Raw genomic sequence first — 72,089 nt, 5'->3', positions numbered from 1 at the left:
TTTCAGACACCCCTTGCCGTCTTGGGAGGGTCCAGGCTTTACCGCTGGAGAACAACCCCAACGCGCACACACACACACACACACACACACACACACACACGCGCGCGCGCGCACAGACACACACATATACTGTAAAATCAAACTTCTGCATTAGACTGAACACACTAGCACTGATTTAGAAGAACAAAACACTGGCTATGTCCATCATACTAACATGCATATAGCATGCAAACTTTCTTTATGCATGAAAAAACACTTGTCAAAGGTGCAGTATACAACCAGAGAGCACTGCACAACTGTATCCCACAATGCATTGCCCCCATGAAACCCTTTATTTCCAGGATGACAAATGAAACAGAAGTGATTCTTTTAACATTTTTTTTACTATATCTAAGAATTCTTGACTCTTTTTCTATTTAATCAAATGAAATTTAAAGGAACAGTTCACCCAAAAATGCAAAATTCTGTTATCATTTTTCACCCTCATGTCATCCCAAACCCATCAGATTTTAGTTAAGCTTCAAAAAAAAGAAGATGATATTTTTAATGAGACCAGACAGTTAAAATGCCAAGTAACTGAAACATAGAAGATCCAAAAAAGGACATAAAGCATTTTTATGAATTCATATGAATGAAGCACTTAGTAAGTCAAGCCTTGCAAAGAAATATGAATGCTTTATATGGTAAACAGATTTAATGCAGGGATTTATTTGAATTTTTCATTTGAGTTATTATGATAGAGTGCATCAAATATGATCTGTTCATATAAAGCAAACATATCTCATCACAATCCAGTCGATTCATATGGATTCATTTTAGGATGCATTTGTGACCTTTCAGGATCTTCAAGGTTTTGGTTGCACCAAAGAAGGGAAAGGTTTAATTAAAAATATTGTAATCTGTGTTTCAAAGATGAATCAATGTCTTATTGGTTTGCTAGGATTGCACTTTACCTTTAAGATAATTTGACATAAGATTGAGTTAGAAATCCAAAAATCTGGGATGATCTCATTTGTTGAATTAAAAAATGCTCATTTAGAGGTCATGTGACAACAATACAGCATATGGCTTCTTGATGCATAATGGGCACGGATTCATATACTGTAGGTCTACTATTCACTGTACAGTTACTTTTATGCCAATAATCCATTTGGAACGCAGCCACACATTTACTTCAACAGTTCTGGGTCAGGATAGCGGGTCGGGGTTGTCATTCGGTACCAGCGCCCCCTGTGGCTCTCCCCAGAGACACCAGCAGACACACGGAGCACTAAAGCTTCCAACACGACTGCAAACATGTTCCAGTGAAGTGTGTGTGTGTGTGTGTGTACAGGGAGCGCGTTGTCCGTAGCCGGTGGGCTGGAAAGTCGCGGTGGCTGAAATCAATGCACTGGCACTTTGAGGAGCGTTCGACAGATTTAAGATGTCCCTGTAGGGTCCAAGAAAAACATCATCCCTCCATCCCTCCAGAGCCCAAGGGAAAGAGGGATGCTATCTCTCCATCACCCCGGGGAACAAATGCAACACACTTGATAACCTCCATCCTGGATAACCCACTCGACACACACACACACACACACACACACACACACACGCGTTTGTTCATTGGCTTTCATTGTTTTAACACTGCAATAATGATATATTGCTCCAAACCAATCAGCATTTTAGAGCTATTTATCAGATAAATGAATATAAACTAAATATCGTAGTGTGTAGTATTTCATTATGTTAGAAGAAAGACTAGCACAGCTATGCAGGGAATCTTTTGCACGGGACAACAATAACATTGACCAATCAGAATCAAGTATTCCAAAGCACCAAAAATAATACAAATAAATCTGAAAGTCTGGCTTTCTGACTAATTATTGCACTTTTCGTAATGGTTTTAGTCGCTGGTTATATCTTTATATGAAATAATACACATACACTTTTGAAAGGTTTGGGGTCGGTGTGATTTTTTAAAAATGTTTCAAAAACAAGTCTCTTCATTTATCTGATCAAAAGTAACAAAACAATTAAAATTAAGTACTATTCATATTTCAAATAACTATTTTTTGTATGAATATAAATGTAAAATGTAATTTATTTCTGTGATCAAAGCTGAATTTTCCGCATCATTACTTGTGCTGCACAATATTTTTGTGGAAACCATGATACATTTTATTTTTCAAGATTCACAGATGAATAGAAATTTCAAAAGAACAGCATTTATTTGAAATAGTCATCTTAAAATGTAAAATATCTTTATTGTCACTTCTGATACATATAATGCATATTTGATGAATGAAAGCAATATTGTCTTTAAATAGACTTTTAAATGCTAATGTAACTGAGAGGCATTTTTAATATGCTAAAATATAGTTAAAGCATCATGCCAGCAGTGTGATCAAATGCCTTTTGGAGCAGATGGTGGCTCCTCTAGAGCTGAACTGTTGACCCTGTTGGCCCCAGTTATGACAGACCTACAGGAGAACCAGAGGATGCATTGGTTCAGAATGATCTGTGGGAGTTCATCTGTCTTAGTTTAGTTAGCAGGAGAGTATAATCTCCTGAGTGCTGGAGGCAGGACACTTAACCACAGCTTACTCTAGAGATGGACTAAACCTGAGGTATAGGTCAACTGTAAGACACTTCAGATAAAAGCATTCGTTTTTACATTCAAATAATTATAACTATTCCATTTGAAATATATTTCTTAAAATGTTTCTCGCTCATAATGTATGTTTGTAAAATACACTATACACTATCTTGATGAAGGTTAATAATTTTATTTAGCAAGGACAAGGTGTATATCTCCAGACCAGAGCCAGTGTTTGTGACTTGATATGCCATAGAGCAGCACATTAATTTATGATGGGGTTAGTCTCCATGGAGTAACCTGAGGTTAAGTGTCTTGATAACAGACACGATGGTGATAATTCATAGGTCAGTCCTTATGGGAATCGAACCAGCAACCTTCCAGATACCAGCTCTGAGTTCTGACCACAACACCAAACCACAAACCCTCTGGAAATCACTTCAGATTGATAAAAACAGCTCCTTCAGCACCAAGACAGCTCAAAACTACTAAACACTCCCAGAGAAATTCTGTTTAAAGGGTTAAATCTCCACTTTCTCATCCTCATGTTGTTCCAAAACCATCCTCCAAGATTTACTACTTTCCTTACAGAAACACAAAAGGAGCTGTTGTTCTCTATTCAATGAATAAACTAAATATAAAGGGTCTATGAAGCTCCTTAGAAAAGACAAAGAAAAAGCACTATGAATATCGTATTTTGATGGGGCACTTTTGACAGCATCCAATGTTCTGTTGCAGAAGAAATCAATAAAAATGATGGTCAAGTATTCCTTAAAGACTCAATCGTTTTTACCGCAGGCTGATGGTGTTTGTACCTAACGGTTGGACACGTGAATGTCTAAAGCCTCTGGCACTGAAGTATTTTAGACTCCATTGCATTGCATTGTGATGTCTGGCAACTCGCATCCAGACAAAATTCTGACAGCAGCTCTGTATGACACATACATAATAGCCAAAAACAATGTTTTTCAGAGCAACGCAACAATAGCAGAGCTTGTTGACAATAAAATGTGTTATTCTACAAGCTTGGCACTGAAAGAAATGCAGGCATTTAGGAGAATACTGAAGTTCATGCATTTAGGAGAATATCCAAATTCGTGCATTAAGGGAAATATTGACGTGCATGCATTTAGAAAAATACTGAAAGCTACTTGTAATATGTGTATTTTATTTATAATGGTGGTAGCAGCCCAAAACACAATTTTTTGGGTGCCAGATGGGTTTAATCCAGTATATGTATTCCTGGGAATTAAACCGGCATTTGCAAACTATTATAAGAATGATAGGAATCAAAGCAAAAGATTACAAAGTGGATCTGATAACTTTTGGGATTTTTTTCCCCTTTCATGTTCCAATAGAAGCATCACATCTGTGCATCAAAGGTGTGCTCAGGTAAAGCAACCCATACACACACACCTCTGGTACTCAGAGTGTGTTAAAGGATCTGAACAGAACTACAATCGAGGTGTAATTAGCTGGTGAGAGTGTCTGTGCTATCCGTGTTCTGTGGTGTGATTTGCCTTTTGGGAAAATAACTATTTCAAGACTGAACCCCCTGCACGGTGAGAAAGCCACATCTGACATCTTACAGTGCACACCGCCGCTATACAGAGAGATGTGCTGTCATATTTAGACAGACTTATGTCTATCTGTATATGAGCAAGTTTCTGTCTGGTACAGCTGTTAGAAACACACTGAGAAAACTTTACCAAATCTGAATATATCAGAAGAGCCTTCAAACAACGTGACAAGCAGCCATCAGATCATTAGAGAGGGACTGAGAGTAAAGCAATCTGTTAATGAATGGATGAGCATCCTAAAGTCTTAAAAATGAACATGTGTTTATGCTTTAAGCAGATGTTTCATACCAAATTGAGAATAAAAAGCAAAATCACGTTATGTGGAAATTACCGTGACAGAGTAGAGAAATACACAGCATGTGCTCAGATAGGCCCCAAAGGACAAGAGGAATTTAAAAAAAATGCAAAAAAATAACATGTAATATTTTCAAAAGCATTGAATTATAAATCAAGCTACTGCTAAACTAATATTACATCACACTGAAAATGCACAAACACACAGCTGTTCATATTGTGAAGTTATGCATCACTTTGATGATGAAATTGCAATGCAATAAACCGAATTTAAGAAACCATTCCTAAATATATCTAAAGTATTATGCATTTATTTCTTATTCAAAATACAATGCCTGGTACAATGAATGTAAAACCTGGTTAGGTGTTTTTGACAGCATTTTCCTATGGTGTAAAATATCCCTCCACTTACAACTGCACTGCATGTAATAATGGTTCATACTTTTTAGTAAATATGCTGATTTTGAGGACTCAGATGAGGAGTATAACCAAAATAACCACATCTAGTTTGATCTAACCCAGTCGGTTGTCTGATTCTGTGATCATTTAGTGAAGAATCATAACTGAATCATCGTCAGAGCATATATTTACACCTAAAGTTCCTAACCAGCACAGAGTATTTATAGCGCAAGAGCAGAGCTGATGAAGGTCCCAGAGCTGGCCCATCACGAGCAGGTGTCCTAACACTCATGCTAAAAACGGCTGTTGATTGATATGTACATTAGAAACTGGGTTTTGATGGATGGATTCCTGGGATCATGTGACAGACTCGAGGACAAGGCCTATGCTTGCTCCGAATAACAGAGCTGTCTTAATCTATCCTCTTTATTGAAGCATTAAGTTTTTTCCTCAGTTTTCAGTCTTTTGCTGCTATCTAGTGGTGTTTATGGGTAATTGATTTGGATCAACACATTTCTCACAAACTAGATCAGATAGGAAAAGAAAGTGTCCCCGCTTAAATCTAAGTCCCCATAAAATCATAGCACAGCATAAAAACTTGAGTTTTTATCGCCCTTACCAATACAGCCTTCTGAAGCACTATGGTACAGTGATGGCAGTATACCATGGTAAGTTACTCCAACAGGCCAATTTAGCATGGTATTACTGTACTGATATATTATTTATGGTATAACATGCTGTTTCAACGAATGTCATGGTATGTTCAATACATGCATGCAATATTACGATACATTTATAAGTAGGCTAAAATAAAACATACTTACATAATGACATAAGGTTGCTGTCCGCTTCATAATCTTGGGGAGAAGATGCTTTAACGGACGATACGCAAATAAAGCCGTTATATTTTTTTCCCGCTCATCAAAAATTTAAAATGATTCGGCGGGGAAAACTTTATAGACGTTAAATATCAAAAAGTAAGAATTCAATTACCAACATTAAAATAGGTTAATTATCATATGTATATTACGATAAAGTTTGAAGCTCAATGTGGATGTCCTCACATGATCACATGTCTGCAGTGATTGGATGATCCAAACCCTATACTTAAAGTGAACTTATATGTAGACTGATAGTTTACTAATTAAATATTTTGTACATTTTAAAGTATAGTCTCAGTAAACTACAAGTTTAGTAGTTTTATACTGCAAGTATACTCATACGTTTTCTTTGAGTGAACTTTACATCATACTTTAAATATTTAGGTTTTGATGTGTATGTATTTTGTTACATTAATATCTGAACATACAAGACATCCAATGAACAGGGTATCTGCTTGTTAACAAAAACATTTTATATAGCTTCATACATTTTTAAAAACACTTTAATGTGGGTAAGTTTGATAAAATAAATAAGGAAATAACATTTTGAACAAATACTTGAAAAAAGACTATGAATTTGATTCAGAATGATAATCAAGACGTAGATGGAGTCGATCAACACCCCAAAGCTTGAATGTAATTATTACCTCTTCATCTGTCGATAATTTATTCCATGACGTTACAGTTTTGATGCTGTTTCATGTCAGATGATCGTGTTACATGTGTTTTCCTCTTTTTCTTCTTCACTTGTGTTTTTTTTTGGAAATTCTGTGCAGAAGATGTGTACTAGCGCCCTCTACCGTATAATAAGGAAAACACGAATTCTAGAAATAGCTCAAATATATTTAGACTTTTTGTAAGTATAAGTCAGGTATACTTAAATGTCCTTTTAAGTATATTTCTGAGAAGTACATAAAGCCCATTTCTGAGAAGTACATAAAAAGTAAACTAAAAGCATACTTTCCTATTTTTAGTTGAAAAGAATCATACTAATAAGCACATTTGAATAAACTTCTTTTTCATAAGGGTTAGCAAGCTAACACATTCACAATTGTATACAGTGAACATTGATTAGGCCTATCATTGTTTACATACTAAGTGTGCCTCTGAACAATGTTATTTTATTGTAAGACACATCTGAAAGAGGATTTCATTACTCTTAAAATTATAGATATAGGAATCGTCAACCATAGATGAGATTTTAAGTTGTACAGCTGTTGAAATAAGTCGATGCTAGGACATACACTTACATATTAAGTGTGACCTATACATTAGAGAAGTATTACAGTATTTACAAATACTCAAAAATATCACATGAAAGCTTATTTTGGTTTAAAGTACCAATGGTGTGAACAGAAACAATCTCTAATTAAATATGACAAAGGCATTAGACTGGATTACATTGATTTATTAGTGTAACTGTCCACAGAGACTGTGCAGATGGAAAGCTCATTAATATTTCAGATGATCTGATGTGAAGAAACACTCATTGTTTCTATGAATAACCAGCAGGTGGCGCTGCAATAGAGTCAGTGTGTACTAGGATGGATAAAATACAGTCACTCAAACACACATCAACTACACACACTGTATTTGTATGCAATGTTTTATTAACATGTTGAAGGTGCTTCTTTATTTTGTTGTGAAGTTAAAATAGACAAAATGGTATTCAAGTACAAACCATATACAAAAGACGTTGTTTTTTATTTGATCACATTGCAAAAAACCCAAGTGTGTCCCGCTGCAATACACACAATGCTCTCTTGCTCACTCATACTCTATATGCAATGTCAAAATCCTATTTTACAATCACATGATGAAAACCTATCCTATCACTCCACTGTTCCATAAAAATATTACATCTAAGCTTTATTAATAATAATCATACATCACAAAAGAGAGTGAACTCTAAACATGTGACACTCAGATAAAGGGTTTAATTTTCATTCATGAATAAAAATAAATCCCCTTAAATGTTATAAATGATATCATTGAAGTCTTTTCCAGTTATTTCTTAACATAAGCATTTTAAAATAAAGCATTCAGAACATAAAGATTTTTTTAAAAATCAGAACTTGTGCAAACCATCTTATCAGACCTGAGGACATGTTTCTGTGAATCAGAGCAGCACAGAGTAACATTAAAATGATTATTATTTATTTTATTTTTTTATAATCTCTGAACATGAAACAGAAATGCTTTTAAAATAATTTCATTAAAATAATTTCTAAAAATATTAGCGCTTGGACAAGTAAAACTAAAAAAAAAACACATTTAAAACCATATTTTAGAAAAACTTCATTACTTACACCTGCACATTTAAACATTTAAAGGATTTCAAATTTAAAGGATGCCATGGTTTGTCATTTGGGAAGTCGTTTACAGGATTCATCTGCGGGAAAAGACAGAGAAAAATGTTTTAAATCACAATAAAAATAATTTTCATCAATTTTATGAATTATTTTTATTTTTTATTTTTACTAGGCCTAATGTTTTTTAACTGGAGCAGGACTGTGCCAGATTCAGTTTTTTTATTTTTAAGGAAGTTCACCCAAAATTAGCTGAAAATTGCACTCGGGCAAGTGTTATTATGGATCATGAACTCATATTTTTATCAGCTGTTTGGACTCTCATTCACTCCAGAGCATCCACTGATGAGACACTGATGCAATGATTCAATAATACATTTCTCCAAATCTGATGAAGAAACAATCTCATCTACATCTTGGATGACCTGAGTGTGAGTAGACTTTCAACTAATGTTCATTTTTGGGTGAACTATCACTTTAAGAGAAGTGCAAGCAAAAACAGAATGATAAAGTCAAAATGTGAGCTTTATGTTTATTTATTAAAGCACAGCTGCATAGACAAACATGTGTTCTCCAAGCTCTCTAATACTACAGATTACAAACACACACACACACACACACACACACAACAGCAGAATTTAAGATGCATTTCAAAAACACATGATTGTTATTTCTTCATCGAGGAGAATAAACCTCATTTAACTAGTGCACTTCCAGTGTCAGTGTAGCTTATGCTTCACTTCCTGTTTGACTTCATCAGAAATGAAAGTTATTAGCAGAATTCTAAATCTGTCACTTCATTAATTAGTCACGGTATTGCCAAAGAGTTTCTTTTAATAAACGAATAGAAGGTTTGTTAATGTCATTGTTGGTTTTACTTATATGTTGATGATGTAGTTTAAAGCCACTGACCCACTTTTAGGAGCCGAGCCCTTCCTGCGCTCTCATTCACACCGCTGCGAGAGACAAGCGCTGCGCTCTCCTCGTCCTCATCTTCCTCCGGTCCCTCGGCCTCCTGCTCGTCGTGAGGAGAGGAAGGGAGTGATGCTAGCGCACAGTCTTCTGAAGGATACTCACACACTCTCTCCAGCTCAGCCTCGTCGAAACACACCTTCACCTAAACCAGAGCGGTCAGGAAAGACACATTACTGCACAGTCTGGGAAATCCAAGTGCTCATGCTAAAAAAAGAGTTAGAAAAGACTAAAACGTTTATTTTGCCGAACATCAGCTTTCGTTTTCCACAGAAGAAAGTCTTTTAGGTTTGGAACAGCATGAAGGTTTGGCTGAACTAATGTGTAAATGCATACACTGATAAAAAATTTTTTTTTTTACAAAGTTGCAAATTTTAAACAAAAATGATTGTAGTATGTTTGAAAAGAAAACACAATTTCAGCTTTTCTACGGAAAACAATTTCACTTTTAATTCAAAGTAAACCATGCACCATTTTTTTCAGCATATAATAAGCAGTGTTGGGTAAATTATAAAAAAAAAAAAAAATTATTACAAGCTACTTAATTCATGTTCAAAAGTGTAGTTAGATACTAATTACTCTCTCTCTCTCTCTCTCTCTCTCTCTCTATGAAACTTCAACCAGTTGAACAATACAAGTAAAGACATGAAACTGCTCTTTTAATAATAGAAAATTGTCTAAATTATTCTTGAACTGATTTAAGTATTTAAAGGGAGAAGGTTACATTCAAACATTTATTTTAACATTAGATGTTACCCACTATTGTTGTTCTAGTATACACAGCTTTGCAATTACAATGCATTTACATCAGAAGTAGCTGTAATTAAATTACAGGGAAATTAAAAGTAATCCCTTACTTTTTCAAGGGCAAAGTAATTAAATTACAGTAATAATTATAAAGCAATGCATTCCACCCAAAACTGGCAATAAGACATCATTTCAAAGATGTTTTTGTCTGGCATAGAGTTTCTTCAAATGTGTAAATGTTAGAGCAGGACAGACATCGTGTTAAAAGGTTAAACCACAGTTGAAACCTTTTCCCTAAACGTATCTTAAATCAAAGCAGAAAATCTTAAATTCAAAAGGTCATGACATTAAATGTTGCATGTATTGCAGAAAAAAAATATGTATTATCTTGTTTTTCAGTACAACTATTGAAACTTCCTCAAGACAAGGTACATTTACTTTACAAATGCACAATGAAGATTTGATATCTTCTGAGAAACTAGTCAAAATTAAGAGAGATTATGCTTAAAACAAGAACAAATATCTGCCAACGAGGTCAGGAAAATACACCTGTTTTCTCCTTGAAAAGGTCATTTTTCCGACCTCATTGGTAGATATGTGTTGTTGTTTTAATTAAACTCACTTAATTTTGACTAGTTTCTTTGTGCCCCTTCCATTTTCTTTAATTGGTCTTTAGAAGTCAGGGATTTACAGTACATAAATGTTGTTAGGGATTTATCAGTTTATAGCTGTTTAACAACTGTTTATATCCAAAGCAATTTATACTGCAAAGGTGACATTTAACACTTTTTACAGCTGGTCAGAAGCGCTTAAATGCATTTGCACAAAAATTATAAATATATTTATTTTATTAACTCTTAACTTGGTTGTATATCCAATAATCAATACACAATATACTTGAAATCACCTGCCATTAACTTTTTGAAGGTTTTGTATATTATTCAAACAAGGCATCCAAATGATCAACAAGATCAAAAAAAAGATTTGCTGTTAAACCTGTTGCACACAATCTACTACATGTCTTTCACGGTAGAATAAAACAATTAAACACTTGCATTTGAAAACATTCGATTTTTTGACTTATTTCATATGTCAGGCTTTTTTAGGGTTAATGCTGATAGCTCATAGCAGTGAACCCTCAAGCATGCAGTATAATAAAACAGAAATAATACAGAGAGAAAAGCAGCACTATAATGGCTTAAGGTTCAAAAGAGCAAAGTGTAGCGTCACCCCCTCCAACAGATTAAGAGCTGGTGAAGAGACTGACGTCAATCGCTCTGCAGGGGGCACGCGGTAATACTGCCACACTACATACTATTTCTGTTGTACGAAGTGTGGAAACAGTACAAGACACAGGTGATCTTTTAGATGCAACAGAACGTTTAGCACACAGCCAGAGAAGTGTGTAAAATACTGATCCTCAAAGTCCATCTAAACAACAGGCCAAGTCATAAAACTGTCTCCAAAGACAGTCAACAAGCGTGAACTGTAAGGCGAATGAATGTTAGATGTGGTCAGAGTGTAAACCGGTGGTAATGACTCTTGGAGCCAACACACTTTCACACAGTCGCTGTTAAATGTAACGCATGTACACGTGATACTGTCCATCATAAAGCATATAACTGCATATAACCCTAGGGTGCTCTTGTTTTTATGCATTATCTTCTGTATGTGCTACAGGAAGTGACACAGCTCTGAGGAGGAAGTAGCCAGAGTTGTCAAAAGACTACTTTATAGATCCCCAAATGTTGCAGCTATATTAAACACATATAGCTTTAAAAAAATAAAGAATACATATATTAGGCTCATCACCTTCATCCATGTCTACAGTTTAGCTTTTCATGCTATGCTCTGCTTTTAATATCTTCTTTTTGTCACTTTAATTGGAAATATATATATATATATATAATATTTACACTACTATCAAAACATTTGGAATAATTAGTTTTTTAAGGTTTCCTAAAGAAACTTTATTTTTTACTCTTTAATCTAAAATATTTACTTGCAGTATACCTGATATTTTACATAAATATTTAATTATTTACCAAATTATTCACAGTTCTGTGATACTGGTTAGTCAGTTGTGAGGTAACACATATTTAGTACGTGATTTAAAATTCTATATATATATAGAATTTTATATAGTGATTTATATAGTGATATATATATAGTGATTTAAAATTCTATATATATATATATGATTTAATAATTTAAATTCCATGATTTTTTTTTACTTTTTTTTTTAATAAAACTATTAACATTTCAGCAACTTTATGTATTTCCCCTACAAATCCCAGTTTAAGGAAGAAACACTTTGCCAGATAATATACTGTAGTTCATTGTCATAAATAGCCTACATTTATGCTAATGTTGTGAGTTAACGTATTCTATTTTCTTACATGCAGTTATAGCTGCAGGTTTATCTGTATTCTGCAAATTCACTTAACACAACTATTTCATTTATAAAACTGAATGCTTTCTCCACTATCATAGAAGCTTGTGATCTTCTGTCTCAAGAGTCCGATTTCATTGTCATCTTCCCTTCATGTACATTTGACTCCAGTTCCTGGTAGAAGTTAGTGTATGTGGTTACACTGATCGGCACAATGCAAACATACTGCTCTATTAACTCCCTGTGAAAACCCAGCTAAATTAAAAGGTCATCCTTCTGTTCCTAGTAGAATGCTGCCAAATTCTCTCGTTCCCTCTTTCTGCTCTGCTGAGTTCTTTTGTGCCTGCTGTGTCCCACTTACTACAATGAGCTGTGTTTGATGAGAACAAGCAGTGCCATTAAACCTCATATCGGAAGACAGGAGCAGGACCGTATATCTCTCTGAGTAGTGGCTGATGGGTGAGATGCAGAGGTTTCCAGAAGTGAAAGTTTCCAGCTTTATGTGTTAGTATTTATTTTCAGCTGTAGGGAGGAACTTCAAAGATATTGAGAGGAAGCCAAGCATTCAGTAGTATATCATGTGTATCAGCCTCACTGACATATCCTGCAGTCAGATGCCATTATAAATGACTTGTGGTCACAGCAGTCTTCTCTATGTACTGTAATTCCCCCTATAGTGTAACCTAAGAATAAAAATAAGACATGACTGGAAGTAATGATGATGTGCAGTTCAGTAAGTCAGATGCCCATTAAGCAAACCCTGTGGTTAACTCAGTGCAGGATTTGTGAAACTGATAGTTCAAGAGTTTGTCTTTTGTAACAATCAGACTACATTGGTCAAGGTTAGGTTTGTTTTGCATGAAAACAGCATAAACAGTGCAACACAACAGCATGTTTCTTCATGCTTGTAGAGATGTTGAGTATAGTGTTCTGTAAACATCCTAACATTGTTATTCTTATTCTTCTTTAGACTTAAAGCTACATAATGCTTTGCCTTGGGTCATTCTTGACTAACGAACATCGAGGTCAGGCAGGACAGTGTCAGGGTGAAAGGTAATGAAGAAGACATGACTGCAATAGATTAACCCCAATCTATTCATAGACTTGCATTCTACTTTGAAGTCAGGCATTTAGTGTAATGGTCTTTTTTGGTTAATTGATTTTTAAAGGTAGGAGTAATCATATTTTTATGACTTGGTTTGGTTGTTAATTACTCCTGAACAATGCACAATGTATATGGTGTTTCCTAAAGTAAATTTCCAATATTTCATGCAGTGTTTAGATGTTAACTCACACAGGCACTATCTTCACCTGTGGACTGTTATGGCGTGAGAGATAAGCCTAATCCAGGCTTAACGCTGAGCAATTGCTTTGGCCACAATCAAAGACGACAGAGATATTCTGGCCTGACTATTGAGAGATCACGCTTTGATTCGCTCTTAGGAATATACTCAAGTGCAATTGTCTCTTCTCTGAAATAATAATAAAAAAAATCACTAAACCATAACCACACATCTAAAACATTGCAAAATTATATTATAGCATATAATACCCATGATATATTATTGCATACCCATTATAGCATGCTCCGTTTGTATTGGCCTAATACTATGTGCACAGCAAAAATACAAAAACCCACTCACAGCTTTCGGTGTCCCTTTGCTTTTCACCAAGCATGACCGTTCAAGGTTCTGGTAGCCTCCAATCACCTCAATCTCTTCTGCTTTAGGATACCGTTTCTTGCCTGGCTCTTTGATGCTGTTGGGAGGAGGGGTGGTTATATGGCCCTGGGGGGCTGCTTTGGGCACTGCAGGGGTCACTGTTGAGACGCCACCAGACGAGGCAGCCCCTGCAGGTCTTCTAGGGGTGATTGTGATGGTCGTTCCTCTCTTACCTGGTCCACCTGAGGCACTCCTAATGGAGAAGAGAGGTGGAGATGGAGATGAAGAGGGGGATGCGGTGCAGGGAGAGGATGACGATGGAGAGTTTTGTTCTGGAGGTTTCTGAGAGTTTTCTGCTGATTCGGTGTTCCGGGCATTGATTGTGAATGACCTGACCTGCTGGGGTTTAAGGGGTTGACTTTGGACTTTCTGTTGGGCTTGTGGAAATCTAGGATTTGTAGGTGTTTGGGATTTCTGCGTCTCTCTTAGTATGCCTGGTTTCTTCTGGCCTTCAGCTACCCTAATTTCTGGTTCTACAAGCGGACAGTTCTCCATGGTTGGCTGTGCCTTTTTGTCATTGTGGAAACCACATCCTGCTTCCTGTTGTCTCAGCTGTAATCGTTCCACCTGCCGCTGTACCATCTGAGCACCTGTCGACTCCATCATCTCGTTTTTGTGACTATCCCTTCCATGATTCCACAGCTTAGCAGTTTCTGGCAAGATGTCTGCTGACGGTGATTGTCTGATGGGGTTGTATATACCCTGAGCTCCGCTGTGTGAGGGCATATCAGCTTTCCTTTCACTGATAAAGACAGTCCTGGACCCCACAGTCTTGAGGTTATAGATCCGGCTCATGGCGTCCAATGAGTCTGAAAGAGTTGGGGAGGGAGAAAGAGAGGGAGGAAGGTACTCTTCCTCTAACGACTCTTCCTCTCTTTCCTCTTCTCTTTTGTTAAACTCCTGTGTTTTCCAAGCGATGCACGTCCCTCGCACCTCTACATTCCTCTCTGCTTCCCTCGGGCAGATATTGCTCTCTGATACATCTCTTGAGAGCTCCCCAACTTCTCTTTCTGTCGAAGCTGACTGCAAGAGTGACAGAGAAACAGGAACAGGAAGCTGAGGGCTTGCCTTTGTCATGTTAACGTCCTGTGTGACGTCAAACAGTCTGAGAGTCTGTAATGTGGTTTCTTCCTGTTCTCTCGCAGCTCCCACTGCTTCTCTGCTGCTCTCTTCTTTGCCATCATCTCGGTTTTCCTTCTCTTGCTGGCGAATTCTCTCTCTCAGAGACTCCACTCGGGTCAGAGGTCGCCCAGCCTTCCAGCTCCCTCTCCTCTCCAATTGTCCTCCATCTTGTTTATCCCCAGTAGGGTGACTTGCCCTCCTTCTTTCTGCTGATATATCGACTCCATAAAATACAGTCCTGGGAATGGTAACTCTCTCTTGTGTGCAGAGTTTTCTTTGGTCCAGTGTAACAGTTTGTTGTCCGAGTTCTGAGGTAAAATGTGTTCCCTCAGTTACTGCCCTCTTGAGTTCTCTGTCTAATTGGACTTTTACTATTTCACAGACTAGATCTTCTGTGTGTTGGGTAAGGACCGTTTGTTCAGCATAGGCTGTAGTTGGGCAACTAGAGTCCGCAGAGGGAGTGTCGACACATTGGTGCTGAATTTCTGCAGGGAAATCTATAATCCTGTCATCCAAGATTGGGATATATATGCCATGGGGTTGTTTTGAAACGGCAACGGTTATTTCATCCATATTACATCTCTCTTCAGATTCTGTTGTGGCTTTGGTTTGGAATTCTATGGGTCTCTGTCTTACTGTTGTCTCTCTCTCCACTTGGCTCTTATCTCTGTGTATCGCTTTATCTATAATTATCGCTCTGTCATTCTCCTCTCTCACTTTCTTAATCTTAAGTTCTGAGGTGCTTTCTCTCCCATCATGTTTGATAGGAACTTGTCGTGCGAAGACAATTTCCTCAGGGATTTTGATGGAGGCCAAAGTGAAGCCTTCTCCATCTACACTAGACGTCCATTCCTCTGTCTCTCCATGAACAGAGTCATTCCTCTTATTTTCAACCCTTCTTTCTTTTTGTCTCTTTTCATGAATAGCTTCATCAGGTTTGGGTCGTCCCCATCGCCTGGTGACCTTTGGTTCACATCCTGATTGATCGGTGACCCTGGTTTTGACCCTGCGTTCAGAGTACGACCTCTCCACCTTCTTAAAATCTGTCTTTTCCTCACAATCTCGAGTCTCCTGTTTGCAAACCACACGGTCAGAAAAGCTAAAGGAGCGTTTGGGAAGACCCCTGAATGTTGGACTTGTGTCCATTTCTTCAGTACTCTTGTCCTCCTGCACAAACGGGTCTCCTGTGCTGTATCTGGCCTGGTTTTTGCCTGGCTGGTTGAAGCACTCAATGCTCTTGGAGCGCGTTGGAGGTTTTGGGTGTTCACCGAACTTACTAAGCAGCTGACTGACCCGACCACTACACTCTAGAGTCCTGTGGTTCAGGACTCTCTCTGCTTTTTGCATGACTGTCCTCGACGTCATTCGCATAGAGGACCATATCCCCTCTTTCTCTAAATGCTCGCTCCCTCTCTCTGGGATCCCTACCATGTCTGTTTCCCTTCTCCCGTCCGTCATGGGAGGTTTGATGATTAATACTTCAGAGGCCCTGATTTCCGTCACGCTTCCTCCGCCAGCTAGAAACTCCCTCAAATCCATCCTCATCCTTTTCTGTTCCTCCTCGGCCTCGTTTTCCCTCTTATCCAGTTTTTGCTTACCATTTTTGTCTTTCTCAATAATGATAATATTGTTTGCCTGGATCGTGCGAAGACCTACGACTGAAGAAAACAAGGATGCACTACTGTCTGCCTCCCTGTTTTTTCCCTCAGTGCTTCTGTCTCGCTCTCTTCCCTCACTTTTATGTCCCATCTTCTCGACCCACATTTCTACGTCACGTCCTCTCCAAATCTCATTCTCCGTTTCCTCATTTCTTTCTCTCCTTCTATTATTGGAAGACTTTTTATATTCATTTTCTCCATCTTTAATCACCACCTTCCCTCTGTTATCTCTCCTAAAGCTGTTCTCAGAACGAATGAAGGGGTTCTGTTGGATGGGGCTGATGGTTTCTTTGGATATCTGTTTTTGCAATTTAAACCCGGTTTGATCATTCTGGAGGTGAAGTGTGAATTTACGCTCCACCTGCTCTGTGACGATGTCCTCAGTAAAACCCAATATATCTGGAGTGTGCTGTCCTCCATCTCTCTCTTTCTCCCTCTCTCTTTCCTCATCCTGCTTTGCCCTCCTTCTCTGGATGATCCCTCGCTTCCAAACTGGCATGCTGGCCAGCCGCTCCTCTTCTTCCCTCTCTTGTCTCTCTCTTTCCTCCTCCTCTCTTCGCTTTCGCTCCAGTAACAGCTGCTTCCATTCCGGTAAAGCAGAGAGAGACATAACCACAGAGTACTCAATGAAATGGTGCTATTTTACTAATCTGAAATTTTGCAGAAATGCAGTTTTATCCAATGACATCCAGGAATCCTATCAAAACAAAATGATGTATACATTAGCTGTTGTATTTTTTTATGTGGTAAATCTGCAGTTAACAGTGCAACACTGCTGTCAGAATAAACACTGATGCTCTTACAGGTATATTTAAAATGGATATGTACACTTTGTCAGATAAGCTGTCCTATATCAGCAATATCCAGCGAAATGCAAGTCTCCCTGAAGTAAAGATGGGTAAACATGTTTTAATTCAAGCATCAAGATATTAGGTTTAAAATATATCTTAATGGAAAAGAGAATGTATATTTACGGTACACTGACTGATCACTTTTTTGTGTGTGTGCAACATTTAGCTTTTTATTTCAGGCCACTGGGTTTTCAAATGAATTTTAAAAGCACACATTTACATGCAATTTCTTGTATTGCATTACATGCAATGCTTGAGCCTGGCCTCATGCAAATTCGTACCAATGGCACTTTTTTACATTACATTTATATGCAGAAATTGACTTTGGCGTGCATAGGATAGGTACGTGTTATAATTGCGTATATTTGCGCATGTTTTGCGTGCATATGAATTCTTGAATGGTGATTTGTTGAATAAAAAGATAAAAAAAAAGATGTTCAAAATAGCCTATTCTATATTTTGACATTGATCTGCTTGAAACACAAGAACCAATCTATAAAATAAGTGTTTTTACTAACCTTATCGCTTCAGATTGTGTAGGATGACTGAATTCCTGATTCAATGGAATAAAGTTTTCCTCGTTTCCACGCGCTCGACGTTCATCTTTCCATTAGTTTAACTACAAAAAGATGCATCACCAGTCCAGATAATCCCTTCAATCCTCGCAAAAGCGAAGCAGTAATCTTCTTTCTAACACGTACCGAGTAAGAAACCTCCAGTTAATTCATATTTCTGTGATTCCTTGAATTTAAGACTATATCGGTCTCGTGAACCGGAGCTGCAGTGTAGTAAATATTACCGGCTTTAGAGGCGCAGGACTGTAATCCCATGATTACATTAAACTCCAGCAGGAGAATCACAGGCACACACACACACACACACACACACACAAAGGCCTAAGAAAAGACGTTTAACTAAAAGCGCCGTCTGCTACCCTCCATCTCCCCCTCGTCGGAGTCCCGGAGCCGTTAACGGGAGAGTGACGCGAGGTGACGGATGCACGGGAATTAAACGTCAGCTCTTAGATAACGTAACCGCTGTTGCAGTCCAAACATGCATGCATTAATTGGTGTCTTTATTAGATATTATATAAATACCACACACAAACGTTGAAACAATACACAAGAAATGCAATGCAAAATACACTCTCCTTTCACTGTATGCATAAAAGTTGACATAAATTAATCTCATAATAGACCTATTTTGTTGTCTATCCAATTCCTGAAATATTTTAAATTCCTAATTATAATAAACAACAAAAATACACAATTTCTTTTGCATTTTATTTATTCCGCATTATTTAGCAAATATGATAACCTTATAAAACGCACATTATAGTATAGAAAAAAGCCATTTAATCAAGTCAATAAACAAAGTTTAATAATGGTTTTTAGCTCTAACAACAGTGCATTTTTCATACTTCTACAAAAGTAATTTCAAGTTTATTGACCATATAAAAATACATTCTGTACCAAATTCTGAGGTCATTATGTAAACACGCTTCAAGCATTGAACATTTCCATAAAATAACAGGCATGTTTTGCAGTAGTATGACACTTAATCATGAAAAACACAGGAGCTCAGTACATAATGCAGCATTGACCCCATCACCTCTTAGTTGTGCGATGCTAAAGTATTTGCAAAAATAAATGTATTATATAAAAACATGCATTAAGATGCAAAACTCTGGTTGCACAAAAGTCGTTATAAAAGCAGAAACAAAAGACCAAAATAAGTTCATCCAATCTGTCATTGTTTCCCCCCTCAATATTCATTTGTAAATGCAAATTTGTTGAAAGTTATAGTAAACACTGTAGATTGAAAAAAATGAACATAAAGGATGAAGACTTTAAATACTGGCAGATTTTGGAGTGACATACTGTCATATTGCTCAAAAATACACAATAAACTTATTAATTTCCGAGATAAGTGGCCAACACTTGCACTTGATTTGAAGCTTTTGTGAATACCAAAGTCTCATTTCAGATGAACCAGTGTCTATATGGTTTTTACCTGATCTCAGGTCAATATTATAAATGTTTTATTATATAGAGAGATATTTGATGTGTTAACATTTAGCATTTAGACTGTAGTTTGCAACTGGTTTATAAAAGGAGTTTATGTATATTTGGTCGTAGTTAGCGTTTACACAAGTTGTTTTGAGCGCTCTGGGGGACAAAAACTTAATCATTTTGCAAAGCAATTGGTTCAAATGATTCAAAAAGGTTTGTTTTACCATAAAAAATGCATAGTAATGGTAACAAATGCAATATGCTTCATTTATTGTCACATTTTGCATTTTGAAGTTGATGCATGCAAATAATGTTCCAAGTACTTTAAAATATATATATATATTGGCCAGATTATAGTGTATATTATTCAGTATTCTAGTATTTCATTCCAAACATAGCTTTAATTGTAATGCTGCCTTCAAGTCACATCAGTATCACCATATTTATGCCACCCAAAGTCAGAAAGTGGCAGGACAATTAAAGCATCAATGTGCAAGATATTTTATTTATTCTAATTAGTTTTAACTGTTAACAGCACAATTTAGTTTGTGTGCATTTGTTTACTGTTGAAGAACTACAATATAGTTGCTTTTGAGACAAGAGGCTTGTGCAACAAAACTACATTTCCCATCATCCTCTGTTTCAGCACAAGAATGATAAAATGCACAGTAAAGCCTCAGTTACTCACTACATCTGCATCACTTGCTGTTCGTTCGGTTGCACTAGTGATAAATCTTTTTGAGTGAACAGAAATATTAAAGTGATTTTCTAAGTAACAACGTGAAGGCAGCATAACACTATTATTTGACCATGACTGTCCTTCAGTCGGTCTTATTGGTGCTGGTGCTCTGATCGCTGCCCTCCAGTGGTGCGGAGAAGAGCTGCAGTTTGCTGCGGAGCTGGCGGCGCAGGTAGCTGCAGTCCTGGGTGTCCAGCGAGTGAGCGAGGATCAGGTAAACGGACAGGTACACGGCCAGCAGAAGCCGGTCAAGCGGGAACGTGGGGAGGAGCCAGAGCACTGTGAGCAGCTCCACGCAGACGGGATGCCTGAGGTGAGCGTAGAGCCGCTGCGCTCGTTCAGACTTCAGCAGGAGAGGGTCACCCAGACCCAGACACTCGTAATACACCTGACAAACACACAGGACAGATGAGCGCTAAGTGCAATATGACATATAAAGTGTGAAATATGCAATTTGGTGCATATGCACGCTCCTCAAAAGATCCTGAGGATCAGATTTGAGACTGTAAAGCTGAGCTGCTTCAGTCCAGTAAGAGTTCATCTGGAAATATTACGTTATTCTGACCTTTACTAGATCACAATCAGGAAAGATTTGACACAAGAAGCAGCAGCTGAGGCTGTATGTTTGTACAGTTACACTAAAATGGCTTTCACTGGATTAAAATGACAGAAGGCATGTATGTAGTAGATGGTATGCAACAGGTTTAACTTTAGAAATGTGCATATCAAAATATAGCTTTTGTTGCTCTGAACGCTTATTGTAGATGCAGATGTACCTGTTTGATGCCCAGTAGCTCGGGATAATCGAAGATGAGCAGGATACTGCAGATGATGGCCCAGCACAGGAAGTGTAAGATGAAACAGATGAGTGGGAACCAGATATCCCAGGGTGCAGTGCGCACTGACCACAGGCAGGGGGCGCTGGTGACCGGCTGCCAGTACTGCATCAACATCTACACAGAACACATTTGAACTATTAGTGTCACATTTCACTGCTACATTTGTGTTATTAAATGAACTGCCTAGTTATTTATTTACAAATGGTTTACAGGTTGTTTTTTAGGAAAGGGGTTTTCAAGAGAGTGCTAGGAAGATATGTGGAGAAGTTTAGAGAAAAACAATAAATAAAATAAAAAAGTTAAAGTTTTGAAATAATTTATAACTATAGACATTATAAATATATAACTTTAAATCCCAAGAAAAAAAGCAAAATAGCTAAATTTATAACGCCTCACACTAATGTCAGAAACGTTTATTGTTGCATGCAGTCACACACTAGTTTTTAAGAAAATCAGGCAGTTAGCATCAGTGGCGGATGCAGAACGTGACAGATGGGTGGGCCTAGATTAAGTCGAGGTGGGCCTGAATTTATGGGTGTTCCGAAATCAAGGCTGGGTTTCCCGATAACGGTTGTTTCTTAGCGCGAAGACTCTAAAGGGGGCCACACACCGGACGCGCAGCTCAGCGCCGCGCCGCGCCACGTCTAGGACAACGCTCACCTGAAAATCCGATAACATCAGCAATTTTCTGATTTCTGTAAATAAATATAAACTAAATGTATATTGCAGCACATGGTAAAGTCCGTATATACATTAACTACGATTTGAGACACATAAATGTAAACACGGTCCTGAGCCGTTGCTGGGCATTATATTATATATTTATTTACAGAAATCAGAAAATTGCTGATGTTATCGGATTTTCAGGTGAGCGTTGTCCTAGACGTGGCGCGGCGCGGCGCTGAGCTGCGCGTCCGGTGTGTGGCCCTCTTTAGGAAGCTGATATATCTTCTTATGTGCGATGTTACCGGGTGCTGTCCGTGGCGATGGTGCTGAATTGGTTGATATCGATGGCTCGAGAATCAATTATTCTCTCGTGCAGGGGCTTTTTATGTAAGAAAGCGGTGTTCTTTATAAAAGAAGCGCTTCAGAAATAGTTGAAATTTCATTTATTAGGACTCATGGGATATTATAAAAAATAATCCAAACTATAATAGCCTAGCCTACATATTTTTAAATTGTATCATATATTGCTGCCATAATAACCCATAATAACCCAATAAACCCAATTTGTATGTGCTTTCGTCTCTTTCCCATTTTTGTTCGCTGAGGTGGAGCTGCGATTAAATTTTGTTCTTGTAAATACTTTACAGCATTTCAATAATAATAAAAGTGTACATCTTACGTATGGTGCTCGGCAGTGATCAAAAAGGATTTTAACAGTGTATTTTGAATTTCTTCTTGTAAACTCAGAGATGTGGATTCAGACGGCAATTAAATCACCACACGACCTGTTTGTCAAAAAACAGTAGGTACTAATTTGGACAGGGATTTTTATTGCGGGTTGGGTGAGAAAAGACACTGATATTATGGATTCGGACGGCACTAAAATCACCGACTTACTGCTGTAAATGTTTAAAATACCGTATGAGCCCATGAGAAACAATATTAGCGTCTGAATAGGACTTGACTGACAGTAGCCTATGCTTTCACTGACCTTTAAAAGCGCTTTTTAATTAAATTAAATTAATTAAATGTTAATTAAATTTGTTTTTATTAATTAATTAATAATTCCCTTTTTTTTTTGTTGTGGTGAAGCTGCAATGAAATATTGTCCTTGTAAATACTTTCCAGCATTTCAGTAAAAAAAAAAAAAGTGTAGCCTAAATAAGAAGGTTTCGGGAAACGCTGAAACCTTGAGTCCTCTGACGTTACAAGGTGCTGTAGCCATTAAAGAAAACGTATTTAGGTTAATATATATGTTCAATATTATAATATACGTTTTTATTTATTTAATCTATGGTTATGAAAAGTGAACACTGAACAGCATTATAAGAGGCGCAATATGACATGGTCAGACATGATTATGACGACTTCATAGGTTTGTTTTGTAGAAAGACTTTCTTTAAAGTGAATTTCGTTTTGTATAAATTGTATCTTAATTTTAATCAATTTTTCATCAACCAATTGCAGATATAAAAACAAGCAAATATAACAGACAATAATCATGGAGGCGCCTGCGTGGTCACTTGCATTGCACGTTAACTGGAGCGCATCTCATCCTAACTTAACGAAACTCAGTGTATGACACACAGACATGAGAAATACATCAAATGCACAAAGCTTGAAATGTCTTTAAACGAAATAATTCAAAACGAAAAAAAAAATTAAGGTTATAACATGGTGTTATTCAAAAAACGTTTTCCACTTGTCTAGTTCAGGGTGCTTGCAAGAAAAGTTCTCAAAGTGATTATAGCTGAAAGCTGCTCGGGAATTCTTTTCTCATTAGAATCATACTGTAACGCAATGAAACATTCAAACTGCTTTATAATGGTAAAAAAAAATGTTTATTAGCCTACTTATTTTGTAATTTAAATTTAATCTACTGTCAAAACTGAGCTAAATACATAAGCCTATATAACATAGGCTATGGCTACCGAGCCAGGAACATATAATTCACAAAAAGGCAACATTGTGATAGTGCATAGGGAAGATCAATTAGAGAGCACGTAGCTCTAACAAAATAACAAAAAAACAACCACAACATAACACTCTATTCATTGAACATTTAAAGTAATGACATGTTAACTGAACGAATATTTAGGCCCTGAACAAGAGGCTGAGGTCAACCCCCACTACACGTTTAGCTTTCTAAAAAAGCAACATTATTTGAGCTCAGAGGCTCAAAGTAGCCTACTTAATAGTCTCATCCTGCTATCAAGCCACGGCCTACATGTAAAGAAAACCATGGCCTATACCTTACCCGGCTACACAAGGCGGAGTCGCCTGGGTTTTGAATTAAAGATGCTTATGATCTCGTCATAATCCAGTGTTTCTGTCAGTTCTCTTTCAAAGGATAACAGGGTCAAATTGTTCAAGCGTTCAGTCACCATTGATGCTCTCAAGCGAGTGTTGATCCTGTGAGTAGCGGAGAAAAGTCTTTCAACACTGCAGGACGTCATGGGTAGTGTGATGATGGCCCTTAACAGACGGTTCATTCCGGGGAAAATATCAGCAGCGCAGGCATCCAACAATTCAATTAGTGAGGGCATTTTGTCTTTGTCAGCTTTGCCCTTGATGAATTGGGTAAAAAAGGCAAATTCCGCATCACAGACTGTTATCCCATACAAGCTGCAAGGAGATTTGATCAGTTCTTGTGTGCCAAAAGTGGTGGATCCTGGGATGAGGGCAGCTGAAGCTCGCATTATTCCGTAGGTGTCGTCTTTAAATCGGCTGTTCAATTCAGCCATCTCGTTATCCAGAATACAGTTCCAGAGTGCTCTCAGATCACCATTATTTTTGATAGCGGATGTTTTTCCCAATGTTGTGGTGACAATAGACTGACTAAACTTTGCAGGCAGCTTTCGCTCACGAGACATTATCAGATCCCAGCATGCTATCTCGTATTTATCCATCAACTCCTCTGTCAATCTGAGAACTTTGTCAAAGTCACCATCTGAATCATCTCGAAAAGTGGCAAGGGTGGCTTTCAATGTTTCAATTAAGGAGATGCAGTCTGTCACGCAGATTGCTGGACTTTGCAGCCCCTTTGTGGCAAAATCGCTGCACTGAAACAACTTGCAAAACACAACAAGCATGAAAATGAACTTTTTTTGTTTGCATCTGTTGTAATAGGTTATCTGCATCTAGTTTTGTCTGTCCACTTGTCTCAGAATACTCAGCAAGAGTCTCAAGTAACACGTCTAGCATTTCTAAAACTTTATGAACAGATCCTGATTTAGAGCTCCACCTGGTGTCACATGACCTTTCCAGTTCCTTACATGGGCGTTCTGGATGCATTTCCTTCTGAAGTTCCACAAACCGAGCGTGCCTCTGGGCCCCAGTGAAGAAGTTGTGTATCTGATTGATGACAGTGAAAAAAGTACTGACGTGTCCAGATGATTCCGCAGCAGCACAAAGCACTAAATTCAGTCTGTGGGAATTACAGTGTACATACACAGCTTTGGGAAATGTCTCTTTCAAGATAGATTGAACGCCTCCTCTGTGCCCAGACATGACCGATGCCCCATCAAAACAGAACCCGACACAGAGAGAAGGGTCCAAACCAAGTGGTTCTAGAATTTCAAGGATCCTCTGCGATATTCCTTGAGCAGACAGGTCAGCTGTTTTGACAAAGCCCAGCGCTCGTTCTTTGATTGTCCCACTATGGATAAATCGAACACAGACAGCAACTAGCTCGCGTTTCGAAACATCTTTAAACTCATCTGCAAGTATGGCAAAATATGTGGGCCTAGGCTGTTCTTGCATCTCCGTTTTTATCTTCCTGAGTAGAAGTGAAGCGGCAGCCTCAAGCAGCTCGTCCTGAATGTGGTGGGACATGAGTGTAGCATTTCGTGGCAGTTCAACAAGTTTTTTTTTTATTTCTGGGTCGTACTTCGATATAAACTCGAATAGCTCCAAAAAATTCCCCTTGTTTAACGCTTCCTGAGTTTCCCGGTGCCCTCTCAGGGGTATCTCCATTTTGGCACACTGCATGACAACATCCAGCACAACTTTGACGTGCTGTCGATTACGTTCAATGAACGAAATGGAATCTCCGTGCATCTGATTTAATACAGTACCGCTGCCTTGTTGCGCATGACTTTGTTTGTAGGAGAGTAATTTTACAAGTGCAGAAGCATGTAGCTTGCTAGACTGATGCTTCTCACAGACCTGGCCGATACGTTTCCAATTTTTGAAACCCTCTTTAGTAAAAGTCCCCTCAGTGTGCTGTTCAGGAAAATGCCGACAGGCTTTACAAAAAATCAGGTCTTTCGACTGGCTATATTCAATCCAGTTGAACCTTTCATACCACTTGGCGTTGAAGCTTCGATATTTCCCATCAATTATGGTACTCGGGAATGCCTGTAGATGAGGTTGGGTAGCAGGTTCCCCCAGAGCTGACAGATCCGACGGTGCAATTAAGTGTAGCAGTGATCGTCGATTAGCCATAGGCAGATCTGCTTGCCGGTTAGCATCAGTGGAGGTCGTCGGTTCGGAGTTAATCTCCGCTCCATTCTCAGAGCCAGTGGTTGTTCCATTACGATCCACAGATTGGTCCTCCAAATAATTATTAATCTCAATACGAGGTTTTTTAAAAAAATGAGTGAGAGTAACTTGTTTGGCCATACTAAGAAAAATCAAGATACCGTACACTTCTAGCGAACGTTATAACCGTTGGTTGTTCGCGTCATAGATGGTTCGCGCCAGATTACAATAGAGCGCGCTACGATGTTGCATTGACCAATGAAAACAAGTCACCAACACACTTAAATATTAAATAGTTATCAGGCTTACTTATAATTTTACTGTTTTAACATAACATGTTATAGATGAAATACACCACATAAAGTAGTATCCATATTTAACAATACAGAGTAGTATTTTATTTATTTTTTTATTTCTGATTGGGCGGGCCAGCTGTCAATGTGGGCGGGCCCAGGCCCGTCCAGGCCCGCCCACAGCTCCGCGCCTGGTTAGCATCCAATATATATGTATTAACAGAGGTATACCTGCAGTGCTGCGGCGGTGGTGAAGCAGTACACGGATCTGGATAAAACCCCAAACACATTCTGACAGACCTGCTTCACCGGAGTCCAGGCCAGCAGACTGTGCTGGACACTGAAGAGGACCAGAAGGAAAACATCTACAGCTACCGCCTTCAGCACCAGCACATCCCGCAGAGCCACGGACCAGGGCACAGAGTCTGAGAAACACAGACACCAAACACAATAAAAACTTTCCGCCCAACGTGGGGCTCGAACCCACGACCCTGAGATTAAGAGTCTCATGCTCTACCGACTGAGCTAGCCGGGCTGTACACTTGCGTGCGCTTATCTACAAACTTTCGAGCATATTTATACAGCATATATATATATATATATTTATACAGCATATATATATATATATTTATACAGCATATATATATATATATATATATATATATATATATATATATATATATATATATACAGCTGCAACTTAAATGCATTTGAAATCAACATTAAAAACAAGAAAAGGCTGCTCTAAATCGAAGTTACTGCGAAAGTAAAAACTTTGAACAGCCTTACTACTTATTACAAAGCAAATAGAAGTATATTAAACAAAGTCTATTCCTTAATATATTTATGTGCACATAGGTTCAGAAACCGCATATTAATATTTAGGCATAACCTCTTTATTATTAAACTTTCAAAGTTTGTGTGTAGTTCGAGGCGCGCTCCCTTACCTCGACACAGAGGCGCGGCCCCGCTCAGGTTGTGATAGATGGCACGAAACGACACGAAGCGAACGAAGTCTGCACCGGTCACGAACACGGACACGAAGGTAATTAAAGCAGACACGCAGAGAAAACAGTCGCGAAAAGTCACCGACGCCATGATAATATATATATCTCCAACGGACAAACACGGAACTTCCGGAAGGAGCGCCCGCAGTAACGCGCCAAAACCAGCAGTGGGCGGAAATGGTCATGATTTTCAAATGTGTGCCTGTGCTATAAGAATGAACTAACTAACTAACTAACTAACTAACTAACTAACTAACTAACTAACTAACTATCTATCTATCTATCTATCTATCTATCTATCTATCTATCTATCTATCTATCTGCATGAGTAACATTCTTCTATAATGCCAGTAATAGTCGGTTTATTTTCGCCTCATATTTTGTGGTTTTAGTTGCATGATCTTAATGCAGTCAATCAGGAAATCATGTTCGCTCATTGCACGACACTGAAACCATTTATTCTTGTTCTGAAACTGTGACAACGGATCTGATATCACCGAACACAAACAGTTCTATGTACTACTACAGTACAAGGACATTCTTACTTTGTTTACTCCTCTCGAGAAAGATACATAACTTACACAGGCAATACAAAGTATGTAAAAAATATAGAAAATATAGTAACGAAAGTAAAAATAGAAATAATAATAGCTTAAAAAACGACAGTGATGAAAGAGAAAGAAAAGGAAAAGAGAACCCGTATGCTAATTAGAAAAAAATGCACAAACACGTGATTTCTCAGATTTACGAATGTTTATTCATCATAATTCTCAATAAACACATTTAACATTGAAGACATTTTTATTAAATCAAGTGTTATATGCCATAAAACAGATGACATTTACATTTTCTCTTAAACTTAGCTTATACAGACATAATAATGCTTCTCTAAATGAACATAATAATGTGCAATAAAGCATGTTTGCTGCATAAAACTAACTAATTGAACTTTTGATTCGTTGATCAGAGGTTTTTTTTTGTCCTTCAGTAGACAGAGTTTGCAGAAATAGCATTGTTTTTATTGCTGTCATATTGTAGTTAAGCAGGTGCATGTCTGTAGACTCTGTGCATCCTTTTAAAGAAGTTTGTACACATTTTCTTTAGACATAATGTGGTTTTATGGTTCCATTATTTGTGAATGTTGTTGTTCCATGGCCACAGGGAATTATGCCATAGTACATACAGATTACATGAACATACATTCATATTGTAATTTCTTCATCAAATGTAGCACCATCTCACACAATCCTACTGTAATAGTAGGACAGGGATCCACTTTATCTCTAACCCTAATCAAACACACCTGAACATGCTCATCAATGTCTTCAGGATCATTAGAAATCACAGGTGGGTGAGTTTGATTTGCCCTCCCTCCCTATAGCAGGAATTCTGCTTTATTTAGTTATTTTATTTGTTTATTTAGTTTTTTTTTTTTTGTGGCGAGTCGGATCATTTGGCTCAGGACTGGATCATTCAGTCTGAAAACGTAAGAGCCAGTCCTTGTTTAGTACCACTTCTAGCTTTTATTCACCTTACTTTGCAGCATTACGCAGTTTTGCGCGAATACATGAGACTTTTAGGTAGATAACTAGAAGAATATCAAAATGCAGTAAACTGTACAAACCAGTGTGTTTACACAGTAATTACATTAACATTTATGCATTTAGCAGTAATGCATAGTGCATTCAGAAAATACATTATTATTTATTTATTAGTAATTACAACAATAAATGATAATAATGTAACAAATACCATTTGCAGTATAACTAGCGTATCTGCTGTCCACTGCTATGGATAACTGAAAGCGAATGAAAACGGAGGACTTGACCACTGAAGAAACAGCAGCCGAGCCGGATTTATATTGCAAAAACGGTTAATAATGCAACCAAATTTAGCAATGATTTGACCTGTTATCAAACACCATGTAAATTATTCAGTGTAATTATATTCAGTATAAAAACCTTAAATAATATAAAACATCAAACACATTGACCGAACGTTACAATTATCCATTATGGAATAATAGGTGCTGTCCAGTATAATAAATAGTTATATTACAATGTGCAAAACAGCAGCATCCACAACTTATTGTGTTGTGCCCTGAAACACTGTAACATTGTGCACTGACTGAACGTTGTATGACTTTCAGTCAGATCTGTTGGCTGTGGAGGCGAATCTGCACAGATCCAGAACCACAGACAGGGTTTTTTTGGGGAAAATCTGATATTCTAAAGACCGAAGGAGGAAAGCTGCATGGGAAGAGAGCACAGATATTACTTATGTTACTTTTAAAACATTAGTAAAGCTCTCAATGCCTTGTGTTTCACTTACTCCGTTATCTTGTGTCATCAGTTCTCGTCAGTTCAGTTTTTCAGCTGTAGATGATATTGAAAGATCAGTCACGGTTTAGCATCAGTTTGTTGTTCAGCTCATGATGAATAAACCTCAGCAGTGAAAGTGGATTTAAACAGAGTCTCTCTCACCTCTGACTTTCATCATGATCAAGATGTTTCTATCAGGGTCCAGAACTACGTATGATCCTTCGTCTCTGAATGTAAACTCATTAATGATCAGGTTTCCTTCTCTGATGGTGATCCGTTCGCTCTGAATTCCTTCAGTTCTGCTCCAGATCTTCTTCCAACCCGTGCTTCTTCTGCTCTGACGCTGCACTTCATCAGCGTTTGACACCAGAACATCCAACTTCAGCTCCTCGTCGATTTTCACAGAAACCTCATCTGTAGACATGAATCATTATTACAACCAATCGAAGCAATAAGCAAATATATAGGATTTGAGGGACTAATATAATCATAAAAAAATCAGCGATAGGGAAACCCATATCCCTTCAGGGTCTCTTAGATGCAACATCAACACAGTTACTAAAAGAAAACCATTAATACATAATATTAATGATAATTTGACCAGTTTTGACCGTACCATGGACACAAAGCTGGTATGTCCTGATGTGTGGCTCCAGCTCTGTATGATCATTGTGATGATAGACACTCAAAGTGTATTTCCCGGCGTCCCTGAAGCTCAGATCCTTGATGACGACGTCACAGGCTCCTTTCTGACAGACTCTACAGCTACACTCTTCAGTCTGACAGACGGGGATGCTTTCTGACCCACCGATTAAACTCATATCAGGAATCTCACTGCCATCGTACTGACATGGCAGTGTCACGTTGCCTCCTTTTAGCCCTACTATAGGGGATCCTATAGGGGAGGTTTCTGCAAAAAACAGAGTATAATATGCATTCAGTGCTGAAGAGAACATGTGGTCTTTCTCTCTATTCTCTGTAATCGTCATCAGAAAATGTTCTAGCAGAGGTATTTTAGTCAACTGGATTAAAATATATATACAAATAAATGCACTCGGGAGCCAACGATATTAGTAGTGCCCTGTTTTGACATTACAGATGTTGATGAAAGTAGAATAAAGCTGTAGAAGATGTACAAGTTCACTTCCTGGATGAATAAAGAGTGTGTGATGACAATTTGCTAAAGAATGTCAAACAAAGACTGAGTGACGAAACGGAGAAATAACTCTGACACTGAACACCAAGAATGGTTAGAATATGCAAACAAAAATGGTTGTATACTGACCGCAGTTTCTGTAAAGGCACAGAAGGAGCAAAAAACACAAGCCGTAGATCCTGTGGAGAACACAAGAGGAGCTTTATTTGACAGATTCAGGTTAATGCTTTCATGAGACTCATATCTTTCACTTTATGAATGTTTGACACATGTTGATCCTGCATGATAGTTGTTTCCATCTAAAAGATTGTGTTACGCTGACGTGTTCGTGCTTACAGGAGCTTGTGATCACATTGTGGGTGGATGCATGAGCTGCTGTTTCATTGAGCACTAATCACGTCATTGTGATTGTTTGTTATATTTGCATGCTAAAAGAGTTACGTTTAACGTGAACAAGTGCTGTGCTGGCTAGCCTGGCTGTTGATATTCACTGAAGAGGATAAATGATTAAAAGGAAATGTAAAATAATGAATTAATAATAAGAAAATAAATTAGTTCTAGGACTGGTACAACATTTACACAGTCAACATATGTTCTCTTCAGCATAATAACCACAAAAAACACCATCATAACTTCTATAAACTCTTTTACATGTCCAACATAACTCTCAAACGTCACTTAAACTAGTTTGATAGCACTGGTCCGATCAACAAATCACAGAAGACATCAAATGAAATCAGTGTGTTCACAGTGAATTATGATGAATTTTACTCATCAGGATACAATTAAGTTCAAATCAATCTATTCATCTCTGTGGAAATGTTTTTTTTTAATAGACCAACAAGGCTTAAAATGATCCTTTAAAGCAAATTATTATTTAATAAACCCACGAAAACATTTTTTAAAACTCCCAGAAATAATTTTTTATGATTCATCACAGCTTTTTACTTTTTGTCAAATGAACGTTCAGATAAGATCCCTCTGGGAGCTTCTGTTGATCAAACCGGTCTTTTTCTGTGTTAACTTTAAGACAACAAGATGACCCACTTTAACATAAACCAACAATATATTTTACAGTGCACTAATAAACACCATCATAATTGCAATAATAAATAAATTAAGCATCAAATCTACACAAAGACTACATCTAAACAAATTTCCAAAGAAACAAAATTGGCATAGAACCCCAAAACAACTTTATATTTAAGCTTTATATTTATACTAAGATGTTTATAGCCTATTAAGAAGCATGAACACTTACATCGTCGTGTGTCTCGTCTTCATGTGACAACTGACGTAAGCCACAGCATATATAGTGAGACTAAGTACAGATTTAAGTAGAAACAAAACTAAAAAAACACACACACACACACACAAAGGGGAGTGTATTGACAGTCTGGGAGTATTTGATCATTATAGTCCTCTACTGAAAGTTCATTCAAAGCAGATTGAGCTCTGAGAAGATAACGTAATATTGTATGATGTTCAGCTACTGATATAATCTCAATTATTTATTTTATAATCCACAAATGACTGTAATGATTAATTTATGAAACACTCCGACTTTTATTTTGAAGGAAACACCTGTTTCCATGATAACGTCACGTGACTGATGTGAAACTCAGCAGTTTCTGTTTGTTTTGATTCGTGTTCATGGACGCAAGGAAAATGAAACTGATGATAAGATGGATATATTGTTATTGAAACGATAAACTGTGGATTTAAATGTCCTATTTAGTAGAACTGGGGGAAACAGTATTATAAAGTTTTGAATGTCTGATAAATGCAACAGCTCTGAGATATAAACGACACGGGTCGACATCTTTATAATATTAAGAATGATTTTTACCTAAAAAATACAGGATTGATGGAAATAATTTAATGAATTCCCTTGTTTATCACTTCAGTCTGGTGTGTGGCGATAATGCACCTTTAAAATCAGCCGCCAAACAAATCTAAAGAAGAAAACTTCTATATCGACTTATATAAAATAATGTAGTCTTTTTGATTTTTTTTTTATTCGGTTTGTTTTAATTTCTAGTTTGTTTATGTTTTCATTTGTTTTTAGGGTTTATTTTTGTCCTAAAAGCAAGATCCTGATTCATAAACGTATTCCAGTCGGTGATGCGCCAGTCAGTGAACAAACACCAAAGAAGAAGAAGAAGAAGAAGAAGAAGAAGAAGAAGAAGAAGACGAAGAAGACGAAGAAGTACCGCAGCAGCCGCGTGCGTCACAGAGCAGAGATACACTGAAACGCGAAGTCTTTCTCTTTCGTTCCAGAGCAGTAAAAAACACTGAAGAATAGTCTCTATATCAGTACAAGTGTTGCTGCACACTTGATTTACTGCATCAAACCATATGTGCAACATAATATGACGGGGAAATTATAACATATTGAATAATAATGAACTTTGACACCGATTTTTATTTTCAAACAGTGCTTGCTTCCGGGAAAAAGCCTTACCTCAACACAGAGGCTGCAGTAATGCATTATGATAAATATTTCATTATTTTAAATTTGTGTTAAATGAATTAAATCAGACAATGTTTCCATTTAATACTCGTAATAATATACTGAATAATTCATTCTGTACATAGGTCAAAAGTTTACATCCCCTTTGCAGAATCTGCAAAATATTAATTAATTAACCAAAATAAGAGGGATCATACAAAATGCATGTTACTGACCTCAATATGATGTTTCATATAAAATATGTTTACATATAGTCAGTCCACAAGAGAAAATGATTAATAATTGAAAGTAAAGAAATATATCTTTCAACAAATGATTTAAATCACATTTTATTATAGCAGATAGAAAGAGATTTAACCTGATTGCAATGGTAGAATAAATCAAGTAAGGTCTCTTCCTCAAATCTACAGAATACACATAACTTAGAGAGATCAACAAAAGTATAAATAAACATTATTGTGGTAACTGTTGCTAGATTTAGCATCTTTTTAGACTACCTTTACATCTTTTTATTTCAGATAGCACTTAGCAACAAATGTAGCTATTTTTTACATTTTATTTGGCAACTGTGACTCAAAATCCCGTATAAATTACATAAAAAGAAGAAATTAAAGGCATCTAACAGTACACGCATCACATGAACTACGTTGCTAGATGCAACTGTTCAATAATAATCGTTCATTTATGATAACACCTTGTAATTCCTTTGTACCTGTATTTTTTTTTAAATCAGTTTTAAAATCTAAGTAAGAAAACTGGTAAACTTTTGCCAGGACATTATACCCCCCAAGTGGTACATTGTGGCCTATTTTACAGACTTTTCTTAAAGTGTAGCATACTAACTACACTTCTTAAAAATATAATTGTGCAGAATGTGTAGTTAAAGGGGTGGTTCGGGATTTTTGACATCGGACCTCATTTTTAAGTCAGCCTGGTTGTTATTCATCAGTGGAGACATTTTTTTTTTTTTTTAATTATCCAGTCTTTATATTTGGATAGATAGCCGATGCTAGGCTAGCGCGAGTCAATGGGTATATGTTAGCCAGCCATTAAAAACCGTTTTACCCGCTCCACAGTGCACCAAACGCAAATCAATTATAACACTAGACTATCGATGCAAATGTCCGTTGATAGAATAATGTTAGAAATCAAACTTACCTTTCATCACATTGCATTAGTTATAATTTGTTCCCTGTAATCATAAGCCTTGTCGACGGCAGCAGCGGAGTGATATTGATTACCTAGGCAACCGAGTGAGCCGGTTAGCTGGATGTAACGACTGTAGTGCGCTTCTGTTCTGTGTTTACTTTTTGCCGCATTACTAACCGGAGCAAAGTAAAATTCCGCAGCGGCTGAGAAACTAGTTCCTTTAGGATCATTGAGATGAAAGGCAAGTTTGATTTCTAACATTATTCTCTCAACGGACATTTGCATCGATAGTCTAGTGTTATAATTGATTTGCGTTTGGTGCACTGTGGAGTGGGTAAAACGGTTTTTAATGGCTGGCTAACATATACCCATTGACTCGCGCTAGCCTACCATCGGCCAACTATCCAAATATAAGGACTGGATAATTAAAAAAAAAAAATGTCTCCTGTCTCCACTGATGAATAACAACCAGGCTGACCTAAAAATGAGGTCCGATGTCAAAAATCCCGAACCACCCCTTTAATTTCAAAAACACACACAAAAAAATGTCATTGTTCAAAAATGTGTAAATATACCCCCAGGGTCACATCTAGAGCCAAAAACAGTCAGTATGAGCAAACATATTAATATCATTACACCAGCTGGACTGGTTAAAAATGTGTCTGGCTGTATCTTTAGACATGATACACATTTTTTTTATATTTTCAGATATATTCAAAATCCATTTGGTAGTATTTAAAACGCACACTCGAAATATGAAATTGAAATGAGCAGTAGGTGGAGATATTTAATCAACTGATTCAGTCAGGAATTGTGTGTTAACAGGATCCTCTGCAGATTTGTTGGCACTGAAGGTACACTAGTATAGGTCTCTGTACAGTTTCTTGCATTGGGACCCTTAGGTAGGAACTGTTCCTTGTTCCTGTTCCGACATTTATGTTCCATGATGATAGTAAACGCAATCAGAACCACCACATCACAATCACCACGATCAAAGTCCAAACCCAAGCAGCTGAAAGTGGGAAGAGAGTACATTTTTTTATTTTTTTCAAATGTAGTAAAACTCTCAAATCTTCTTGTTTTACTTACGAACTCGTTCAGTGATATGCGTTTCATCCTCATGTGTGCTGTCCAGTTTGTCCTCTGAGTCTGTTCTAGATTCTGTAGAGAATGTTGAAAGGTCAATGACACCGTTTAATATTAATCTGCGATTCAAATCATAATGATTAAATCTCACCTGTCCACTTTTATAATTAAAATTACATGCCTGTAATGCCTGATAAAGCAGTGTTAGAAACTGCTATTTTTACCGCTCCAAAAGCGCCACCTAGTGGCAAAGAATGAATTTGTATTTTGATTCAGACCAATGTGAAAAGAGGAATGGGTGGAGGAATATGCTGATGTGCCATGTTGATTAAACATGAAACGGCTAGGGATTTGTTTTAAAAACGACTCGTTTCAATGATTCAGAATCAACTCTTTCTTTTGAGAGACAATAACTTTATACACGGTGCACTTTCAGATTTCAAACTTTGCAGGATGTTTTCATTTACTTAGAGCTGTGCTGCATGAAAGGTAATAGAAAAAAATTAATCCATAATAGGGGCACTTTAATATTTCTAAACTTCCATCAAATATCTTTCACCTGTGACCGTCATGGTGACGAGGATTTCTCTTGTCGAGGTTTGAGCTGTGTAAGTTCCTTCATCACTAGATTGAAAATTTACAATGATCAGGCGGCCATTCTTTTCGGTCAGTCGATCAGTCAGGACGCCCCGTTCTCTACTCCACACCTGTTTCCGCCCAGCCTTTGTGAAATGCTCAACGCTCTCAGCCTTATGCGGCAGTTCATCAAACGTCAGTGCTTTGCCTTTCTGTGCTGTTAAATGAACTAAGGAGAAATAAAACAAGAGCATAATTGTGACATTGATGATGATGTGAATATTGATGAAGTGTGGTAATATACTGGTGTAACATGATATGAAATGAACACTGGTACTGAAAGCAACAAAAAGCTAAAAATCAATAGGAGTGTGAGGTATCATCGATAGCAACGTAATTGCTTTTTTAACGATGTGCGATTTGACATTATCAAGTATTTTGCAAAAACATTCAAAACACTCCTACAGGGTGCATGTATTCATTACGTGAAGTCTAGACTAATGCACATGCATAGAGTGTTCTTTCATTGCACTTTAACTACATTTAGAATAGTCACAAAATTAACCATTTCATATAGCTAAGCCTTGTTTATCAATTTCACACGAAGAGTAACAAAAAAATACTCTCCAAAAATCAGCATGATTACAAATGTGATATAGTTTTTTACAACAGTTAATCATCATATTTCGTGTTTTTGCACTATTTCGACAACAACAAAAAAATCACTCCAAACACAGCTGTTTTGCATCTCTGTGCAATGAGGTGTTTCGTTCCTGAATATTTTTTTTGTCAATCATACACCCCTAAAAATCTATATTTAAACTAGCTTACCTACAACATGGACGTCGTGAGTGAAGCTGTCAAGTAGTTTACCATTGGCAAACACTTCTGAAACATATCTTCCGGCATCAGTGGTCTTTAAGTCATGCAGATAGAAGCCACAACTCCCACTCTTGTGCAAGCGACCCCTGAAATGCAAATCCTGAATGAAACCATAAGCAATTTTGGACCCAAATTTCAGAACAGCGGTTAAATCCTCTCTGTTTGCCAAACTAAACATCAGGATAATACTGCCACCCTTTCGTGCCAACACAGTTATAGAAGTAGCACCTACAAATAAACACAGTGTTCAAATCACAACACAATATTGATGCTAATGTAATATGTATTAATCTTTTTAATGTCACCAATCCTTATTTTTAAAAATAATTATTCTTTGTTACACATACTCACCAGGCAAGACAAGCAGCAAAACAAAAGTCAGGCACCTGATAAAAAAAGAAAACAGGGTCATTACATGGTACTCGAATCTCACCAAAAGTAAAGTGAAGTGACATTCAGCCAAGTATGGTGACCCATACTCAGAATTTGTGCTCTGCATTTAACCCATCCGAAATGCACACACACAGAGCAGTGAACACACACACACACTGTGAGCACACACCCGGAGCAGTGGGCAGCCATTTATGCTGCGGCGCCCGGGGAGCAGTTGGGGGTTCAATGCCTTGCTCAAGGGCACCTAAGTCGTGGTATTGAAGGACTTAGGTGCCCTTGAGCAAGGCATTGAACCCCCAACTGCTCCCCGGGCAGTAAAGAATATTGTGCAGAGAGTAAAAAAAAAAAAAAACGTTTATTTAAAAAGTAAAAGCACGGACCACAACGCAACTCTAAACCCAATGGTTTCTTCTTGTTTTATTGTTATTCAGCTCTTCTTTAATATATCTTCTGAGAATAGGGAACGAGACGCTGCATCCTCTAGAGGGCGCTATGGGAACGCTGTCAGCATAATCGGTGTCTGAAGCATGAATGAAATAACCACAATGAACTTGACATTGGCAGGCGGAAGCATATGCGTTTGACTCACGAGAGAGTAGGATGCGCTGACAGCGTTCCCATAACGCCCTCTAGAGGACGCAGCGTGGACTTCCCTTTCGAAAGGAACTACACACACATAATTGGACCTTTTGTCTGCCATCAATGTCTGTTTAAACATTGAAAGTGAACCAGATTTCCTCCCTTATAACATGCCTCACAACACCTGTGAAGCAACTTTCACTTTCACTATACTAATTTACAATTGTTCATTATTTACACACAGAATATGATCACGAAGAGAGAGTTGAAAGGTATTCACCGATGGAGTTTAACTGTCAGCAACATCCTCAGACTCTCCTTGTTTTCTCTTTTTCTGGTTTTCTTCAGTCCTCACTGCCTCTTTATCCCCTGATAGATGCCATCTCTGTCCTTCTGCAGATCTTCCACCTGTGAATACGATCACAAATAAACAATCAAATTTATCCTAAACATTTGAATTTTTCTTCATCTTTGTCATTAAGGACTACCGCATATCTTTTCTTTACAGTTATTAAATAGTTCAGTTGATCTAGACTGCCCTAAATGTGTCTTATTTTGTGTCTGGTATATTGTGTAATTCTAATAAGGTGATATTTTGATATAAATAATTAATATATTGTATAGATTAAGATATGCTGGATTAATAGGGTTCCTTAGCACTTCACATAATAGAAAAACACAGTCCAGGATTATGTGAAATATGCCAAGTGAAGGAAACTGTTGATCATGTGTTGTTACTCTGTCCTAGGTATGAATATTTACATATAAATTCATGCATTTAGTAGATGCTTATATCCAAAGCGACTTACAGTGCTTTCAGGCTATACATCTTTTTACCTAACATGTGTTCCCTGGGAATCGAACCCACAAGCTTTTGAGCTGCTAACACAATGCTCTACCACCGAGTGAAAAGGAAAGGAATGAACTACAAAGAGAATTACCGAACTTAAGATGCAATGAATTTTCAATCTGCAACATATTACACACAAAACAAAGATCTGGTAAATTAATAAAGCAGTTTTTATAATTAATTAAGAATGGGTTCGGTGCACAAGGTGGCGCCGGTGAGCTTTGGTGATGCGAGTGTGTGCATACTTACTTCCGGTCTTGCTACCTCGCATTTATTGTAAGGGAAACTTACATACGAAACTTGGCTAGATGTATATAATTAATGTTTTCAAATTTAACAATGGATAATGGTATATCAAAGACCAGAGGAAACATCCTCCCTAGATTTTTGCATACCTCTGTGTGGAAATTCATCAAGATACAACGCAGAGATTGCTTTATTCTTCTTCTGTTGGTTATGCGGTCCGGTGATTATTAAAAACAAACCATTCAAATATGCAATACTTTACATTTTCAGAGAGCTGGTTTGTTCTGACTGTTATCTATAAGATCATAAGGTTTCTGACTTTCTGATAAAGCATGTATGTTTTATTAACTTTATTTGATAAAATAATTTATAACTGTAAGTGTACAATTAAATGTAATGTAATTATAGAAGGTTTGCATTAATTAAAATATTATGTATTAAGTTTGCATTCGTGTGTTTTTATCAATGTTTATCTGTTTTGTGAAAGATCTGCAGCATTAATTATTATCTGTCTATAAGCAGCGCATGTATATTGTTACAAATTCTTTTGCATTAATTGTCAGATAAAACATATTATAATTAGTCCTGTATTAGTTATCAATTTACAGCCCGTTTTTTTTATTCAAAAAATGTTTGATGCAAAGTTAACTGTGTAAAATAATAAAATATGTTGTGAAAATAATATTGAAACAAACTGATGTATGTGCACAATTGAGAAAAGGATATTTATGAAGATAAATTGCAGCCCATTCATTCATTTCATTTCATTAAAAAAAAAAAAAAGTAATTCAAACATTTTCTAGAAATAAGTAATTTGTACATTTACACAATTGGTAAGGTAAAAACACATTATGTAGCTGTGTGTACACACCTTGAGTTCAACATTCATTTCATGAACAGTAGGAAACATATTAATGTATTTAATTCATACACCAGACCCAAACATATGCAAGTTTCAAATCCACTGGCTCCGTTAACATTTATAGTATAGTGATAATAGCAGTGTAGATCTTACTTCTATTTGAAGTGATATTATAAATTCTGTAAACATATAGAAGGTAATATTTGGATTTCTCCGGTTCTCTGCACAGACGTTTAGCACAACCGGAAGTAACCATGCACACACTCGCAAGACCGGAAATCCAAGATGACGAAGATATGCAACTAGCCAATAGTGTACTTAAGAACAGAATACAGATATCATGCATATTATACACCTGTGTCTGAAATCACTTGCCACTCCAGCACAGGAGGTGGCGGTATGCAACTAAAAAGCTGGTGTGTGTGACCCGCCAATAAATCCACAGAAGAAAAAGAAGTGAAAGACCATAGAGTTACTCTGTAATGTGTTGTAGCTATGGCCTGTTTGTTCGGAAAGCGAGCTGGGGTTAGACCATCGTGAGACAGATTTTATTATACAGATATCAGCGTTGTTGCATGTTACATGTTTGCTTGCTATCTCGCTCATCTGCTCTTACTGTAAAACCGCAGCTTTGTACATACAACGATCTTCTCTCATGTTTTGTTTCGGGATACATTTTCTGTCAGACAAAAATAAAGGCTAAAATGGTGTAGTGTTAGCATTTGTCCGCCTTTCTTACCCTTTCATCCCGTGACTGCTAGGAATGTGTCATTTATGGTTTCCTTGTTTATCTTCTTCTTCTTTGGTGTTTATTGGCGGCGGGACACCTAACTGATTAGTGCATTACCGCCACCGACTGGAATGAAGTGTGGGTCAGGATTTTGCTTGTAGGACAAAATAACTGTTGTATTTCATACAATGAAGCATTATTGACCCGTGGAAAGGTAATGACTTTCAAGATTTGGGTGTGTTGATTAACTTGATGTACATCTTGATTAGAATTCTGAATCCAATTCAGACATTGTTTTTTTTCTCTCTCAGATTTTCGTTCAAAATGTTTGTTTATTTGTTTATAAAATGTGCATTCAAGTGCTGTTAAAAAAGACTCCTTGAAGCTAGAATAAAATTTTGTTTTTGTTTGTTCAGATATTCATACAACATATTATTTTGGGGGCCAAAATATTGGTCATAAATATTGGTGCTGGTTGGCAACATATTTAAAAAAAAAAGCTGGTGCGAAAGAGTTCAAGTACAGTTAAAGGTATAATTCATGTACAAACATTAATGCTTAAATAGTAACATAGTAACAATGCTTAAAGTATGATGTCATATTCACTTAAAGAAAACAATTATAGCTGCAGTATAAACCTACTAAACTAGCAGTTTACTGCGAGTATACTTCAAAGTGTACTTCCATAGCCTAAAAATGTGCTACAAGTATTTAACTAGTATAAACTATCAGTATACCTGTAAGTTCACTTCTAGTATAACTGCAGTACAAACTAAGAACAGATTTAAACTAGTTGTGTTCTCAGTTTACTACTGTTACACTTAAAGTACTTAAGTATACATTTATATACTACTAGAAGTTGGACAATTTAGTCCCAAGTGGTATTGAAATAGTACACTTACAAGTATACTGCTAGTATATTAGTCTGCTAGTATATTAGTCTGCTAGTATATTAGTATAATTAGATAAAGTACACTAGAATTACATTTAAACTTAACTTAAGTATAGACGAACCCTGCTCAGCAGGTTTCAGAAAAGCATGTTTAGTTGAGAATCTGTAAAAAAAAATGTGTTGGATTTATATGATTTAATAATACACCGGAATGAATTATGTGAATCAATAAAGTAACACAAACATCATTTTGTTCACGTAACATCAATATCAAATTAACTTGTTTTGAATTTACCACATCTCAGAGTGATTTTGTCATTATTAAGATTTGTTCGAATTTTTTTTTTTTTGTCACATCACTAAATTATTAGTTAGTTACTACTAGCTAGCCAGCTACAATAAAGTCATTATTTATTTATTTATAATTTTTGGGGCATTCAAGTTTATTTTATTAAGTAGCAGTGCCAGCTTGATGCCACATTTGGGCCAAGTCCGTTTGCTATGTGGAAGCATTTCTACAGTTCTGCTGCTGTGAGCGCGTTGTCATTTTAAAGTGATGTGAATGTTCAAAGTGAATCGTGTTTTGCTGGATTACTTGTACTGATCCATGTAGGGAAATTTACTCTGAATTTAGCCCACCCACCCACCCATTCATTATAATCAGTGATGCTGTCTTCACCAGCGCTGCGGCTCGACTCGACTCGACTCGACCGATCCTGACAGTCAACTAATGCCTCGTTCTGTTTATGACGTACTGACACAGAGCTCAAAATGATTTGTAGACGTCACATTGTCGTGTCCAGTGTAGACAGCCTGTCATGTCCATCCAGAGAAAATGTAGGTAACCAAAACTAGAATAATATAAAAGTATTCCATATGAATTGAACATTTGTTGTATTTGGTTTTTCTTGTGAAGAGATTCAACCGCTTTCTATAATGAACAGATTTAATGTATGCTTTTATTCACATATAAACACACATACAATTCATATGGATTCATTTATGACACACTAATTTTTGGTTACATGGACTGTCACTGAAGTGAAGGAAAGCTTTTAGGATTTATCATGAAATATCTTAATTTGTGTTTTGAAGATAATCAGAGTCTGATAGATTGGATCTACAAGAGGGTTAATGCAAGTTCATCTGGACTGTGAGGGGCTTTGGACGTTAATTTTGTTGTATGAATGTTCTATTCTGGAATGTTATGCTTTTATTAAGCCATGAAGTTTTAAAGCTATTTTCATTATTAACTGTCATAAATTCTTCCTCAAATTTCAATGCAAAAAACTGGAAATTGTGTCAATGAGAGTTGAAGATTTCACTGTGATGTACATTTTACTTTTACAAGAGTGTAAAAAGTTATTTACCCCCCCCCCCAAAAAATGTACAGTTTAGATTAGATTTTTTTCTGAATATTTGATTTAAAAAAAAATTTAAATCTAAGTTTATCCAAATAGATTTATACTGAATCATTTGTGATACAATCATGTAAAAAAATATTTTGTTGGGAGTGAATCTTTAGTTTCAGTTGACTTTAGAAATTGTATTTGTTCAATTTTTTTTTTCAGTTGAGAAAAAGTAAAATGACTAAAGATAAAAACGAAGCATCTAGAGTTTCAAAGATATGTTTATTACAAAATAAAAAACCTTAATAACAATTGTAGTTAATCTTTTACAATAAAGAATCTCAGTATAATTGTACATTTACGCAGGGGAAGTTCATTAAACATTGAGCATCTTCTGCTGTTTGCTGCTCTTCCTCACACAGATGCATGTTCAGAGATTTCTCTCTGATCAACAGTTTGAGAAACAGATTTCAGCTCTACTTGTGTCTGAATCTGTCATGCAACTCTTCAGATTGTAAGTACATGCAACAGAAATTAACTATTTAAATTTTCTCTTCAGATCATTATATTTAATTATATATTTATGAACATAGTGGAAAAAAATATTAATTCGTACAAAAAACATATGGACTAACAACATCATCAAATCTTTTGCCCATCTCTTTGTACATAAAGAAAACACTTTGCATAATAATCTCCGCCTACCGTCTTGGGAGAAACAAAACTCTGACCTGCCCCACCCCCCACACAGACGCTCTGGTTAGTAGTTGGTGTGATAGCATCATGTCGAGGAGACAGTGTGTTTTTAATTGTAAAGGCAAGTTTGTTTTATTTTCACTGCCAAAGAATGAAGATCAGAAGAACCAATGGCTAAAATTCATTTTTACCACAATACCAGAGCAGTACAACAAATCCCTTTTGTTGTGTTCACAACATTTCACTGATGACTGCTTTTCTAATCTCAGTGAGTTCAAGGCGGGATTTTCAAAGCGTTTGGCCATAAAAGAGGATTCATTACCAACTTTATTTGGACCAACAAGCATCTCCGAATCACAACCTGTAAGTATGATTATGAAGTTATGTGTTTGTTGTATCAGTATGTCGCGCTAGCACTATATGTTAATGCATTGTTTACCGTGAAGTTGTGTGCTCAGTTTGGTTATGTACGTGCTTGCATGCGGAACAACCAATCAAAACTGACTATGTCAGTTGACCAATCAGAACACATTATGCTACCGAAAGGTGGGGTTTAAGGAAACTGAATCTTTTGAACAGCTTCGCGCGAACCGTTTGGGGATCTCTGAGAATTGAGGTAATTTTAAAATGATATTTTGACAAAATGACAATGTTTTTTAACCTTGCATGGATTTAAACATGTTGTACAGGACTTATAAACAGTGATAGGAAGCTTAGAATTTTCATCTTACTGGCTCTTTAAATGATGCTTTGCAACTTTCATTTTTTTTTTTTTTTTTTAATAACTCTTCAAATTATTTTTAGCAAAATTGGTAATTGGTGATGAAGACACTTTAGGAAAAATGTGGACTCTTCCTCATGCATTATTAACTATAAATGTCAAATTACAGATACAATACAGATTATATAATACATTACATACAGGAAACTAGGTTCAAACCACCTAAGTTTGTGACACTGTTTGTGAAAGTTCATTTGAACTATGGTTTCGGCAAACACTGATTTGTTCAACTATGTTGGTAACGACGGAACTTACGACCATAGTTGGCTAACGATGCTTTTTGGAAATGCACGATCACCTGAAGACCAGTGACTAGTATGGGGTTAGAATAGTTTCATAACTCCAAATTAATGTAAAAATCAAACATTCACAAATAAATAGAATGAGATCCACAAATATATGTTAGGAGCATCACAAAAATGAATTAAATTCATAAATAAAATTAGATTAGCAAATAAAGACATATTTACGGATATGTTTTTATGTCACAAAGACAGCTACGCCTGGCATAGCTGATTCACTTTCTGTGCATTTGTTGATCACTAAACGCATTTTCTGATTCTTAAACATTTCTAGTGTCAGGATGTGGAGACAAATCCACAAATGGGTGGACTCCACTCACCGACTCAAGCTAATTAGATTGTGCTGATCAATCACAGTATATTCTTGAAACAATTTAATGGTCTAGAAAAATAAATAAAATAAACAATAATACTTTACTTAAAGCCTTTATACATAATGTATTATAAAATTATAATTATACAGAATGTGTGTTGTAATGCATTATATATTGTCTGAAATTATTATAACCGTAAAATGCATAGTGTACTGGTTGGGGATGCCTGATGATCAATATGATCAGAAACAGAATAAGCAGAAGTGCAGAAAAACCCATTCCAACACGCATAATCCAATGGAGAACAGCTGGAAGAGGAAAATTAGAAGAGAACACATTTTTTAATGTTCTTTAAACTCAATACTCCAATAATCTTTAAAGCTCTCAATATGTGGGATTAATTTTCCAGCAAAAGTGTTCAGTCACAGATAAAGAAATAAATCAAATAACTGAATCAAAAATTTTAAAACGGACCTAAATATATATATTACACAAAACTGAAATACAAATGCAACATTTAGCAACAAAAATATATAAATAAATTGTGAATCAGGCATTTAAAAATGCATTTTAAGGGGCAATATAAGGTTATACAAGAGACTCATGAACAACTATCACTAAACACAAACACACAGCTGTGGATCATTCAGCTAACAACTCAGTATTAAGAGTCAGGGGGGTGTAAACTTTTGAACAGGGTTATTTTTATCAATTCAACTATTATTTTATCTTGTGGACTATATGTAAACATCTTTTATGTGAAATCTCTTGTTCAGGTCAGTCCTTAATAAACAAAAACATGCATTTTGTATGATAAAATAATTAACGTCTTGTAGATTCTGCAGGGTGTATGTAAACATTGGTCTGCAACTGTATGAAGATTGATATATAAATCTTCTTTATTTTTCTTCTCACTGATGTTGAGAAATTTAATTAAAACACTTAGCTAGTTTAGATTTTTACCTCAGAATAAAATCAATAGATATCGGTGTTAATTTGTAATGCTGTTAAAACTTTCTCTTACGAGCAGCCCGAGACTCAAACCCGCAACCTTAAGGTTAGGATTCAAACTCTCTAACCACTAGGCCACTCTAACCACTCACTAAAACAAACATGGTTCTGTGAAATATAATTTTAAATGTGTTTAAAGTTTTGATTCACACCTATTATTTTTTGACCTGTGACCAAAAAACATTTGTCAGAAAATGAATCCCTGATTACCGTCTCCTGTTTTACTTACAAACTTGTTTAGTGTCATCAGTTTTGTCATAGTGGTTTTCCTTTGAGTCTGTACCAGATCCTGTGAGAATATCAAAGAATAGTTATACATTATCAGTTTTCTGTTCAAATCATGAATTAACCTCAGCTGTCCACTTTAAGAATAATATTTCTTAACATCTACTGAGTTTCTGTCACCTGTGACTGTCACTGTGATCAAGATTTCATCATCAAAGTCCAGAACTCTGTATGTTCCTGCATCAGTGACTGTTAATGCATTAATGTTCAGGTTTCCATCTCTGACAGTCAGTCGATCGCTCATGACCCCAGCTCTTCTCTTCCAGACCACCGTCCACTCTGTGCTGATTTTGTTCTGATGCACAACTTTTTCAGTATTGGTCAACAGAACATCCAACTTCAGCTCCTCACCCATTTTCACAGAAATCTCATCTGAGGACAAACAGACAGTTCATCATTAACCATTATTATTATTATGGTGGAATCAATCAAGACTATAATATTAGGGGACACAATGTAATCATTTAAAAATCAGCCATTGAACAGCCTCTATTTAAATGAACTAATCTAAATATTGGAGCATCACTTTAAATGTCTTTTTAACGGTTATGGCTCTGCATGCAACACCAACATCATTACACTGTTTTTTAGGAAAACCAGAAGACACATGCTTTGATGAGTTTTGACTTTACCCTGAATATGAAGATAGTACTCCAGGGTTAATCGCTCCAGCATTGACTGTGCATTATTGTAATCGACTCTCAAAACATATTTCCCTGCGTCACTGAAACTCAGATCCTTGATGACGACGTCACAGTTTCCTGGTTTAAATACTCGTCCATTTTCACTTTCACATTCTTCATTCTGACAAACATAGATAGTTTTTGACCAACTGCTTAAATGATAATGAGAAATCTGTCTGGCCTCAGATTCACACGGCAGGATGACGCTGTCTCCCTTTTTTCCTGTCACATGGAGAAGTTTAGTTCCTGCACGAGCGGTTCCTGCAATTACAGACAGTATAAAATTATTTTAATACAAAGTATCAATACTGAACATTTCATTTGTTTCTATTTATTCACTGTAATCAAGGTCATCATAAAATATTCTTAAGTTAGCTGGTTTAAAAATGTATATAAATAAAAGTAATAGGGAGCCACTAATATTAACTGTGCCACATTTCAAAAGCTTCAAATGTTGAAGACAAAAATACTAAACTGTATCAGATGTGTCAGTGCAGCTGTAGTGAATTACTGAAATAATAATTATAATAATATCCCATTGTGTTTGCATTTTCATAATCAATCTCCCACAGTCACTTGACTAAATGACATGAAAGTGAAACAATCAACTACAACATCTCAACGTGCAACTGAAAACAAAACAACAATTGTAAACCGAGCTGATACTTACCACTGTAATATATAAAGCAGAACAGCAGAAGAAGATTTGAAAACCTAATGAGAAAACAGAAGAGATGTTTTATGTGACAGATACATAAATACATCACAGACATATTTATGAAATGCCCAGATTGGTCAAATATCTAAACATTCACTTTCGTTCTGAATATTTAACACATGGATCTTGATGTGACATGATAAAAAAGTATAATAAACATGTACATTTACATTTAGTCATTTAGCAGACGCTTTTATCCAAAGTGACTTACAAATGATAACATGACAATAGAAGCAATCAAAATCATCAAAAGAGCAATGATATGCTATAACAAGTCTCAGTTAGCTTAAACACAGTACACGTAGCAAGGGCTTTTTTACATGTAATAAATGAAAAGAAAACAGATAGAACAGAAAAATAATATAGTGCTGGAGTTCATTTTCGTTGTTGTTAAATGTATAATAAATGAAAACCGATCAAATGATAAATACAAAAAGATAAGAACGCTAAGGTTAGTTTTTTTAAGGAAAAAAAGCAGCAAATGAATAGAGTGCAAGTCTCAAAGGGACAATAAACATCAAACTATAATCTTAATCGTTGGTATAATTAACGAAAATTAATTATTCCTTCCTCTAAATCAGTCTTGATCAGTCAAATTTATTAAAGCTACACACACACACAAAAAAAAAACGGCTTTAGAGATTCAATAACAAACTAGCAATTATTAAATGTTATATATTTTATTGTTGTAACCTAGTTACAAAGATAATAATAATAAAAAAAAAGAAATCGTCATAATCACATATTTAGCATAAACGTGATAAATAATTTCCGGTTAGTTCCCCAGAAATAAACAACAATATAGTATAATGTAATAGCACAAAAACACACAGCTGTGTTTATATTTTAAAACAGGAACACTTACATTGTTAAAATCATGAACGATTCCTCCGTTCAGGTTTGAAAAGAACTGCGTGTTTATCCAGCTTTAAACAACAACAAACCGAAAGTATAAAAATAGCTCACGAGTGGAATACTTTCGGTTTGTTCATTCACAAAGATCTTGACATAAAAAAAACATTGTATGGCAATTTCTTTCTTTTCATAGAGTCACGTTAAGACAACACCTGCTTGACAAACACCTGCATATCTTACAAGGTCTTTCTTTCTTTCTTTCTTTCTTTCTTTCTTTCATCTATGATTGTTTCCATATATTGTTCGTGTCATCGTTCGTCATCATTCAGTCACCTGTCACTTGTTTTGATCACTTCATTAGAAACACGTGTGAACAATTTTGAACTGTGTTATGTAACAGATGACAACTGCGCTTTAGTTGTGTTTAAGTTTTACTGCTTGTGTTTAGCATTTTGCAGCACAAATGCATCACAGTGTGACAACTGTTTAAGTAAATTAGAATGTGTTTAGATATTTGCAAAAAGAGTACATGAGATTTTCAAATAGAGCCGAACTGAACGTGTTCAAGGTTTATCAGAAAAAGAGTGCTTTATTTGACAAATTGGTTTAAGCTTGGGAGAATTTTGTTCAGAGATTGGCTTTTTGTGTTTTAGCAATTCAGAAAAACTAATCCCGCTTATTCCGCTGAAATTATTATCGCCCTCTCCCGTGATTTTTGTGTCCAATGCTCCCGCAAACATTATAATATTGCATATTATTTTCGCGCATTTCGCGCATTTTCGCGCAAATTTCTTTGAATGAGCGCTCGTGGTTCACTTTCACTTTCGATTAAACGATCACACGCGCTATTCTGAAAAAAAAAAACAATAAGTAGAATTTACTCAATTTTTATTTTGCAAGTTTTTTAAAGTAAATTTGAAACATGTGGAAAGTAAGAAAATCTACTTAACTAAGATGAGTAAAATTAACATACTGAATGAATACATTTAACTCAACCTGCTAAATTTTGAATAATTTTGACTTACAAATCTGACGTGATTAATATAATTAAGTAAAACCATTTGGGCCCGGTTCCCCGATAACGCTCACTCTTAGCACGCTAAGAAGACTCGAAAGATATATCTTACCAAAGTTGTTGATGTTCCTAAGTTGTGTTCCCCGAAGTGTCCCTTAGGAAGCTTCTTAGCACGCTGCCTCTTACGTCCGACGTCACAAGAGCGCTGTCGCGGCACTGAGTGGAGCAGCACGAATATCTGAGGTAAGACAACAAAAACTTTCAAATAAAGTATGACCTTTTTGAAAAGCTATGAAAATAACACATAGCCTACCTAATGTCATAACTGTGTGTTACATAATGAATAAATGACGACGTGCCACAGAATTAAGCACACAAGATGTTAATGTGTCCACAATATTAAGTCACTTTACCCGTCAGGAGTTAATTATTTTGCGTATATAGTGGTTACTAAAACACCTCAAGACCTTTTCTCAGATGTTTTATTTCAAGATATTTGTAAAGATTTTAGCCTGCTGGTTACCAGAGCACTCGTGTATTGATTGTTTTCACCAGCAGAGGGCGCTGTGAGCTACACTGATTGCTTGGTAACGTGCTGCTACTTCATTCCTGAAGAACTGAACCTGGACGACAGCAGGACGCTATTATCATCAATCCTCAGAAGAGACACCGTTGTCCCTATATTACTATATATTACTAATTATTATTATTTACTATTGTAATTATTTAATGGGATGTACGGAAGAACTTAGTGACTTTGACATTTTCTTATTTATGCATTTGGTTGTTATTGTAACGCAACTTTATTGCATTCCCATTTTTAATGGGATGCTCAGTTTGGAGTGATGTTCAGGTCAGGTGTCCACATATGTTTAGCTGAACTATATTGTTATCTTTGCAAATCATTGAGCGGTTTTTACCATACTAACATGCACCTTTCTGGAAACTTTTTTGTAGGACTTCCTGTTGATATTCCACCTGGATCAATCTCATGACAACATATTGCTTGTTTGTAGCAAAAAAGAAATTAATTAAAAAAAGACTTTAGACCAGAGATTTTTTCTTTTACAGGACCAAGATTAAAAACAATTCAAGGTCGGTTTGATTAAATGTGCATATACATGGTATTTTCCATGCATTAAGTTTATAATTTTAGAGAATGATGAGGGTAAAAATGTTTTACTCTATTTTCAGGTATGCAACAGGTGAACACAATTTGTCTTCAGCCCTTGTTACCAAATACCAGTTCTTGAGAGAAAAGACTGGCAGAGGATGTGCTTAAAAACAAATTAAAAAAAGAAAAATCACCTTTGTTTAATGTTGAAGAAAAAATGACATTTGCTGCAGGTTCAGTAAAGTAAGAAAACAGATAAGTTTACCAGGAGTCCATCAAAAATATTGCAACCATTGTAGAGGTAGGTTTGTTAAAAAATTATGTGAAACTTCAATACTTACATTTCTATTATCCTGTGAGAATGTTTCTCAATTTATTTTGCAGATGGAGGATCTGTCTGGTCAAGATTTGTATTAAAAGAGGTCAAGGTCAGTTTGGGTCACAGACAGAGTCTGGAGGCACAAACCGAGATCAGCGAGAGCCAAAGAAGATCAGCTGGGGAGATATTGTTACTGAGCTGGATGAAGAAAAACAGATCTGTATTGATTTGGCACACAAAGGTAATAAATCATTGATTTGCATGGACAGTAAAGCTAAGAATCACAATGATCAGAAACATAGTATGACATAATTCAATTAAAAAAAAATTCTATTAAAGGTGACAATGATTGCTGTTGTCCTGCTGTTTCCACTTCTATTAAAGGAAAGTCTGAGATCTCTTTATGTCATTAGTGAGGTGAGTCTATTTGTATCCATAATATCTAAATCTATAATTTGTTCTTTTCAACCCCTTCTCTTGGTTATGATTTCTTCGAAACATTTGTTTTTAGAATGGAATTATTCTATGGAGCTATATATATATATATATATATATATATACAGTACATACATTAAATACATTTCACGTTAACTACTAAATATTGTTATAGTATAACATTATTTTCTCCTTGTTTAGGAACCAGATACACCCAAGCCTGTATAAAGGGATATGCCTTGGATGCAGCGTCTCTTTTAGAAATAATTCTGGAAGTGGAGGAGGAGGTCTGTGAAGTACACGATGTGAACACAGCTCTACACGTCAACTTCAACACTGAATAAGCTTCAAAGTTGAGAGACACCCTGACTTTTACTGGAAACTGTTTAATGCATCATAATGCCAAATCCAATATGCCACCCAAAATGGCCAATTATTATTATTTGTTTTATTAAATTAATGTGTATGTATATAAATGCATGATATTTATTGATGTTTATTTATGTGTTTGTTTGTAATACATGTTTATGGATGAATGTTTATTTATTTGTGTTTGTTGGTATGTTTGTAATACATATTTATGAATTAAACAGTTTGTGGACAATCATGGTGTTCTGTGTTTATAGTGAAATAGGATTAGTAATGTATAATAATAACAATAACAACAACAACAACAACAATGTTATTGCTGTCTAGAAAAGGGTTCATAAAGGAACTGATGAGGGTCATTAATGCACCTTTAAATGAAGGTTCCAATTAGAACCTTTTCAAAAAGGTTAAAAAATGAACCTTTAAGGTTCCCCCACAGTTGCAATCTCCAGGAACCTCAAAAGGTTCATTTTTGAACCCTTTCTTCTAAGAGTGTAGTCATGTACTTGTGTTTGTGTTATACAATATACAAGACATTTCCGAGAAAATATTCTACAAGTGTGCAACTCTCTTGGATGAATCCACGTACTGATTTGCGAACTGACAGTTCCTCCCTCTCCGTTTCAGTGACTATTTTATAGGAACAGATGATTGACTTCAAGAGCTCTTGAGAAAGAGCGAGAGAGAGAGAGGGAGAGAGAGAGCTGCATCATGTCTGTCATGTTCCACATAAACTCAGCAAAAAACACACAGTCCTTTTCCAGGATGTTGTATTTTAAAGATAATTGTATAAATCCCCACAAACTGTTGTGTTCTGTGAAACTGCTAGATGGCAGTATATAATAACATAATAACAGAAAAGTAATGAGAGGTGAAGAGAGATATGTGTTATTGCTGTTAGACATGAGCATGATGTTTAGAGCATCTGAAGAAGATCTCTGATTTCAGTCTGATCTCAACAGTTTGAGGAGCAGATTTCAGCTCGGCGTCTCCAGCTCTCTGCAGCTTCAGGCTGTTTAGATTGGAAGTAAATGGAGCAGACATTAACTTTTTAATCATATTACACAAAAACTTTACTTTTATGAACATGGGGGATAATATACATTCATATTAAAATACATATCAACAAACAACAACACCAACACAAATATCTTACATATTTCAAATACGTTGTATACAGATGCAATACAGATTATAACATACTAGTCAACATTTGAAGTGGATCAGAAACTTCCATCAAAGTTGTCTTAAAACAAAATGTGTTCTTGTTTTAACTTTGATTAACTTTTTTGATCTACTTCAAAGGTTGATTACTGTTATACAGATTGCATTTTTACAGTGATGAATAGAAAGGCATTGATACAAATGAAGTAAACAGACTTCAATATTATAGACATATCTTGACAGAATCCTTTGCAGATCTGTTGACAAATTACAAGTAACCAGTGAATAGATTGGGATTAGAATTGTTCCTTTATTCCAAATAAATATAAAGAGATTTACAAAAATCAAACATTCACAAATAAATTGAATGAAATCCAAATATATATATGTTAGGACATTCACAAAATTACCGTGCCTGGTTTTCATTTGTGATTCACTTTCTGTGCATTAATGGATCACCTATTTGTTGATTTCAAAACATTTTTAGCATCAAGATGTGTAGAAAAAAAATCACAGTCTACTCAAGCCGATCAGTTACAGCCACATTTCACTGCCCAATCAAGGTATATTCCCAATACAACCAATCAGTTCTCCTTATACTCAGGGTGGTAAAAGCACACACAATATGGGAAGCTTCTGCCTCTTAAGGGGGTCATATGATGCTGCTAAAAAGAACATTATTTGGTGTACTTGGTTTAATGAAATGCGTTTACACGATTTAAGGTTTAAAAAAAACATTATTTTCTACATAATTTACATTATTGTTTCTCCTCTATGCCCCCGCCTTCTTTTACAAAGCTCATCGTTCTGACAAGCAAGGTGTGCTCTGATTGGCCAGCTATCCAGTGCGTTTTGATTGGGCGAATACCTCAAGTGTGTGATGGAAATGTTACACACCTTAAAGGTCCTGTTCTTCATGGTCCCATGTTTTAAACTTTAGTTGGTGTGTAATGTTGTTGGTAGAGTATAAATAATATCTGTAAAATTCTAAAGCTCAAAGTTCAATGCCAAGCGAGATATTTTATTTAACAGAATTCACCTACAACGAACGACCCGTTTTTGACTACATTCCCTCTAGTTCCTGCAGTAATGATGTCACTAAAACAGTTTTCTGGAAACCTCCGCCCACATGAATACACAAACAGGGGGCGTGGTCTTGTTGTGCTCCAACGGAGAAGAGGAAGAGCTGGGTTTGTGTTTGTCGCCATGTCGTCGAAACGCTGTTATTTTCATCTCAGAGTTCAATCATCTTTGTTTGGGTTTCCCAGGGACGCCGTACTTGGAGATTAATGGTTACAATTTATGTTTAACTCGGTTCCCGAAAATTATAATCCACGTGTAAAACTATGTGCAGCACATTTTGCTGAGGACAGCTTCCTCAATCTCAATCAGTTTAATGCCGGATTCGCACAAAGATTATTCCTGAAAGATGAAGCAGTTCCCTCTTTGTCTGGAGAAGGTGTTGTTATGGACCACAACCGGTAAGTGTATTTTATTATTTAAGTTGGTGCGTTTAACAGTTTCTGTAACTTATTACAAAAGGGCAACGCTGTTTAGCTTTGTTAACTAGATGATAGTGCTGTGCAAAAAAATCAAATGCAATTTTCATGCGCATCTCGTCAGTAAAAATGCTCCTGTGATTATAAGTACATCTCCAGCACATGCTCCTGCACACTTGCTTCTCAAAACTACTCCAAAACTAGCCCAATCGTGTTTCCAGGAGGGCAGTGTGCGCTCAGCTGCTGTCGAATCACAACACCGGAACCGCTGGCCCAATCAGAACTCGTTACGTATTTCTGAAGGAGGGACTTTATACAACAAGGAAGTCATCAGCCCGTTTTTATGACAGTGAAAACAGCGGTATACAGATACTGTGTTTTTTTACACGTGAAACATGAACACATGTTATATTGCACACTGTAAACACAATCAAAGCTTCAAAAAAGCGACCTTTAACATGTGATACTGTATTCCCCGATGCTATGAGACAAAACCAGTAAAACCCATTACAAACGAGGCATTTGTTGCATCCAGTAGGGACATACAGGATGCAACAAAGCTGCTTATTTCTGGTTTGCACCTTGAGAAGATGACGGCTGCATCAAAGCTCCAAAACTAAAGGCTAGGAAAGTGTCTTAACATAAATATATGACAGAGATTTTTGGTACACATGGTCATTAGGGTGTCTGGTATTAATATATGCATTCATATATACTTAGCTTTATTGAGTGTGATCATAGAATGGGTAAACATGTGGATGGTCACAATAGTGACTGCTGGGATAACAGTGAACTTAGGTATGAAATATAAATCCAGTTGCAGTTGCTAGTGAAAATTACAATAAAATGTTGCAATGACAAAATATTGCAATAAATGAAAAATTCAAATGTAAAAAAAAAATGTTAAATAATGATGTTGTAATACTCATAGCATTAATATAGAACTTGTTATATTTACGTTATATTTTACAAAAAAGTAAAAATTTTGAAATGTGGTGATGCTTGATTGTTGTATTTATTTATTTATTCATTTATTCATGTATTTATTTATTTATTAATATCAGTGTTACTATCAATATTGCATAAGGTTTTTTTTTTTTTTAACCCTAGAATGTGATCAAACAGTTTAAAATAGCTGGGCTAAGATATCTAACCATTTTTTATGACTGCAGAAATATGTTATTTCAGTACACACATTATCCCACCGGTCACAATTGTGACCGAACATTAAAACACAATTTTTCACACACATTTCCAAAAAAAAAAAAAAAAAATAGAATTAGTGATTATTATTTTTATTATTCTAAACGGTTACCAGTGACATATCATTTGAATATTTTAATGTCTGGGAAAAATTTGGGATTAAACAGGTTAACCACTGATTTCTACTTGTATCCTCTTATGGAAAAACTTTCATAACGAAACACACAGTGTCTCCACAACATTGAGCCGGTGGTAACAGCGAAAACAAAAGTTACGCCTTCTTTTTTGCATGCAGTGTTGGGGAGTAACTAGTTACATGTAACTTAATTACGTAATTTAATTACAAAATAAAAATAACTGTAATCAGTTACAGTTACTAAGAAAAAATGAGTGATTAAATTACAGTTACTTCTGAAAATTTTAAAGATTACAGTGGGGATTACATTTGAATATTTACACACATCCACATACAGATGTAATTGATTTCTTTCCCAAATTGAACTGACTATTCTGAGACGTACGGCCCTATAATTTCCGCGATGCAGAAGCACAGTCTGGTTAGTAGAATCCAGTCATAAAAACGTAATTGCTATTGCCCAACACGGACGGAATATGCCACATTTTGGACAAATATATCAAAAGTACACTTGAATCAAAGCATATGCAAAGTTTTAATATTTGCTATAAATTCAGAGACAAAGGTTACTGTTGTTAAACCATGCCACAAATTTACATATTTATTTATTTAAAAATAAATACAAATGGTAATCCATTTGCAATAATAATAATTTAAAAAAAACATGGTTACTGTACTTTTACGTAATAAAAGCAGTTAATTTTTGTGAGGGAAAAACATGACTCATGTTCAGTATTAGGATTTTATATTGTAGTGATGCACTCAATTTGACATGTAGGCAATTTAGAAAGTATAGTTTTGTTAAATCTTGAGTGTTAAAGTCATGAGAGAGATGGATAACAGGGCAAAATAAAGAGACTGAAAAGAAAAAAGAAATGAAGTGAAGGTGAAGTTCAGGAGAGAACTTTTAATTATTTTGCATGTCCCCAAACTAAAGATTTAAATCTTTTTTTATATCAGGTCCATACAAAAAATAGTGTTGTCCATGAATTTGTTTGTATGAGTTTGAGATTTCCCGGTCTGAAATTTTATCCCAGTCCGCCCCATGTGGAAATTAATGAAGCAGACATGTGTTCAAATGTGATCATCTTAATTCAAGTGATGAAGGATTGTAAAAGTCTGACAGTATTGAGCACTACTGTAAGGTTAAACCTGAATGGTGTAAATGTTTGAAGATGATTAACAGTTGCAAATAAACATTTATTGGAGATTTTGAAAAGTAATCAAAAAGTAATCAAAAGTAATTAGTTACATTACTTTAATAAAGTAATTGAAAAAGTTACACTACTATTACATTTTAAATAGGGTAACTTGTAATCTGTAACCTATTACATTTCCAAAGTAACCTTCCCAACACTGCTTGCATGAACATTTTAGGGAGGTGTGGACGAGTCTTAACTTTGATAAAAAATATTTCTTTGGGTTTGAGACTTTAGTCTTTGCAACTTTTCAGATCTTCTTTATTCACCAAGAGCTTGTAACACTCCAAAGAGAAAGGAAGCACTGAAATTGCATCATATGACCCCTTTAAAACTAAAAGCAAACATTTATACTGACAAATGTATTATATACAAAAGTTGCACTGAGATGCACGTATACCTCCACACACAATTCTCAAACATCAACAAATGTTAATTCGATAAAAATATGATCTCTGATCCATGACAGCTAACATAGACAGTGGCAACAACAGCAGCGTAAAGTAATAAATTAAGTAAATGTAAATTAAGTATAATCTAAACCCGATATTATTTTAATAATAATTACCACAAAATATTTTCAAGCAGCAATGCTCGCTGGGAACTTGTGCAAAATTTTCAATGTAAAATTTTTGTTCAGATGACTCAATTTGTAGATCCACACAGATGCATCATTAAAACTGCTTGAAACTGATTAAAGGAGTTGTTTGTCAAAAAATGTAAATAGAATAAAACTAATTGTGAATTATGTTTTTTTTTTCTGAATCTCATTCTATTTCTTTGTTAATATGTTACATTTTTGTGAATCACATTACATTTATTTGTGGATCATTATCTGTTCATGTGTAATAAAGGAACAGATCTAAGCCCAGGTGTTTATAACAGTTTATCACATTGGGGTGTATTTGAAGATCTGTTTCAATTCCTGGGGTTTTCCGATGACACCAAATATTACCAGAAACAGACTCAGCAGAACCATATACAAACACATTCCAGCAATTAAAAACCAGCATCTTACAGCTGAAAGGGGGAGGGTGGGAAGAGAGAAAAAAAACAAGTTTAATGAAAAAAGTTTAAATAATCTGTATAGCTCCCAATGTGAATGTGATGATTACTTTTCCAGCAAAAGTAACCCAGTCACAGTTACAAAAATAATAATAAAAAATATATATATGTATGTAAATATATATTGCACAAAACTAAAAAATGAATGCAAAATTGAAGAGTAAAACAAAACAAAAAAAGTGTGAATCAAACATTTAAAAAAAGAATTTAAAGGGTCATGAGATGTTATCAGTGTTATGTGTATTGAAAATGAATAATACCATCCAGTATTAGTATTAGTTTTAACTGTAGGAAATAAGTTAATTTTAAGCTTTTGTTCACCTCCTGGTTTGACTGCGTGTCCTTATCTTATGTAGGGTGACACCTGCTAATAAGCCCAACGGGGGATAAGGGGTATGTTTCTGAGGGACAATCTGGGACACTGCCTTGCGCGCGGTGCCCCCACCCCATGGGCAGACTCACTGATAGTGGTTTATCCATTTCTAGCACATACCACCTTACATGGTATATTAATAATGCCCTATTCCCCTAAACATGTGTAATTGCTGATGCATGCTCATGACAGAATTGACAGATGCACTTCCACTTACGATTTACTTTAGCTATTTTATTTTATTTTTCATTACAATTTATTCACTTTAAATAAATTATAATATAAAATTATAAAATTAAAATGAATTGTAGTTGCTCAACACCACAGGAACAGTTAAAAAAAGTCTAAACTCACAACTCCAGAGGTTCACGGAACCAGAAGGAGGAGAAAGAAAGAAAAAAAAAACCCCAGTTTGAAACAGGACACACCTTCTCTTTTTTAATTGATGATGGCGGTGCCTCAGAGTCTCTTTCTCCATTTTTCGAATGGGAAAGCATCCATCTAAAAGTTCCTTCCCAGTGTGTCTGGTATGCACGTGCGTGCGCTGTCATGACAACAACGAAAAAGTTGACAACAACCTAGTCAGCAGTTGAACTGAGGGGTGGGTGTGGCAACAGTAGCGTGCTGAACTGTCAAGTAATGTTCGTTTGGCTGCCTGGGGCTCGAGGATATAGAGCGACCAACTTTTTTGAGCAAGCATTGATTATGCGTGACACAGTCTCAATTTGTGGGACGCTTGAATTGGGCTTCAAACGCTGTGCGCGCACGCGCTACGCCGGACGGTTGGTCACCCTAAACCCTACTCTTAGGCTATACCCCGCTCAGTAAATACACATTTCTAAACATCAGATCACCTAAACTAATTGCTTAAACGAAACACTACATTACTGCAACGTCAAAAAAGCACCTAACTCGAGAAAAAAACTATTATTATTATATATATATATACACACAGACACACACATACAGTAGTCGCGATTTTTGTTCCTCTCACAGTTGTTATTTCTCGAGTTCGAATCAGTGAATGTGCGCGAATAAAGGAGGGTGGAGATGGCACAAGGTGACTGAACTAAACCTTCTGAAACATTGTCCTTCCTTCCTCATATTAGTCATTTCATAACGACGATGGCTGTGGTCAGGAAAAAAAGGTAAGTAGCCTACTATTTTATCGCTTCTTGCTTCTTGTCGTGTTTTATTCATTAGACTTTAAAAACGAAATCAATGCATGAAAATCTCATGTCCGTCCGGTTACTAAATAATTTCCTCAATCAGACAAATGCCACTTGAGTTGGTGAAGATCCGTGAGTTTAACAAGGAGAACTTGAAAACCTGTGGGCTCCAGTTAATTTGTCATGTTATGCAAGAATTTAGAAAAGAACAAAACAAACTTAGAACATATGTTACTGAGGTATGTACACACACACACACACACACACACACACACACAAACACACACACACAAATTAATGAAAGATTGCCTATTTACCGCATAGAAATCGCTGTGATATGTAGTATAGCCTATAGCCTACACTAAAAACATGATGATGATGATGATGAGCTAGTCTATTAAACTTTGTTAAACTTTTTTTTAAGATTCTCCACAGCATCTTCTTTTTAGGGATCATTCATGAGGACTGTCTCACTCCTGAAGATATTTTAACTGCACAGACTGAGATTGTAAGACAGGAATTTCCAGAACCGTTTCGGAAATACAAGAGTCATTTACCAAAACGCACACCTTTCTCAGTATTGTTAGACATAGTAAGAATCATATTAGGTTATGTATTTATTTAAATAGTTGTGACTTGTTGAAATATTAGTAATGCCTCAAAAATGTACATTTGACTTTTTTTTAGATGCAGCTTACATTGGGCACAAAAGAGAATATGAAGGAGAAGCTTTGCAGTCTAATGAAAAAGATGAAATTTCCTTATCCTCTGCATAAACCAGCAAACAAAAACCAGCGCTACTACACACTGGAATCCACCGTCATTTGCATTTGCTCCAATAGCCTGTACACATCTCAAGAATATGTTGGTGCTTCTCTGGGCTGTAGGACAGAAAAGGCCAAAAGTACTATGATATATTCCTCATGTATAAATGCATGGCATGAGTATGTGTCATATGCAGTAATGTCATTTGCACATCAGAAAGAGGGTGACAGTTTACAGTTTCATGAGTCTTTGCAATGCCAGGCGTACATCAGGAATTGGAAAGACAACACTTACAAGGAAATACAACCATGTATGAACTGTACACGTCTTTTCAATCTGCCAGAAGGTACAGAACAAGAACATTATCCTTATGGCAATTGTGCAGAGACAGAGTGCTTGAGCAAACTCCTGATGGATGATCAGTTCATGCGAGAGAATATAGAAATCAAGAATTATACAACTGACAAACTGAATATGTTAAAAGACCGCACTAGAGAACGGTTACGAGAGAAGCTTGCTTCCATACCTTCTCTCAGCGATATAAATAGAGATGATCTTCTCACACACGTAATGAACCCACACACGTAAAAACAAAGGTCCAAATTAGAGCAAAAAGGTTTTTAACCATAATTCATTGAAAAACAATGAATCACAATGTTTATCTTTTTTTTTTTAGCACTTTGTGTTGAGATTCAGTTTCATTGTTATATAAGTTTCTGTCAGAATTTCCACTTTATTGATTACATGACGATGGACACATTGTGTAACCTTATATTCATCAGAATTCAAACCAGTTCAAACTGGTTTGGTACATGGTGTGCATTGTGCACTTGATGACAGAACATGATTACCATAGATTATTCTTAGTTTGTTTTGCAAATGTTTTACAAGCCACACCTTGAGTTTCTGGTTACAGTGCACGAATGTCATTCCCTTTCATTTTAGCGCTAATAATGTACATACAGTACATGGTCTTTTCCATATCATTGGAAATGGTTAATAATATTCTAAGATGTTTTGTATAATTGTGAAATTAAAATATTACTGCAAACAAAATAGAGTATTCTGTTTAATTTATCCAAATGGCTTTATTGAAAAGGTGAAAAAAGAGATGAAATGACGCACGCCAGACTCACACCTGTCCCTGTAAGTCAACAGCTTAAGATAATGGACCACCCGCTAAAAAAATCAAACCATTATTCTGGCCAACAAATGTTGTAGTTGAAGTAAATCAATAACGTGACAAGCCCAACAAGTTTTGCTATTTTAAAGAAAAACACATGATTTGACTCGAAGCCTAATTGTCACTGACTCACTGGTCTTTCCTTTATGCAAAAAGAATAAATTTGACTAGACAAAAAAAAAAAAAATGTAAACAAACAAACAGCTCAATTATTCAACTTATCATCAAAAAGCAGAATTATTCAGTCTCTGGGTTGTTATATGTTTTGCGATTTATTTCAGAGTATTTTGAAAATATTATCCAAATAAAATCCAGTTATTCATTTTTATTTTGTGAAAATGTTGAATGTGGTGTTAGAAATGTTAGCTAAGCATTATAGCTACACATTGTTTTAGGTGCAGGAAATGTTCTTTCTGAACTGTTCATATATATGCTAATTAAGGAACAGGTGATTTCAGTATAATTATGTATTTGTGTTCCTGGATGGAAAAATACCAACACATGCGCACCTCACCTTTCAGGAGCTCCACCTTCATGAAAACACCCGCAGGAATGAGTATGAGTTATTTTCCTCTTGTAACAACACATAGATTTTAGTGTACATCTAACCAACAAAAACTGTCTGCTGAGAGAAGTTGGGTAAGTTTTTACTTTTAAGAAGAATATATGCTTATTTGTTGAATTCAACTGAAAATTAAAGTCTTTGGTAGGATTACAGATATCTAAAATGTAAGAAGGAGATTATAATGTTTTCTTCCTGGTCTAACTCTTAAACATATGTAAAAATGTTTGTGTACCCTGATAAGGTCAGGTTGATGCAGAGTCATATTAAATATTATTTTTGTCTTAAACACAACCAGTTATTTTATTGATTCATGTATTTAATAATGTTTATACTTTCAGCATATTTTGGGATAAAATTTTTTTTTATGTATCTTTGTATGTGTCTTTACTTAAAAGGAGTCTATGTATGCTATTACTGTATTAAAACCAGTCATTAATTATATTAATTAAAATGTTAGGCAACTTTGTATTTGAATGAAAAGAAAAGAGAAAGAAAGAGAAAGAAAGAGGAAAAAAACAAGTGTTCTCATTGTTTCTTGTGATCAGGCAGAACTGGTTTTGAACGATCCTAGATGATATAACGAGGTGGACATTTAGTTACTCAAGCAGTTGTAGTTTTCATTTTAGCTTCCAATATGTATATGATATATATGCATATGAGTTGGGAAACCTGTTTTGAAGAAGTACAGTAACTGCATTTATATTATATACTGATACACTGCACTGTACCACACAACTTCACAATGAGATTTCTTTTGTGATCAGAATGTGTTGCCAGTCAACAGGACTTATGTAAAACAAGCATATACAGTAGAGTATATTTTCCTCAATGTATTTTGTTATCCCAGGACTGTGTCCAGTCCACTGTGCTCATCCACTGAACACATTCTCAACTTCTCTGACAGGTAATGTGTATGTGTGTATGTGTTTTTCAAATAATTTACCGTCCAGTCAATTTTAGGGATTTATTTTCATATTGCATATGTCATTTTGGATAGTTACTATATAAGCATATTGCATATGTAAAAACCTGATTCCAAAAAAGTTGGGACACTGAACAAATTATGAGTAAAAAAGTAATGGAATAGTTTACAAATATCATGAACTTATATTTTATTCACAATAGAATATAGATAACATATCAAATGTTGAAATTGAGAAATTTTGAAATGTCATGCCAAATATTGGCTCATTTTGGATTTCATTAGAGCTACACATTCCAAAAAACTTGGGACAGGTAGCAATAGGGGCCGGAAAAGTTAAATGTGCATATAAGGAACATCTGTAGGACCAGTTTGCAACATAAGCTGCGTTTCCACCACAGGAACTTTACCCAGGAACTAGGGACTTTGGCCTGGTACTCGGTGTGTTCCGGGTAAAAAAATGCCCCTCAGAAAGTCCATGCTGGTGAGGTGGTACTTTTTCAAAGTTCCGGAACTTTCAGAGTTCAACCACCATTAATTCGGACCATTTTCAAAATATTACAGTTATTGTGTCATGAAATGTAATTTTAAAAGTATTTCAGGCGAGAATGTAGTTGTTTAAAACTCAAATCTGTGGTTTATTTATAAAGACAGCGCCTATTTAAAAATGTGTTTCGCCGATCTCAGAGACGGTGAACTCCACGCAATCAGCGGGAGCTCAGTGATCATGTATCCGCCGAGAGCAGCCTAACCTCGGCTAGACCTTCTGATGTGTGCCACTGGCTCTGATGTCTCTTTAGTGGTTAAACATAAAATATAATTCGTTTTGGGTAAATCTAACAGGTTATCTTTGGTCTGTATTCAATTTATCTATATGTTAAAAGGAAAATAAAAAAGGCAAATTGATATAATATTTCATTTCATTGTAATGACTGTATATATACACATTTCCCTGAACTAAGTACATTTCTGTGGCTATTATTGTTTTCAAATGGAAACAAAAGGAGGCAGTGGTATTCAATATCCTATTTCGTTTTATTGTAAATATACAGTGAAGAAATTTGCAGTAGCCAAAGCGAGCTGACTGAAGTTTTCAAGTACGCTGCTGTTTGCAGAATTACCAGTCCTGCGTCGTCGTGGACATCACACTCCTGAGACGAATGCACAAAGACCGAACTACCGAGGATGCAAGTCCAAAATCAGTATACTAATATGTATTGAGAAACGCGCGCAGACCTATGTCACTAGACTATTTGCCTAATCCTTCCGGTACTTTACACCGCGGTGGAAACGCAGAAACAACAGGTCTGGGGGGGGGGGGGGGGGGGAGTTCCTGGGAAAAAAACTTCCTGGTACAAATGTTCCGGGTAATTTCGGTGGAAATGCGGCATTATTAGTTCAATTGGCACCATGATTGAGTATAAAAAGAGCCTCTCAGAGCGGCAGTGTCTCTCAGAAGTCAAGATGGGCAGAGGATCACCAATTCCCCCAATGCTGCGGCGAAAAATAGTGGAGCAATATCAGAAAGGAGTTTCTCAGAGAAAAATTGTTAAGAGTTTGAAGTTATCATCATCTACAGTGCATAATATCATCCAAAGATTCAGAGAATCTGGAACAATCTCTGTGTGTAAGGGTCAAGGCCGGAAAACCATACTGGATGCTTGTGATCTTCGGGCCCTTAGACAGCACTGCATCACATACAGGAATGATACTGTAATGGAAATCACAACATGGGCTCAGGAATACTTCCAGTAAATATTGTCGGTGAACACAATCCACCGTGCCATTCGCCGTTGCCGGCTAAAACTCTATAGATCAAAAAAGAAGCCATATCTAAACAATATCCAGAAGCGCAGGCGTTTTCTCTGGGCCAAGGCTCTTTTAAAATGGACTGTGGCAAAGTGGAAAACTGTTCTGTTTTCAGGCACCATCAATGCTGAAAGGTATATCCAAGTTCTAGAACAACATATGCTCCCATCCAGACGGCGTCTCTTTCAGGAAAGACCTTGCATCTTCCAACATGACAATGCCAGACCACATACTGCATCAATTACAACATCATGGCTGTGTAGAAGAATGATCCGGGTCCTGAAATGGCCAGCCTGCAGTCCAGATCTTTCACCCATAGAAAACATTTGGTGCATCATAAAGAGGAAGATGGCCTTGTCTCAACTTTTCTGAGATGTGTTGATGCCATGAAATTTGAAATCAACTTACTTTTCCCTTAAAATGATACATTTTCTCAGTTTAAACATTTGATATGTCATCGATGTTGTATTCTGAATAAAATATCGAAATGTGAAACTTCCACATCATTGCATTTTGTTTTTATTCACAATTCGTACAGTGTCCCAACCTTTTTGGAATCAGGTTTGTAGTTGGAAAATAAAAGAAGAACAATGGAAACATATAGCAATAGGCACAGAATGAGATTAATCAATTAAATCAGAATGTGTTGTTGACTTTTTTATGTTTACAATTATTAGGACAAGACCATATAGTGCAACGTTAAGAAGTCTTCAGTCTTGAAAACACAGTCTGAACTATGACAACCAAGTAAGTAAAAAAATTGTGCTTTCAGTGTTCTTTCTGAAGGACAGGGTGTATGAATTGGTATACGGAGAATTTTCCTGTCAGTGTGCTTAATTTACATCTTCTTATATGTTACCACTTTTTTTATTCCTCCTAGTTAAACTGTATTTTCATATATGGCCATAACCTTTGGCAATTATACTCTGTAAACCACATTTAACAAAGATAATAAAAGAAAACAAATAAAATAACACTGTATACTTCATAGTATTATATTCAAATACTGTTAAAAATATAATTCCACCCTTTAGATCCCCAGAAAAAATCAAGGAGGAATTTCTGTCATTCACTGAAGAAGGTAAGAAAGGACAAGTTAAAAATGTTTTGAGAAAGAATCAGCTTGATTATAATGTTACCACCATCATTTGTCTTAGAAAATCTGAGCTGAATTTTCATTAAAATAAGTCCCAAACTCAGTATAAGGAAAGAAAATTAGCCAGTTGCATGAATCTAGTCTAAGGAAGAAAATGAAATTACATTACAGCTTTTAAGATGGCTGTCTGTAACAAAAGGATGACTGTGACTGCAAGCTTAAGCATCTGAAGCTGTAATGGATTGTATGCTGTTCACTGACAGACAAACTGCGTTAAAGAAAGAATCGTCCGCTGATCGAGTGCAATGTTGTCATGTTTTGGAAACTCGTATTTTGTGGTAATAGGACTGTGTAGAGCACATGTGCAAATGCTGAAAGCAGATCTTGACCAGTATCGAGATCTGTGACATTTGCAAAACATCTCTACAGAGTATTACTGTAAAGTGTGAGCGATTCCAAAACATGCCTCTTACATTTGGAAGAACCCTAGACTGCAGCAAACTTGGGCAGAGTCGAGAGGATGCATCCCACCTGGATAATCTCACGGACAAATGTGTGTTTCTCCAAAAAACAATTCCATGAAGCTACCATGGAACTTTTTGTGGAATCAACTGGCTCCAGGGAAAATGGAAGACAGGTGACCATAAGTACACTTAATATAAAGGACTGACATCAAAAACACACAAAGCATCATGTTTCAGTTGTCTTATGCAGTATATGCAAATAATACTTTTTTTTCTGATTACAAAGGCTCGGTTGTGTTTTAATATATACCACATTTGGTTTTAATCAATTTTAGTAATTTCCTCCATATTCCCTCACATTTGCTCTTCAGTGTGACTTGTGAATTGGTTCAATCAATTATTAATATAAAAATAAAAATAACAAATTAATCTCACATTGGACATCTCTAGTCAAGAGCAAGCATAAATGCAGCTTGCAGATTAATTGTGGATTTATTCACTGGCAGATTCCTCATCATCATACAGTTTCCTGGTCTCCATTTTAATGACACTGTCCTTGAACACTTCTTTAACTAATGGGCTGCAGAGAATTGATTGAGAATTTAAATCTTCACAGTTTGTGAGAATCACTGACACACATTCTGATATTGCTCAGATTGTATTTGTAGTGGTGAAGAAACTCAGAAAATCCCTTCATGGTGTTCCCTATTTGTTCCTGATGTCATTTTGTGGGAATTTGCAAATTCAGCAATCACAGAAAAAACGTCAGAAGCATTTCACCTGAGGTAAGAGGAAAAATAACTGGACTGTTGCTCAGTGGTCCAAAGTCCTCTTTTCAGATGAAAGTAAATTTAGCATTTGATTTGGAAATCAAGGTCTGGAGTCTGGAGGAAGACTGGAGAGGCACAAAATCCAAGCTGCTTGAAGTCCAGTGTGAAGTTTCTGAAGGCAGTAATGATTTGGGTGCGTGACGTCTGCTGGTGTTGCTCCATTGTGTTTTATCAAGTCCAAAGTCAATGCAACCATCTACCAGGAGATTTTGGAGCACTTTATGCTTCCATCTGCTGACAAGCTTTATTGAGATGCTGATTTCATTTTGCTGCAAGACTTTAGCACCTGCCCACAGACCAAAACCACTTCCAAGTGGTTTGCTGGCCATGATATTACTGTGCTTGATTGGCCGGCCAACTCACCTGACCTAAAGCCCATATGAAATCTATGGGATGCTTTCAAGAGAAAGATGAGAAACAGTAGATCCGAACTGAAGCTCAGCAGAACCAGAGCTCACTGATGCTGTTTGTGTTAAAGGATCCCCAACCGAGTACTGACTGCACAAATTAACATCAGAGGTGTCAAGTAACGAAGTACAAATACTTTGTTACCTTACTTAAGTAGAAATTTGGGGTATCTATACTTTACTTGAGTAATTCTTTTTCAGCTGACTTTTTACTTCTACTCCTTAGATTTTCATGCAGTATCTGTACTTTCCACTCCTTACATTTTAAAAATAGCTTCGTTGCTGCTATTTCATTTCGGCTTGTTTTCATTCCGGCTTGTCATCATAAAAAATTGGTTTGTACGCGATCCATCGCACCTGCACATGACACAGATCACATCACACTCATCTACTGTAAAGTTTTCGCTTGTCACTGTTCATCACACCAAAGCTGTTTCCGCCAGCGAAAATCTAACACATATGAACGAATACATACTTTAATTACACTTATTTATATATACTTAATTTAATCATACATACTTTATACATACACTACTGTGCAAAAGTCTTAGGCACGTTAGTATTTTCACCCAAAAGAATGGCGTTCGGCCAGTTATTTATATATTTTGCTGTAGTGTGTCAGTATAAAATATCGGTTTACATTTCCAAACATTAATTTTGCCGTTGTCAGACTGCTTGTGCATTCAAAACCGCACTAGATTATTATTAAAATTAATGTCAAACTGATATTTCCTACTGACACACTACAGCAAAAGATATAAATAACTGGCTTAAAACCCTTTTTTGGGGTGAAAATACTAATGTGCCGAAGACTTTTGCACAGTACTGTATTTTAAAAACGACATTGTTGCTACTTTATAAAGAATGAGCATACAGTAATTCACAGAACTGATTAAAGACAGTGACAGACAGCATTCATCTTAACTAAATATCAGAGTGAGTGACAGAGATACAGTAGAAACATTATGTGTGGTTTTGTATTAAATAATGAACCAGATTGGTAAATACATTTATTAGCCTTAGAGTAAGGGAAGCACAACTTGGGAAATGAGAGCATCCAAGGTGAAAGCTATGGATTTATTTTAAATATTTGTAATGTTCTTTAATGTTATCCATAGTTTCATTTGTTCTTTTTCCACAAGTTCAGGCACCGGTACCGTTTTAAAAGTATCGAAAAGGCACTGGAACCTTTTTAAAAGTTATTATTTCTCACTACTTGCTCATTTACCAAATGGGTGTTTTCTCTTCTTCCTCCACAAATTAAGCTACTGTAGGTAGTTCGGTAGCAAGACGTTTTAATAATTGACGACGCGATTGACAATGTTGTGATAAGTAGGCTATCCCAACTTTGTAATACGTTAACCCCCCCCACACACACTGGACATAGCAGACGTATGTACCGAATACAAGAAGCTATCAATCAAGAAGGTATCAGGATTTTTGGTCATTTTTAGTTTTTGATTAATTACTTAGATTAATCATTCATTTTGACAGCACTATAATGTTTATTGTAAATAAACAACCACACAAGAGTAATTGTTACTAAGCCTGCACCAATGTTCTTGTCCATTGCCCTCGCAGATTCCTGCAGCTAAGCTTGGATGTACATTTACACTCCATTAAAGGTTATTGATGACATGCCTCTGAAGTTTGACTTTTTGCACCATAACAATACTTATAGGCAACTAGTCATCATATCTCTAGTCCTTTAATGTATTTGCATTTTACTAAAGTGCGTTCATTTTCAATGGGCATATATGCGGCTGAAACAGGTAGCCTAGTGCATCCCCAATTTTTCAACATGAACATTTTAATATAACATTATAGTCATTATGGCCCATGACCTTTAGAAAAATGTTTTTTGAGAAGGTGGGGTAGTGCACAATAGGCCCCTGTGGCGTGGCCTAAGCTTTTGTTCTTAATGCCATTTTTTTTCTTTACATTACTTTTACTTTTATACTTTAAGTAGTTTTTAAACCAGTACTTTTACACTTTTACTTGGGTAAAAAGCTTGAGTTGATACTTCAACTTCTACAAAAGTCTTTTTAAACCCTAGTATCTATACTTCTACTTGAGTAATGAATGCCAATACTTTTGACACCACTGCTTAACATACATTAAAGAACTTGTACTTTTCTGTTTTGCAAATCCTTTTTTGGATTGATCTTCTAATATTCTATTCTAATTTTACGAGATGCTGGATTTCTTTACTTTCATGAGCTGTAAACTCTAATAATCAGAATAAAAATAAAAAAAGTAAAAAATTACTTTGTAAATGTTTTACTTTACATGTAATGAATCTAGTATATATATGAAAGTTTCACTTTTGGAAATAAGTTACAGAAAAAAAAAAAAAAAAAAAAAAACTTTTTCACAATATTCAATTTTTTTTTAGATGCACCTGTATGTGTAATTTATATTCTGTGTGTGTACAAAAGTACAAAAAGAAATATATGTACTAAATAAAACTATATAAATGTATCTGTTTGTATATTATATTTATTTATTTCTATTCAAATTTATAAGCTACTACTACTAATAATAATAGTGATTGTGCTTTAGGTGCTGTGGATCTCTGTAGAATAGCACGTTTCGTAAAGCATCACTGCAACTCGACAGTTCCTCTTGTGAAACCAAGAAGCTGCACTCTGAGAATTTGTGGGCTGGAAGAAACCGTGTACGAAGGGGATGAAGAGCAACTTGAAGCCTGGAAATATTATTACCTGCCAGAAAGGATGGAAATGGAAGTGATTGGTGCCATTGATGACTTCCCATGTGATGCATTCGGTCTGCAGCTGGTGCTTTTGTTGGGTGAAGATGGAAGGGTCTTTGCCTGTGAGGATGAGCTTTTGCACCTCGTAGCCAGGAATTTGAGGGACCTGCTTCAAAATGAAATGGCTTTCCCTGGAATAGAGACCTTCAAGCTTGGAGAGTGTTTTGAAGAGCCGGTGAGGTCACAAACATACATTATACATTTATTTTTTATTCCTACATGTATACTAACTTTTCACTGAACACGTTTATATTGAGTGACTCACAATGTTATGTATTTTCCCTGTTTTATTCTGCCAATGTCAGTAGTGTCAAACAAAGCCAAAGCAAGACAACACTCAATAATTAATTCATATTTTTGAATCAGTTGAATCTGTTTTGGATCAGGTGAATGACTGATAAACAGATAAAAATAATGATAAGTGTAGTGAAACAATCAGTGTAAAGTCACAGCACTGTATTGGAACGCCACTCAGCCAATCAATAAGATATAATAAGTAACTAATTAAGAAGATTAAACAATAACACTGAACATTCTGAATTCTAGCTTCCAGACATAGTATGATAGTTAGATATAGAGATTATCTAGGGATTTGCAAAATATATATTTATACATGTTGATTATATTCAATGTTTATGCATAATCTTGTGTTTGTTGCACAGACTGAGGAAGAATATCTTGAAATGATGGAAAGTGTTGATGTCAAAGAAATGAAGAAACAACACATGAAGTTCAGAGAATCTCTGGAGCTTGATTTGCTCAACACTATGAATGAAATCACACAGAGCCGTAAGGTAAGATTACAGAACCTTCTTTTACATTTATTTATTGGCATACATTTAAATGGTATTATAATAATAAGTTCAACCACCCTTTCTTTTTTGGAAAACAGGTTCAAAAACAAAAACAAGTGGTTTCAGAGGAGTTCACCTCAAGCACAAAACAAAGACTTCAAGAAAATGCATCAATATGCAGTTGCAAGGTGGAAAACAGAGAAAAAGTTTGGTACAATCAATGTCATTACAGGGCTTTTTGCCTATCAAACCATGAGCTTATTGTGTAAAATTACATTAATCCTGTTCAAATTAATCTTTATATTCTGCTCTTTCAAACTGCATTCATACGTCTTGTAAACAACATTTAATCAGAAAATATTTCTCAGTGTCTGCTAAAGTTTATTAACCTGTTAACCTTACCCATCCCCCCCCCCCCCATTATGGGACTCACAGCTGAAAGTGCTCTAACTAACTTATAATTGTAATAGTTTCCTACTTCAGTGTGTTACAAACATAATTGTGGTGTCTTTAGAAAGAAGACCCTTTGGGCTTCACTTGTTATCAACCAGATTTAAAAATGCTCAAAAATATTAAAGGTATAGACACTGAAGTGCCTTGAATTTTAAAAAAAATCAATATGCTTCCTAAATTAGCAGAAGAGATTTGTTTAGAGTGGCTTGATGTAGATAACTGACAAGGTTAAATGCA

General features: G+C 36.0%; 5 protein-coding genes and 1 non-coding gene across 6 annotated transcripts; 2 read left to right on the top strand and 4 right to left on the bottom strand.

Moving 5' to 3' along the window:
- Positions 1-7,982: 7,982 nt before the first annotated feature.
- Positions 7,983-18,448, bottom strand: LOC132144960 (trichohyalin-like). The gene is made up of 4 exons (XM_059555577.1): positions 18,023-18,448; positions 13,796-17,350; positions 8,954-9,158; positions 7,983-8,124 (listed from the first exon to the last, which is right to left on the bottom strand). Exons 2-4 carry the CDS (start codon positions 17,261-17,263, stop codon positions 8,096-8,098), a joined length of 3,702 nt encoding a protein of 1,233 aa, XP_059411560.1. The 5' UTR covers positions 17,264-17,350; positions 18,023-18,448; the 3' UTR covers positions 7,983-8,095.
- A 1,410-nt stretch (positions 18,449-19,858) lies between these two features.
- Positions 19,859-27,697, bottom strand: nrm (nurim). The gene is made up of 5 exons (XM_059555165.1): positions 27,483-27,697; positions 26,767-26,960; positions 21,032-21,208; positions 20,184-20,643; positions 19,859-20,151 (listed from the first exon to the last, which is right to left on the bottom strand). The coding sequence occupies exons 1-4, from the start codon at positions 27,631-27,633 to the stop codon at positions 20,338-20,340; spliced, it is 828 nt and encodes a 275-aa protein (XP_059411148.1). The 5' UTR covers positions 27,634-27,697; the 3' UTR covers positions 19,859-20,151; positions 20,184-20,337.
- trnak-cuu (transfer RNA lysine (anticodon CUU)) lies at positions 26,998-27,070 on the bottom strand. Its single transcript has one exon. It is a non-coding gene; the product is annotated as a tRNA-Lys (tRNA).
- Positions 27,698-29,227: 1,530 nt separating the features above from the next.
- Positions 29,228-30,987, bottom strand: LOC132144599 (uncharacterized). The gene is made up of 3 exons (XM_059555163.1): positions 30,480-30,987; positions 30,026-30,277; positions 29,228-29,917 (listed from the first exon to the last, which is right to left on the bottom strand). The coding sequence occupies exons 1-3, from the start codon at positions 30,850-30,852 to the stop codon at positions 29,901-29,903; spliced, it is 642 nt and encodes a 213-aa protein (XP_059411146.1). The 5' UTR covers positions 30,853-30,987; the 3' UTR covers positions 29,228-29,900.
- A 28,651-nt stretch (positions 30,988-59,638) lies between these two features.
- On the top strand, positions 59,639-61,144 carry LOC132144841 (uncharacterized). The gene is made up of 3 exons (XM_059555407.1): positions 59,639-60,030; positions 60,216-60,383; positions 60,479-61,144. Exons 1-3 carry the CDS (start codon positions 59,899-59,901, stop codon positions 61,142-61,144), a joined length of 966 nt encoding a protein of 321 aa, XP_059411390.1. The 5' UTR covers positions 59,639-59,898.
- Positions 61,145-62,278: 1,134 nt separating this feature from the next.
- Positions 62,279-71,781, top strand: LOC132144598 (uncharacterized). The gene is made up of 7 exons (XM_059555162.1): positions 62,279-62,378; positions 63,152-63,208; positions 65,713-65,782; positions 66,070-66,116; positions 70,395-70,780; positions 71,268-71,399; positions 71,498-71,781. The coding sequence occupies exons 3-7, from the start codon at positions 65,772-65,774 to the stop codon at positions 71,666-71,668; spliced, it is 747 nt and encodes a 248-aa protein (XP_059411145.1). The 5' UTR covers positions 62,279-62,378; positions 63,152-63,208; positions 65,713-65,771; the 3' UTR covers positions 71,669-71,781.
- Positions 71,782-72,089: the final 308 nt, after the last annotated feature.

Source organism: Carassius carassius, chromosome 8 (assembly GCF_963082965.1).
Source record: "Carassius carassius chromosome 8, fCarCar2.1, whole genome shotgun sequence".
NCBI classification, from domain to species: domain Eukaryota; kingdom Metazoa; phylum Chordata; class Actinopteri; order Cypriniformes; family Cyprinidae; genus Carassius; species Carassius carassius.
This window is presented reverse-complemented; position numbering and strand designations above follow the sequence as displayed.

Bases quoted from the DNA above. Each gene is read 5' to 3' on its own strand.
- LOC132144598 (XM_059555162.1), top strand. The intron at 70,781-71,267 runs GTGAGGTCACAA...TTTGTTGCACAG, and splicing joins GAGAGTGTTTTGAAGAGCCG to ACTGAGGAAGAATATCTTGA. The intron at 71,400-71,497 runs GTAAGATTACAG...TTTGGAAAACAG, and splicing joins AAATCACACAGAGCCGTAAG to GTTCAAAAACAAAAACAAGT.
- LOC132144841 (XM_059555407.1), top strand. From the start codon at position 59,899: ATGCCACTTGAGTTGGTGAAGATCCGTGAGTTTAACAAGGAGAACTTG. The intron at 60,031-60,215 runs GTATGTACACAC...CTTTTTTTTAAG, and splicing joins TTAGAACATATGTTACTGAG to ATTCTCCACAGCATCTTCTT. The intron at 60,384-60,478 runs GTAAGAATCATA...ACTTTTTTTTAG, and splicing joins TCTCAGTATTGTTAGACATA to ATGCAGCTTACATTGGGCAC.
- LOC132144960 (XM_059555577.1), bottom strand. From the start codon at position 17,263: ATGTCTCTCTCTGCTTTACCGGAATGGAAGCAGCTGTTACTGGAGCGA. The intron at 9,159-13,795 runs GTGAGTGGGTTT...GCTCTGGTTTAG, and splicing joins GCAAAGGGACACCGAAAGCT to GTGAAGGTGTGTTTCGACGA. The intron at 8,125-8,953 runs GTCAGTGGCTTT...CTTTTCCCGCAG, and splicing joins GGCTCGGCTCCTAAAAGTGG to ATGAATCCTGTAAACGACTT.
- LOC132144599 (XM_059555163.1), bottom strand. From the start codon at position 30,852: ATGACGATTACAGAGAATAGAGAGAAAGACCACATGTTCTCTTCAGCA. The intron at 30,278-30,479 runs GTACGGTCAAAA...TCATGTCTACAG, and splicing joins ATACCAGCTTTGTGTCCATG to ATGAGGTTTCTGTGAAAATC.
- nrm (XM_059555165.1), bottom strand. From the start codon at position 27,633: ATGGCGTCGGTGACTTTTCGCGACTGTTTTCTCTGCGTGTCTGCTTTA. The intron at 26,961-27,482 runs GTAAGGGAGCGC...TGTGTTTCTCAG, and splicing joins GGCCGCGCCTCTGTGTCGAG to ACTCTGTGCCCTGGTCCGTG. The intron at 21,209-26,766 runs GTATACCTCTGT...TGTTCTGTGTAG, and splicing joins CCACCGCCGCAGCACTGCAG to ATGTTGATGCAGTACTGGCA.